At 47.8% G+C, this 57869-nt stretch overlaps 2 protein-coding genes across 2 annotated transcripts; one reads left to right on the top strand and one right to left on the bottom strand.

The window, feature by feature from the left end:
• Positions 1-8024: 8024 nt before the first annotated feature.
• Positions 8025-23980, bottom strand: LOC146341174 (ras-related protein Rab-18-B-like). The gene is made up of 8 exons (XM_084804885.1): positions 23722-23980; positions 22094-22251; positions 21894-21949; positions 18991-19052; positions 17011-17083; positions 15329-15444; positions 11226-11292; positions 8025-9107 (listed from the first exon to the last, which is right to left on the bottom strand). Exons 2-8 carry the CDS (start codon positions 22168-22170, stop codon positions 8938-8940), a joined length of 621 nt encoding a protein of 206 aa, XP_084661011.1. The 5' UTR covers positions 22171-22251; positions 23722-23980; the 3' UTR covers positions 8025-8937.
• A 104-nt stretch (positions 23981-24084) lies between these two features.
• DUSP3 (dual specificity phosphatase 3) lies at positions 24085-49912 on the top strand. Its single transcript, XM_084804886.1, has 3 exons — positions 24085-24228; positions 38749-38975; positions 48160-49912. Exons 1-3 carry the CDS (start codon positions 24107-24109, stop codon positions 48366-48368), a joined length of 558 nt encoding a protein of 185 aa, XP_084661012.1. The 5' UTR covers positions 24085-24106; the 3' UTR covers positions 48369-49912.
• Positions 49913-57869: the final 7957 nt, after the last annotated feature.

Below are 57869 nucleotides of genomic sequence, written 5' to 3'. Positions count from 1 at the left end.
CCTGGACTGCAAGGAGGTCAAATCAGTCCATCCTAAAGGAAATCAACCCTGAGTGCTCATTGGAAGGACAGATAATGAAGCTGATGCTCCAATATTTTGGCCACCTAATGCGAAGAGAAAACTCCCTGGAAAAGACCCTGATGCTGGGAAAGACTGAAGGCAAAAGGAGAAGGGGACGGCAGAGGATGAGATGGCTAGATAGCATCACGGATGCAATGAATATGAACTTGAGCACGCTCCGGGAGAGAGTGCAGGACAGGAAGGCCTGGCGTGCTATGGTCCATGGGGTCACGAAGAGTCGGACACAACTGAACGACTGAACAACAACAACATTGGTCATGGGGTTGGATCCAGCATCTGCAAAAGGCAAGGCTCTGCTTGTGGAAGTTTTCTCTGCCTGATTTTGGGGGACCCCCCCCCACGCACACCTCACCTCATTCAGGTCGCTTGCTGTCCCCATTCAGCAGGGTCCCATTCTCTCTGTAGCATTTTCAGGGAGCTGAAGGGGCTGCTCTGGGAAGGAAGGGGCAGGGAAGTGTATTTATTTATTTAGAACACTTATACCACCCCCTTCCTCCAAAAGGAACACGAGCTTAAATCTCGATCCAGCCCATGGTGGCTATTTATTACCCCCAGTATCCGAGGCAGTCTAGCGCTGGGTACCAGCTGCTGGGGAACACGTACAGCAGGGTGCTATTGTCCCCATGTCCGAACTTCTCAAAGGTATCTGGTTGGCCACTGTGAACAGAATGCTGGACTTTGTTCTGATCCAACAGGGCTCTTCTTCTGTTTGTAGTGCATGTGGACCTATATCCTGGGACAATGTCTGCTTCTGTTGATGCTGAGTGGGTGGGAGAACTCCAGAGATCCGAGTAAGGACTGAACTGGAACCCTCTGGGGAGCTGTCCAGCGGTGGCAGGAGCTAGGCCTTTGACAGGAAGCCTGGTGCAGCAGGAGAGCTGTCTAGCAAAATCCAGAGCCGGGTGTTAGCCGAGCTAGGTCAGGCACTTCCTCGTTGAGCTGTTGGACCAACAACTAACAGCCAGAGGCGGAGGAGTTTTATAGTGGATCTGACTGGCCCACCTCTTCCTGGAGTTCAGCAGGGCCCAGAAGACATGCTTCTTCTGTGCCCAGTTTCCTCTCCTCCTCCATGGCTTAGGAACATAGGAAGCTGCCCTGGTCCATCTAGCCCAGCACTGTCAACACTGAAAGGCAGCAACAGCTCTCCAGGGTTTCAAGCAGGATTCTTTCCTAGCCCAACCTGGTGATGCCGGGGATTGAACCCGGGACCTTCTGCATGCAAAGTGGGGGCTCTTCCACTGAGCTACAGCTGCTCCCTCTATATCTGGGATGGAGGGAGGCTGAGTCCCCCACTCCCCTCCAGCCCTGAGAAAAGCTCAGCAGAAGAGGAAGCAACTAGACCCAGAGCTTCTCCACACGGGCTTTTTATCCCCCAATTTTACCAGAGCATCTGCTTCCGGATTCTTTGTGGGATTAAGATTGGCTCCTTTACACACATTTCCTCTTTTTTTGGGGGGTTGCCTTTATCTGCAAGTTCCATATGGTTCATTATACAGCCACTAGATGGTGCTGCTGTTTTTGCGCAACTCCCTCTTTACACAGACAAATTCAATTCGCATTTTTTAATACATCATTACTGTATTTCCATTTCAAATAAAGCCACGGAAATGGTCAGAAAGCACAGAGAGGTGCTGGAGGTTGACGATGTCATGTAAAGGACCTGCAAAGTTCCGTCAGTGACCAACCTCAGTAGCAGGATAAAAGTCCCATGTGGAGAAGCCCTCAGAGAAAGCATGCCAGAGAGGGTGCTTTCTCCAAACCCAACTCTATGTCCCAGCAGTTCAAGGACTAGTACTCACATGCAACCCTCTGCCAGGGATACAGCAGGGTTTTGGAAGGAGGCTAGGGATCATTTTGGCTCCCGTCATTTTCCTGCAAGTGTAAAGACCCTCCCTTATACTTTCTAGGCCCTTCCCCTTTTGTGCCTTCAGCACCTGAACCTGAATGCCCACGTTTACAAATAGATTTCCTCTTTCACGGGCAGGCAGAAAGTAGATATCCAAAGCTGGAGATACAACTTTCTTACACTCTGCCAAATTTGGGGCTAAGAGGTCTTAAAAGTACCAGATATCAAGATCTACAATGCAATGAGATCAGGATGGGAAGCATCCTGCAAACAAAGGAACAGGCGATGCAAAATGTTTAAGACACGCATGAAACAAAAGTTCTGGTTTCTCAGATTTCGTTACTGGATAATTTGTTTACGGAGCCCATCTGCTGCCTTTTATACACCAAAATGCTCCTCATTTAGCTTGCTATCAGATTGCTCACCTCTCGACTGGGGTAACATTTCTGGGATAAAACATCACCCACCCACCCTCTTTTAGAAGAAGCCAGGGAAATGCACGTCCTGTCCAACTCAGGTTGAGAAGGGTCTGGAACTTTCAACAGTTGGCAAGAAGCAGAGAATTGTGTTCTCTCTTGGGGGTTCTTTGCTCTTTGGCAAGCCTTGTAATGTGAAAGAATGCTGAGATGAATCTCATGTTGTCTTTTTAAAGTTTCCAGCCCATAAAAATGTGCACAGTTCCAAGGCAGAAGTAGCCTTGGAAAATAGACCTTTTAAGCTATTGTGAATCTCTCTTTGACTGGAGTTTTATAATGTGCCATTGTTTTATTATTTTTTTGTCAAGGATAACGGCCTGCTTTCTGCCATAAAATTGGGTCAGGCTGTCACATCGGATGTAGCCACCTGGAATTGATTGTAATCTAGAGGCTCCTGGGCCCTTTGCCCAAGGCCAGAGGGTCCCTGCTAATGAGAAAGGGCCAACAGCTGGAGTTGGTGGGGAGTTCCAGCCTCTCAGAGGCCAGGGCCGTGTCAGGGTTGGATTGGAGCCCAGAGAGCCCCAAAGCAGTTCTGATTCTGAGGAAGAGATAGAAACCGCGGGAGAGGAACCCACGTGCTGTTCAGAGGTGCAGTCAGTGGGAGAGCCCCTCCTGTTACACATTCCTGAGAGTGATAGTGACCCTGGCAGGGAGAGGGAGGTGCAATAGCAGTTTCTGGATGCTAGGCGCTGGCGCAGTGTCAAGAGGGAGATGGCGGGTGCTGAGAGGAGGTGCTCAGCCCGCTTGGTGCGACGGTAACGGCGGCGCCCCGATGCCCCATGGGAAAAAGGTGGACTCTCTCCTCCTAGTCCATAAGTACAGAGGTTTCCCGCCTTCCCCTCCAAACAGAGATCAACTGATTCCTAAGGTTAGAACCCCCGAGTAGGCAGCTCTCTTAAGTCTCACTCCTGGAATCAAGCAATTAGCATCTGTAAGTGTCATTAGGTTGAATGGAAATAAAGACTTAGAAAAGAGCCCTATTGTCTGTGTGTTGATTCTGGCTACCGGAGGATTTCAGAAGGCAGCAGGGGCAACCTCCCAACAGGCGGCCCACCCAGGGACTGAGCCAGTGACTAGCTGAAGCAAAATCTGCCCTGGGATGCCAGGGCTGGGCTTTAAAAGTGGGCTGAGGCATGGGGTCTCCCTTTATCCTGGTGGTCCTAGATCTGCAGACGGCTGGTTGCTATCCAGGGAGATCCATACTTAGGTATGTAAGGATAGGCCAGGTAGATTTATTATTTTGCTTGGGTGTGCGTTCATGAAGCTCTCTGTTTATAGTGAAGTGATTTGGCTTTGTACCCTCTTGTGTAACTTGTTACTTCCGTTTTTCCTTTTCCCTCTACCCCTTTATGTTGATCTTAATAAACCTTTATCCAGCCTTTAGTTGGTGTGATCTCTCTGCATAACCTCAGTGCTAATTTCAGTCCCTCTTGGCTTAAGAGGGTGGCTACTGGGTATTTGGGGGGACTGAAAGGCCAGGTTGGCCAGTCCTGTTTTTGGGAAGGGGGTCCCAGGATTGGGTCCTGGGTGGTCCTCCCTCGCAGGGAGGATGGGGCTGGTCCCAGCGGGATCCTTTTCCTTCACAAATTTACTGTGTTGTATTACTATTGTATTCTTATGCTTTTGTTAGCCACCCTGGAAATGCCAGATGGCATTGGATATAAATCATAGAAATAAATAAATGTTTTATTTATGTTATAACACACATATGCCAGTTTTCTGTTCAAAATAGGATATCCACAGGGGCTAAAACCTGCAGGGGGCGGGGGGAAGAGAGAAATTAAAATATCTGTAAAAATCAATGCAATAAATAATCATAATCATAAAATAAACCAACAGCAGTAGAGAGGGAAAAAAATAACCATCAGAACTAACCATCCACCCCACCCCAAAAAGTCTTTGGAAGAAAAAGCTTTTTTTTTACAGAGTGCTGGGTGGCTGTTAGTGGGTGAATAGGTGAACATTCCAGGGGATTTGAGACAGGTGAACATTCCAGGGGATTAGTCCTCATGGTGTCTCTTTGCCCTCGCTTTGTAAACATGATGCATGGATACCATTGTTACTAACTTTCCTTTGTTAGGCAGATTGGGAAGAAGCAAGGCTCTGTGAGAAGAGCACATGCATTGCACAGAGAAGGTCCCAGGTTCAATCGCTAGTTATCTCCTGGCTCTTATCTGAAACCTTGGAAAACTGCTGCCAGCAAGTGTAGATCAGCCTTTCCCAAGCATTGGCAGGGGATGATGGGAGCTGTAGTCCAACACATCTGGAGGGCCCCAACTTGGGGAAGGTTGGTATAGATCAGGGTTAGGCAATATGATGCCCTCTGGATGTTATGGACTACAACACCCACAACTCCCTGTCCATTGGTCATGCTGCCTGGGGCTGATGGGAGTTACAGTCCAAAACACCTGGAGAGCCCCATGTTGCCTACCGTCTGGTATAGGTAATACTGAGCTAGATGGACCAAGGATCTGACTCTGTATTAAGGTAGCTTCCTCTGTTCCTATGTTGCTGGTTACAAGTAGGGGTGTACGAACCCCACTTACCGTTCCGCTCTGGGGTCCGCTGCGGCGGGAGGTGATCCGTCCTTCCCCCCGGAATCCTTCCTGGCTGGTTCCACTCCGCGGTGAGTCCACGGAGCCGCTGGCTGGGGCCGCCTGCAGCCGGACTTCCGTCTGCTGCCGGGCTGCGGCCGCAAATGGCGTCCGGCATAGGGGATATTTATGTAGCCTATCACGGCAAAGAGCAGGGATGCAAATGGCGTAGCGGATGCCATTTGTGTCCCTGCTCTTTTTGTAATTGGCTACATAAATAGTTACGTAGCCAATGACGGCAAAGGGCAGGGATGCAAATGGCGTCTGCTATGCCGGATGCCATTTGCGTCTGCAGCCCGGTAGCGGCCAGCTGCGGAACGAGGATGGACCCGGACCAGCCGGCGCCAGGTAGGGTCCATCCCGACCGGGCTTCGCGGGGTGGTGGGGAGCAGTCCATTCCGCCACTGACTCCGGGGGGCTGGATTCTAAAGAATCCGGCCTCATTGGAGTCGGTGGCGAATTTCTCTGCCATCCTTAGTTACAAGTCCAGAATGCCCGGTTGATGTTTCATCACTGGGAGCCAGAGGGTAGGAGATGGTCACCTGGAAGGTGGGGAATCTCCGTGGTTTTCAATGCGATTTGTATCATGGCTTGGAGAAGGTGACACCCATCGTGCTGGGAAGAGGGAGCAGCAGAGGCATATGTTGTGTGAACCAGTCATTGGCCGCTTTGAAGACAAGAGGCAGTGACTTGGCTGAAGGTGAATGCTCCTTTGGGGGCAGGATCTTTCGTGGTGCATCTGATGTCAGCAGTTGTCCTGCTTCCTTCAGGAGCCCTTTCCCAAACTCCTCTGCCTGCATATTTGCAAACAGATATCACAAGGACCCAGTAAAACACCAGTGCTCTCTCCTCCAAAGGGAGATAAAGGCACAATCCAATGCATATTTAGACAGAAAAAAGTCCTACAACTCCCAGCATTCATAAGAATAGCCCTGCTGGATCAGACCAAGGGTCCATCTTGTCCAGCATTCTGTGGTGCCCTTGGGAAACCCGCAAGCAGGACATGAGTGCAACTGCACCCTCCCACCCATGTTCCCCAGCAACTGGTGCACATAGGCTCACTGACTGGAGGTAGCATAGAGCATCAGCACAAGTAGCCATTGATAACCTCCAGGAATTTGTCCAACCCCCTTTTAGAGCCATCCAAATTGGTAGCCATCACTACGTTCTGTGGTAGCTAATTGCACTGTGTGAAGAAGTCCTTTTTTATCTGTCCTGAATCTCCCACCAATCAGCTTCATAGGATGACCCCAGGTTCTAGTATTTTGAGAGAGGGAGAAAAATGTCTCCCTATCCACATTCTCAACACCATGAATAGTTTTGTAGACTGCTATCATGTCTCCCCTTACCCTCCTTTTTCCACGCTAAACAATTCCAGCTGTTGTAACCTTCTCTCATAGGGGAGATGCTCCAGCCCCTTGATCATTTTAGTTGCCCTTTTCTACACTTTTTTTCCAGCTGTACAATAGCTTTTTTTTAGGTGTGGTGACCAGAACTTCACACAGTATTCCAAGTGTGGCTGCACCATAGATTTGTACAGGGGCAGTATGATATGGGTAGTTTTATTCTCAATTCCTTTTCTAATTATGCCTAACATGGCGTTTTCCTTTTTTATAGTGGCCGCACACTGGGTCGACGTTTTCATTGAGCTGTCCACCACAACCCCCAGATCTCTTTCTTGGTCTGTCACCGCCGTTAGCTCAGTCAGGTGGGATTTTTTGCCCCAATGGGTATCACCTTACATGGCTGTAGGGATGTATAAAATGACTTACCTGTTTTGTTTCGTACATCAGCGGTGGGGGGGAGGCACTCCGTCCCTCTCCCTGAAATCCTCGCCGGCTGGCTCCGCAGCGACTCCGCGGAGCCACCAGCTGGGGCAGCCCGCAGTGACATCCGGCCGCTGCTGGGCTGCGCAGGGACACAAATGGCAGCTACCATAGCTGCCGCCATTTGCGTCCCTTTTTTGCCATGATAGGCTACGTAAATATTTACGTAGCCTATCACGGCAAAAAAAAAAGGAACGCAAATGGCGGCGGCTACAGCGGCTGCCATTTGCATTCCCTTTTTTAGCCGTGATAGGCTACGTAAATATTTACGTAGCCTATCACGGCAAAAAAAAAAAAAGGGAACGCAAATGGCGGCCACCATAGCCACCGCCATTTGTGTCCCTTTTTTGCCATGATAGGCTATGTAAATATTTACGTAGCCTATCATGGCAAAAAAAAAAAAAGGGAACGCAAATGGCGGCGGCTACAGCGGCCGCCATTTGTGTTCCCTTTTTTAGCCGTGATAGGCTACGTAAATATTTACGTAGCCTATCACGGCAAAAAAAAAAAGGGAATGCAAATTGCGTTCCCTTTTCTTTTTGCCATGATAGGCTATGTAAATATTTACGTAGCCTATCACTGGCTCCGCAGGGACCCAAAAGGCGACCCTGCGTTAGCTGTGATGGGCTACGTATTTACGTAGCCTATCACAGCTAAAATGGTGAAGTGAATGGCAGCAGGTGAGTGCTCCGTTTCGCGCGCCTTTCGAAGGGTGGGGGGGCGGGGGGCCTCGTTCCACCACGGGATGGAAGCCCCCCTCGGATCTTCCGCCGAGATCCGTGGTGGAATTCTCCACCATCCCTACATGGCTGGCTGGGGAATGTTGGGAGTTGTAGGACTTTTTCTCTCTCTAAACACGCATCGGATTGCACCCTAAACCCAGTAGTGCTGCCCCTGGCACTGCTCTCCACTTGTGGGGGGGCAGGGATCACACAACAGTGTGCCAACATGGCGGCCACTTCCTTGACAGAACACAGGAATTGCAATTGTGGCAAATCAAGCAAATCTTTCATATTTGCATAATCTTACCCCTGCTGCTCCATTAGGAAATTCTGTAATCAAATGCCTCCAAGAGGATTCTGGAATTAAAAATGGGATTCCAATGCCTAATATCACCCAGTATGGGCTTCTGACCCAAGCATAATTAAAATGTCTCAGCTCTGAGGTTTTCCGGATGAGAGACAATTGTACGAGGCAATTAGAAATAGATCATTAGCTCTTTTTACTGTTGAGAAAGGAATCCAGATAAGGAGGTGTCAATATTAAATTTAGGTTTACAACTTTCCCTTAGTAGAGTCACCTAAGGTGATTAGGTCAGATGGGCCATCATATAAGTCACCAAGAGGCCTTGTAAATACGTAAGAAAAGTGATCTCACAAGACATGTAAATATGTTCGTGTCAAAAACATACCTGTAACACGTCAAAGAAAGCTAAAATGTTTAGATAAGTATGTTGGTATGCACATTAATCTCGATAAGAAACTTCAAAATTCAATACTCTTATTTAGACATATGAAGATTATAGAGTAGAAAGGTTATCGTTGGAATTCTTGGATAAGAAATATAAACTATGGTAAAATAGTTTGGACATACTTTATAGCATCCAAAAAGTATATAAAGGAGACGCAGTGGAAGAAGCTATCCTTTGGGATCAGCTTTCCCCAATGTGTTGCCTGAAGAATCAACCTGGTAAGCTTGACATTATCACTGAGAACTGGTAAATGTACTTGACTCTGCTTCGAAGCCTTGTTTAAGAATGATGTTAAATGTTTTGTGTGTTTGAATTTTTGCAAGCATAAGCTCTTGTATTTAGTACTGTTATGCTAATACTTTGTAGTAAAAGACAAATCTTGTCTGAGAGAGTGTTTAAGAACTAGTATTCTGTGTTACCCATATCAGAGTGAAGTACTGAACTGGCTCTAGATGGTATCTGGTTGTAAGAAAAATCTGACTGTATACACAGCAGACAGGTGATCAGTGGTTGCCAACATACTGATAATGTAGTTTGAGAGACTCTCTGAACCAGGGCACATGCCACACAATGGCGCATGAAGGAGGAGCCAGTCTCCTCAGGATCTTGGAGTGGAGCCATTTTTATTTGAAGATGGTGGGTTCTAAGCAACGGAACAATATGCGTTGCAGGCGTCAGGTTCTCGAAGGGCTCGGCTCTCCGCCAACTTCACTCCCTCCCTTCTGACATTCCAAACCTCTGGTGTCTGCAGGATCCTCAGGACGACTTCCTCGAAGGCATTTTGCACGCCGTCCTTCATTTTCGCACTGGCCTCTGGGCAGAAACAAAACAGCGAGGAGCTGTCTTCCTGTGGCATAAGATGTGGTGCTCTAAAAGCCAGCCTTCCCCAAACCAGTGCATTCCAAAGGGTTTGGACTACAACTCCCATCAGCCCCAGCCAGCAGGCCAATGGTTGGGTGATGGGAGTTATAGTTCAAAACATCTGGAGGGCACCAGGTTGATGAAGGCTGCCTTAAGGGAGTTGGCAACAGCTGGGGCAAAGAGTCACCTGGCTACTCCATGTTTGTGTAAAAAACTAAGTCGGAAGTGGATGCAGCAGGCAGAAATCGAGCAGCGGGAAGAGACACTGGGGATAGACTCCAGACCTGCAGGCTGTGGGAAGCAGTGAGCAGAGGACTGGGACTGCCTTGATTGGGAAGGAAAAGCTGTGGTTGTGGCTGGACCACCAGACTTCTGTTTTCTCAGGTCACTCAGGTCTTGTTCTACCCCTGGTCTGGGTTGTACCACTTTGGACTTCAGCTGGAGGCTCACATCATAGAATGCTCCTCCATCCAAAAAACAAACAACAAGAAAACACTCTGTGCACAGAAAGCTAGCATGTCAGGGAGAAGGCTAAAGAGGGATTTTGTGTGTCTATATTGAGCATTCTATCAAGTGAGTCCTCACCTGCAGCCAGACACAGGTTTACCACCTCCTCGAGAACTAGGCCTCAGCTTGCAGGCCTGAAGAGCCCACAGCAGATCTCTATCTCCTCCCTCTAAGCCAGCGCTATTGCAGCTTTTCAGCCTGAGGCCAAATTCAATTTTAGAGACGCTCCCAGGGGCCACATTGCAGCGGTGGGCAGGAACAAAGGCAAACTGGACTGCGGCCAAAAAACCCACATATTGTAGCTTGAAGCTCTTCCTGCCCAGTAACTGAGCCTTAGGAAAGGCATTTCGGCTTTTTAGAATTGGGGGGGGGGGGTGCACAAAAGCTGGGAAACCATCAAATGATTGATGGTCAGAGGAAATGGGGTGAGACCAGGGAAGGGGGCATGGCCATCTGGGGAGGGCTGGACAGGGACCCCAGGCAGGCCGGATTTAGCCTGTGGACCTGAGGCTCACAGCTCTGCCATATGGGAAGGATGAAGTAGTGAAGGAATGGGAAGTTATAGTCTGCAAAAAATGTGGAATGGTGGTTATCTCTTCTTGAGGCATAAGTGTCAGTTCTCTGATAATAAATACTTATGTAAATAACCTGAACATTTTACTGTAAATTAGAGCAGGTGTTGCATTCATTTGATCTTTTCTTCTTTTGTGAGTTCACCCTGAAATATATCATTGCCTACACCAGCCTTCCTCAGTGTGGTGCCTTGAAGTCTTGGACTGCAACTCCCATCACCCCAACCAGCATGGGCCATGCTGGCTGGGGAAGATGGGAGTTGTAATCTAACACATCTGGAGGGGACCAGGTTGGGGAAGGCTGGTATACACACCAATAGTGGAAACGAAGCTCTTGGAAAGATGAACCGGGAGTTTACAGATTCTTTTTCTAAGGAATTTTCTAATGATCTGCCGCTCTGACATGGTGGGGGTGGGCGCTGTGTGGCCCTCCAGATGTTGTTGGACTGAACTCCTGTCAGCCCTAACCAGCAGTGCCAATGGTGAGGGATGATGGGAGTTGCAGTCTAACTATGTCTGGAGGGCCGCCCTGCTCTAAGGGTTTTATGGGAGGCACTGGGAGTCTGGGCGGAAGCTCCTTTGTGGGAACTACGAATATTGGGAAATCAGTTGGAAAACTCCTGCCAATGTCCTTGCTCTTTTCTTAGGGTTGCCACTTAAAAAAAAAATCTCTCTGCTGCTTTGATCTTGAACTGTCTGACATGCTGCATGCGAACTCACAGAAACTGGCTGACACGCAGAAACTGGCAAGCTGCATGCCGACATGCAAAAACTGACTGCCACGCAGAAGCTGACAGGTGACGCTTTTCCTAGGTTGGAGATGAAAAAGCCTTCACCTGCTCAGTTTCTTCATCCTAAGTTGCTGTTCAAGGCACATCGGCAGGGCCAGTAAAAAGGAAAGAAAAGGTGACTGATTCCTCTGCAAACTGTTCTTTCCCACTATTTCACTCTGGCATACCAGCTGGCCCCTTTCTGGGTATTCCTCACATACCTACGAAGAGCATGGAGTGTTTCCGAGCAAACTGCAAGCCTTCCCTTCTGTCTACCTCGCGATCGGGCTATAGACAGGGAGAGAACACTATTAGGTACTGGGCATGAGTGGTTGACCATATATATATCAGGATACTTTATCCCACTGTCCCCAAGCTGGTGCCCTCCAGACACCTTGGACTACAGCTCCCATCAGCCCCAAGCAGAATGGCCAATGGTCAAGGATGATTGGGGTTCTAGTCTAAAGCATCTGGAGGCCACCAGCTTTGGGAAAGCTGCTTGATTCCTTCTGAATTGGCCAACATCCTGCAAAACCAAAGCCCTGTGTAAGTATAGCAGGGATGCTTTGTTGTTACTTGATTTAAGTGTTTTCTCAAAAGGCAGAAATAAAAAAAAGTTTTGGTTTTTTTTAAAGAACGTTTAGGATTTATCGCATTTGCTGAATCTCCCCAGGATAAGAGTTGGCCTCGGACCGTTAACTCTGTAAAGAGGCACTATGGACCAGGCTGGGACTCATATCTATAGGGGCACATGAGGTTAAACCTTTCTCTGCCATGACTCACCCTGTGGCCTTGGCCAAGCCACCCTCTTTCAACCTCTGCTCCCTGTGTGTAAAATGGGAAAATAGCAAGCTACTTTGCAGGGCTGCCATAAAGATGACTGCAGTACAGATTGCAGGGTATTAAGGTTGGGGGGTGGGGGGCACACCCCACACACTTCCCTTTCGCTGGAGCCCTGTGGCCGATCCTCCTCCTCGTCGCTCTTACTGCCTCTTGATCTGGTGTCTTCCAGCTGGTGAGCAGCGAGATGGAGGAGGAGGCACAGTGGCTGCTTCTCTGGCCAGGAGCGTGGCTTTGGCCCAGAGGGGCTGGGCAAGTGGACGGGCAGCTGAGATGACCACAAGGGGGTGGGCATCTTGGCCAAGGGGTGCCCCAAACCTGGAGCAGACACGGATTAGAGACACGTAAAGATGTCACATCGGCTTGATCCTGCTGAGGATCACTCGGATTCCTGGATGCACCTCACTTCTCGCTCTGTTCTGCTGGAGATGCAAAGGGACTGAGGGTTGACAAACCCGCAGCAAGGCCAAGGGCTCCTGACGCACCTCTCTTGTGTCCCTGCGTGAAACAACAGCAGGGCTGTTACCTCTCATGCTGCTGCCGCCACAAACACACAGAGACAAGAGCGCCAGCAACAGCCCGGAATGCCTTGTTTGTCTGCACCAGGGTCTGTTAGCCAGAGACACCTCTGGGTCTTCATTGTATCAAGCTTCCACGGGGCTCACAAAGGATGGACAAAAGGCTTCTTGTGTTCCCTCGCTGCGTCCTGCCAGCTGGAACCTATTCGGGGCATCTCTGATTCTCTGCACTGAAAAGTCCTGGAAACCGGCACACATGAATGTTTGGAATAAAGCTTGTTCTGAACTGCAGGTCTAACCAATTGCCTCGAGACAAAATGTTAGCTGGAGTAAATGTGTGCGGCTCCTCCCCCACTCTGCTTTTTTGCACTTTAAGAATTGCTTTGAGAATTGGGAGAGGGGCTTCCAGACTGATAAAAAGGCAAGCCAATCAGTGCCAGGTATAAGGGGAGAAGTGGCTTCCTGACTGGCCGGCCCTTGTGTCGATCAGTGCCGTGCAAATCCAGTGTCTGCTGAGAACTGGAAGAACAGTTTCCCCCCTGAGTTTGATCCCGGGGCAAAAGTGTGTGTGTGCCCAAAAGGCGGTGCCCAATACGAATTATGTCTCTTATGCACCCATACTGCAGGTTGGATGAATGCCACCAGGGGATTTAGGTGGTGTGTTTTGCTTTCCTCTGCCCTGGTAACAACTCCGAGAGGCAACTCTCTGCTTTTTCCACCTGTGCATCAAGAACCAATCTTGGCTCTGACTTTGCAGTAAGGAGGAGGTTTTCTAAAGACAGATGCGGAACAAGGAAAAGGCAGCAGAAAGGCAGCAGGGTGCCAGACGAGTGGCGATGCATTCGGCCTTCTATTTGCTCTGTGGGCTGCTTCTTTTCTTCTTGAGATGGGGAGCCCTGGAGCCACAGCAATTCACAAAAGCAGCAACAGCAGAAAACAAAAGCCTTGCTGGCTTCCGAGGCAGATTAAACAAGGGTGGGAGGAAGATGGAGAGATCTGACCCAGGAAGCTGAGCTAGGGAGGCGGCAGGGGGCCTCAGGCAAAGCGTGGGAGGCAGGCATCAACAGGAGCAAAGAACCAGCAGGCCCCTACAGGCTGGGACGAGACTCCCCAATGATACAGAGTGAGGGAGCGGAGGTAATTACAGTCAGGCTTTGGAGCCCTTTCTGCTTTTGCAATTTATGTGGCCTGCACTTCGGCTGCCCTAGAGGCTCCATGCGGTCTGCATTAACCATCAGCAGACATCAAATGTGGGCGACATCTTGATCAGGGGTGCACAGCCCAAAAGACTCGGAGGGCCACTTCTGGGCCACATCGCATTAACCACTGGAAAGCAGTGCTCTTCCAGTCTGAGCTCACTTCAGTGTAATCGACTGCATGTCATCCATTCTTTATTAACCCCATACAGGCATGCCATTAGCACGACAGCCAGTGTGGTGTAGCAGTTAGAGTGTTGGGCTGGGACTCGGGAGATGCGGGTTCTAGTCCCCACTCGGCCATGAAGCTTACTGGGTGACTCTGGGCCAGTCACTGTCTCTCAGCCTAACCTACTTCAGGGTTGTTGTTGTGAGGCTAAAATGGAGGGAAGGAGGACCATGTGGGCCGCCTTGGGCTCCTTGCAAGTGGAAAAAAAGCAGGAGATAAATGTAATACTAAATGAAATAAAATATATTCTCCCTGCACCCCATACCACTCTCTTTTCTTTTCTTTTTTCTTTTCTTTTCTTTTCTTTCTCTCTCTCTCTCTCTCAACTCCTCTCTGTTTATTTATTTTATTTTTATTTAAACTATTTATAGAGTGCTTGACTATATCTAAAAAGACATCTCGACGCAACTGACAACATAAACATTTAAAATGCAGAACACCCACCATTAAAGCATTTCACCCTCCTTCCCTTTCTCTCTCCACTCCACAGCATTCTCTCTCTCTTAACTCCCTGCACAACTGCTATCAGCTCTCCCACCCACCCGCCACAAGTCTTTTTGCAGTGAAAGACTCCCATGTTTTTCCTCCTTGTACTCCCACAGATCTCTCTGCACTCATTTCTCTACCACAGCGATCTCTGCATCTCCGTCTCTAAGCTCTCCCCCTCCATCTCCTCCGGGAGAGCTGCGAGAAGAAAAGTCCCAGGACCAGAGCTCAGCCTCCCCCAGCAGGACATGCCAAGACAGGCAAAGGGAGAGCAGGGAAAATGCCCAGGAGGATCTTGCATTCCACCCCTTGTTAGTTTGCTCCAAGCCCTGCCTTTATATGTGACAAATAAAACAGCAAGACACTTTTTAAGCAAGAGCCAGGGGGAAAACTCACTCTTATTCCTTATACCAGGGATGTTGAACCTCTTTCAGTCCTACAGCCAAATTCCATCCCAGAGAAGCTCTTGGGGGCTGCATTCGGGGGGGGGGGGGATGACAACAAGGCAGGGCCAAAATGAAAAGAAATGCTGGCCTCTTGTAGCTTGAAGCTCTTCCTGCCAGTCAGTAAGCCTTGGGGGAGGCATTTCAAACTTTTAGAATGGGGAAGAAACTGCACAAAAGCTGGGAAACTGTCAAACCATCAGCCACCCAGGGAAAATGGGTGGGGGCAAAAGAAGGGGCTGTGGCCATCTGGGGAACCCCGGAGGGCCAGACTGGGACTTAAGAGGGCCAGATATGGCCCCCGGGCCTGATGTTCTGCACCTGTTTTACACTCATTATCTGCTTAGCATTCACACCACCACGAGATCTGAACTAAATGTGAATGTTACAAGACCAAGTGTAACTCTCGGGGCTCATCAGGGTGTTCTGCGGCAGTGGGACTTTGCAGTGGGGGAAAAAGAACAGAAGGTCGGGTGAATGAGGCCCCTGCTGAGATGCCATGTGGCAGCCTTACGCAGTCTTACACATGACCACCACCACTGCCTAAGAAATGAAGGACACAAATCCCGCTTGGCCCATTGGCTTGCGTTGGGCTCCAGCCCCCTGACTCACCTCATCGATTTTGTTGCCCACCAGCATCTTCACCACATTTTTCTTTGTATACATCTCCAGCTCCTGCAGCCAGCTCTCCAGGGCCAGGAAAGTCTCTCTCCTGGTGACGTCGTAAACTGGACGGGAGGGACAAAACCAACAGACAAACCCTTCTTCCCCAAGATGAATTTGTGTTCACATAGAAGAGTATTGCAGGAGGACTGGGAGGTAGAAGAGGTTCCCCACACTTCAGGCCAGAAGACCTGATGTAGCTGGGCTGGGGGATCCCATCACTGGCCGTGTGTGACCTCTATGAGAGGGGGTGAGGTCTGGCTGGGAAAGATCTAGTGCAGCCTTCCCCCACCTGGGTCCCCCAGATCCTCACTTGATAGACTCCCAACCTTCCCGCATTCCCTTTCTCCATCAGTTTTTTTCACAAGCTGGAACCTTCTCAAGCTTCTACAAGCAACAGCAGGGCCGGCCCTACCAGTAGGCAGAGTGAGGCAGTTGTCTCAGGCAGCAGATTTTGGATGTCATAAAAGGGCAGCAAAGTGTTAGTTATTTACTTTACTACCCTACTGCCAAGGATGGGGAGAGGTGCTTATGGGACGTTCTGCCTTTCATACCAAAATACCTTGGCTGGTTTTGGATACTATGAACCTTGGGGGGCAGGGGGTAGATGCACCATTTGCTGCTCTGCCTCAGGCAGCAAAAATTCTTGGGCCACCCCTGACCAATAGGACTAGAAACTTGTTTGTGCATTGCTTTTTAAGAAAAGTATAACAAGATTGTAGATTGCTGCAGCACAGACCTGAAGAATAACAATGCTCCCAGGTGTCAAAACCTCACTCTGTGGTCACCAGATGCTGCACTCTGCCTAACTGGAACCAGTTTTTCGACCCCAGGTGGAACTGGAGAATACGGGACCTTTGTGAATCATTGCTCTTTAAATCAGGCAGATCCGTTTTCAAATTCTTCCAGAAGCAGGACACTACCTGGGGTGTCTCAGGACCTTTCCCCGGGGCCTGTTGCTTACTTCTCATGCAGAGTCTGTCTGTCTTCTAAGTTGCACTTCCGCTGTGAGCACGATGCAGTTTTCTGAGCACTCAAAGGCCAACGTTTTGTACCTGGGGCAACATGCTCCCACCCACAGGCGCATCCGGCGCAATTGTAACTGCTGTGTAGAATGTGGTTTTATGAATGTCATGGGCACACCTATTGCTTGTAATTAGCGTCCAGCCATAGAACTTTACCCTTGCATGAGTGAATTGCTTTTTGGAACTTATAAAAAACACTTTTCTTTTCTTAGAATGGAACTCGCAGAAGGGAATATTGCCGGAATGTCAAAATGCAGTTGGGGGCTCAGTTTGATTTGGAAAAAGGCCTTGAATCTTGAAAGGCTATTTACATTAGCCCTAACCCAACATCAGATGGAAACGTCTTAGAGCAGCCAAGCTAAGGGGCCTTCCGCTTTTACATTTGAAGCATTATTTTCAAGAAGTCCCTGACTCTCTGCCAAGGGAACAACACCCGCCAACCATCAACTGAGCGGCGTGGGAGCGCAACACCATTAATTGTTGTTCGAAGTCTGCCTGTGCCAGCTACCCTTAGAAGAGAACACCGTACACTTCCATTTGCCTCCGCCTTAATGCGTTTGACTTCAGAGTTGTGCTAATTACAGTCCTGTTCTGTCTGCCACCTACCTAAAATTACACCTTGAGCACCTCGGTAATAGCTAGGAGTCAGCGTTCGAAATCGCTCCTGCCCTGCTGTGTCCTGTGAAAAGGAAACAAAGCGATTTTGAACAAAAAGGTCATTTAAAACTCCCTGGCACAAGCATGTTTTTTAAAAATAAATTAATGTTTATGAGGACCTGATTGCCTTCCGCGTCCCGGCACAGTGTATGTTTTCAAGGGCCGGGGGTGGGCAGAGCAGGGCTGCTGCTAAATCTCCTTCAGCCAGAGGGCTGCATTTCATTGTGGAGAAGCTCTGTGAGGCTGCATTCCAGGGGTGGGTGGGGCCAAAAGCAAAAAGGGGTGGGACCAAAATGCCAGCATATCGTAGCTTAAAGCTGTCATCGCCAGTAACTGAGCCTTAGGAGAGGCATTTCTACCTTTCATAATGGGTGGGGAGGGCGGAGAGAAACTGCACACAAGCCAAGAAGCCACCAAATGGTGGCTGGGGGAAAGGGGAGCGGCAACCCCAGTGGGCTGGATTGGGACCCCAGGCCTGAGGCTCTGCACTTCTGCCCTAGACGTAAAATAATGTCACAACCCAGATGATCAGCAAATGTGTGCCCTAGAGGAATTCTATAATACAAAAACTACAGTTTTATTGAAAAGTTTTCCAGGCGCAACAACATAAACAAAATTATGTGGTAGCAGGTGGCATATGGGAAGAAGAGGGAATCAAGGTAAGTTTGGCTTGTGAGCTATTGTACAACAATTATACATGGTTTGTAACCTACTTAAAATATATTCCTCCCCTCAGCAGGCCCCACCTGTAGATTAACATAAGGTATTTTACAACAAATAGATGCCTTTATGTGCTTCTGGTCTGAGTATAATATTTGTATATTCCTGAGTGCTCATTGGAAGGACAGATAATGAAGCTGAAGCTCCAATATTTTGGCCACCTAATGCGAAGAGAAAACTCCCTGGAAAAGACCCTGATGCTGGGAAAGACTGAAGGCAAAAGGAGAAGGGGACGGCAGAGGATGAGATGGCTAGATAGCATCACGGATGCAATGAATATGAACTTGAGCACGCTCCGGGAGAGAGCGCAGGACAGGAAGGCCTGGCGTGCTATGGTCCATGGGGTCACGAAGAGTCGGACACGACTGAACGACTGAACAACAACAACAACAACTATGTAGGACAGGGGTGGGCAGAAAGTAGATATCCAGATGTTGCTGCACTTTGGTGCTGCACTTTGGCCACACATGTCCCAATGTCCCACTCTGGATCGAGTTGCCATTCTGGTTTCCAGAACCCAAATTTGCATAGCACCGATTGGCCAGCTTCTGTGTCACCCCACAGCTACCTCCCCCTTCTCAAAACGGTTCTCTTTAAACATTTCGAACCCTGTTTTTTTTTAAAGAAGCATCCCATTTTTGAGCACAAAGAGACCCCAAATGTGCCTGGGGTTTGTAGAAAACAAAACGGCGGCCACTGGCGAGCAAAACAAAGTGGACAGCACAAAAGAAGCATGTTGGGAGGGTCAGCGTGGAAGCTGGGGCCCGCATGTGCGTCCTTTCTCAAGCAGAAGCTGTGAAAATCAGAGGCAGGGAGAAGCAGGAAAAAATACCGCTTCTCTCGCTTGAAGATATGTCTGTAGTCAGCCCTAGTGGCAAAGACGACTTGAGAAAAATCTTTCAGCACACCAGGAATAAAGGACACTGTCCTTCAGTAGAGGCTGATGGCTGCTATTTGGGTGGGGCTGCAAACCTATTCTGGGTTTCAGTCAGAACCAGCCAGAGCACCTTGTATAGCTTCTTTAGAGTTCTGGCTGGTTCTCACTGAAACCCAGAATGGATTCAGAGCCCCACCAAAATGGGAGCCACCAGCCTCACTGCTGTCTTTTCCTACACTGGTCTGCTGCTGTTGCTTTTTTTGCTGCCTGGAAAGAGATTATTCTCCAGGATCAGACCCGTGTTTGTGACAGGTAGAATAGACACTGCTTACCCATATCGCTAGCTGCAGGGGAAGGTCCCCAATCACCATCTTCTTCACTTTAAAATCAACACCTGGCAGGCAGAGAAACACACCGCAGTCAGAGCAGGCCTACCCATGTTCCAGCAGGGCTTCCAGGGCCTGCGAGGGCTGCAAGACAGGCATAACAATTCAACAGGTGAAGACGCCCTTCCATCCCTCATCTCTGTGCTGGGAAATGCTGCTCTACTTGTATTTCGGCTGATCAATAAGCTGAATAAAGGAACACAAAAGCCATGGCAGGAGCGGGTGGGGAGAGGCGTCTGCCAGCCTAAACTGCCTGATGGAGAATTTACCTAAAATATTTATACCTGCCTTTTCACAGTACAGCGTACAAGGCAGACACACACATCCCATTCAGACTGAAAAATAAAAGGAACATGGTACTAGCACAATCCTATACATGCCTACATGGAAGGAAGTTCCATCGAGTTCAATGGGACATACTCCCAGGTTAGAATGGATAGGCTTGTAGGTTGCACACCTGCCTCTCCTCTGATAGCAGGTCTACCCAGAGAAGGGCCTCTGAAGATGCCCTTTGCAAGCAAGCAGGTTCATTCCGGAGGAGACCATCCTTTAGATACCCTCTCCAATATCTCTTTAAAAATAAATGAAAAAAAACCTTCATGTAACCTTAACATTATTACACTTTTATAAATACAATTTAACCTGGAGAGTTAATTTCTCCATAACTGACATTATTTAACACTAACATTAAATAAAAATGAATTAAACTTCTTCAATTTCATTATTTCTCAACAAGACACTGTTAAAACATCCATAATTAATCTACATCATGTTTTACAATACCTCAAAACATTAGCTACGGAAGACCTTAAAACTTTATCCAAACATCAAAAGCAACCTACAGAGAGAGCAATCCTATGGCCCCTGGACAGCATGGGCGGGGGAGGGTATAGGGTAGTTTGGATTCCTGGGTCCGAGGTTGGAGACACTGCTCCAACCTTGGGCCCAGGAGTCTGAGTTCTCTCCCTTTCCCTCTCCCCCTCGCAGCTGGTCCAGAGAGAACTGCACCGGTTGCCTTGCACCCTCAGAGAGGAGGGAAGGGGGGTGGTTTTCTGGGTGACGAGAGGAGGGGACTGGGGAGGCCAGCTTAGGAAGAATCCTGCGGCTTCCCTAGCCTCCTTCCCTTTCGTTCTGCAGGGCCCCAGCTAGACGGGCAAAAAAACCTGTCTAGCAAAAATGCAGAGCTGGAAGAGTGTGGAGGTGAAGATCGCCGCCGCTCCTCCTGGTCTGCATTGGATGGCCGTAAGCCTACAGGTTCGGAGGCTTACAGCCATCCCCATAGGACTGCGCCCTTAATTTCTCACCCTCCCAAATGTCTCTATGAAGGCCATTTATTTATTTATAGTATTTTTATCCCGCTCCTCAGCCAAAAAAGGCTCCCAGAGCAGCTTACAATCAATGAACAAAGAATTCCCTGTCCTCAGGCTTACAATGTAAGAAAGACATGACGCACAAGGAAAAGGTGATGGGGAGGGAAGAGGGAAAATAATTATGTAGAATGTCAGCAGGGCTGGTGGGATGACACTGCTCCCCCCTCGCATCTCCCAAGGGAGGGGCAGTCCAATTGGAGCAGGCCCTGATGTTCCCTTTGCCTGCTCCTGTCTCCCTCGCTCCTTCTTCCCCACAGGGCAATGTGATGCTACCACTCAGAAGGCCCTTCCCCTGGTAACTAACGAATGACCTACCAGACCGCTGAAGGATGCCCAGAATAGGGCATTGGCCAATGACCTCATTAAATGAGCAGGATCATACAGCAGAAGGTGATGTTTATAGCTATTTCACATAAATAGTTGGGCAACACAAGGCAACTTAAGGATGCAATGCTATGCATGTTTAGACAGAAAAAAGTCCTACAATTCCCAGCCAGCCATGCTAGTTACCATGCTGGCTGGGGAATGCTGAGAATTGTAGGACTTTTTCTGCCTAAATGTGCATAGCATTGCACCCTAAGTCTGCTATTGGAAGTGTGATTAGGACAATATACTATGGAAGAGTGGTCAACAAACAAACAATTTGCACAACAGACCAGGGCCTCATCTCTAGCTAAAGTCTGATCAGCAACCCACATTTCAACAGCTGCAGTGGATGCATTAACCATATGGAGAGGCCGGTTAATGCTTGCAGGCAAAGCTTCATTTGAGCCAGCCTGTCTAAACAAGGAACTCAAGCAGTTGCTTGGGGTGAGACACCAGAGCCTAACCCAGAGCAGAAAACACAGACACACACTCCTGTTTGAATGTTCATCGGCATGCAGTCTAAATGGCCTGTAACACCAGTGAAGTGGAGTGGATCGGACTGGATCCTGGATGGAAAACTACATGAACTGCCTTACGTTTGTAAAGGAACGGGATAGAAGTGTAAAAAGTAAAACAAGGGGCAGGCGTTGCTGGTGCTTTAATTAGGCACTTCCAAGTGATAAGCTTTTAAACAGGGGTGGGCAACTTGTGGCCCTCCAGATGTTTTGGCCTACAATCCCATCAGCTTTCACCACTGGCTTAGGGCTGATGGGAGCTGTAGGCCAAAATATCTGGAGGGCCACAAGTTGCCCACCCCTGTTCTAGAATGAGCAGCCTGCCTGGAAATCATGTCCCTTGGCAGTGAGAGCACTTCCACATCATCCCAGTTAGTGGAAAAGGCCAGGCATGCTGCAAATGATCAGAGACACTTGCATTATTTCACAATTTCCGGGGCAGAGGAGCACAGCTTCTGGGGTTAAATCAGCCCTCATGATCTCCCGAGGTAAGCTATGCCTGGGGAAAATCAATGTGAATCACGGAGAGCCAAGATGCCAAGGTGGGTGATGCAAGGGGAGTTTGAAGGACAGAGGCAGGCCAGCCAGCAGCGCTCACCAATGGTCGGGTTGAGGTATGGCTCAAACTGGTCTTCAGTGAATCTCAGCAAGAGGCTGCAGGAGGAGAGAAAAGAGGTGAGCTGTATGGAAACACACCTGGGATCTCTCTCTCTCTCTCTCTCTCACACACACACTCTCTGAAGAGACATTCCCAGCCCTCCTCTCACTCTGTGACCCCTCCCCACCTTTCCCATGCACCTGGATTTCCCCACTGCGCTGTCTCCAACCAACAGTAGCTTCAAGGTGGGCAGGGACACTGCATCCTCTTGTGCCATGGCGAGCCCTATTTTCAGTGCACTGAGGAATTTGGCAGAAGAGAAACCAGGATGCCACGCCTAGCGTCTCAGCCGGAAACACTGGAAGGAAGGAAGGAGAGGAGGAGTAAGAATATGGGTCACCACTACCACCTTCTCCAGCAGCAAGGAGCAAATTAAATTCTGGAGAGGTACAGAACTGCAGTGTGGGGAGATTATTTGTAGGAATGATGGGGACAGGGTGGGGAGAGAAATGGTTTCCTCTCTTCCCTGGCATATGCTTTGCAGATAGTGATTAGTGTCTTAAAAAATGAAGAGCTATTGGGAGTCTTGCCTCCTACACTGAAAAATGGGTTCTGGTTCATCAGTAGTGAGGGAAAGGCGCTCCGCACATGCTCAGAGTGATACAGGTCAAGTCCTGTAAAATCTGAACTGGCTTTGGGGTTGAGCCTCAGCTCACTTCTGCTTGCAAAATGTGTGTGGGGAGACAGACAGCAAACAACAATCTGGCACTACTCACCTTCTTATAACTGAAGGCAGATATTTGTATTTTATGCTCTGGACTCAGCCCCCAAGCCTATTTTCGTGACCAAAGATTGGTCTGGAACATGTGTGAAGTCAGCAGTAGTAAAAAAAAGAGGTGCTGGTAAGTAAAGTGCAGACTTCCCAAACTTCAGGGGTGGGCAACTTGTGGCCCTCCAGATGCTTTGGCCTATGAGTCCCATCATCCTTCACCATTTGGCTAGGCTGGCTGGGGCTCGTGAGAGTTGTAGGCCAAAATGTCTGGGGGGCCAGAAGTCACCCACTCGGATGCCCTCCAAGATGTGTTGGACTACAGCTTCCATCATTCCCTGCCAGCACAGCCATTGCAGGTTGGGGATGATGGGACCTCTCATCCAACACATCTGGAAAGTGCCAGGTTGGGAGAGGCTGGACTCCAGAAACTGGAGCAAAAGGATGCATACGACCTTCTTTTCTTTCTGTATAAAAAGGATAGCATATGTTTCCACAGAAATCCCACTGAGGTCAATAGGATTTACTCCCAAGTAAGCATGCCATAGGATTGAATCTTTAGGCATAGCCCTTCCCCAACCTGGTGGCCTCCAATGGTGTTGGAGTACTTCTCCCATGCTGTCTGGGGATGACGGGAGTTGTAGTCCAACGCATTTGGAGGGCAGCAGGCTGAGAAAAAGCTTACCCACGTTTACCACAGGAAGTAAGCGCCACCGAGATCCTTTGTTTTCCAGCGCGGGTGAACAAAAGCCTGTGGCTTGTGTTTGCCCGCTCACATTAGAGGAGCGAGCGCGCCTCCGCTTTCAGACGGCGCTCTGACAACTACCGCTCCCGTGTGTGGCAGAAGTCGGGAGGGGAGGGCTAAAAAAAAACAACACACGTGTTTGTAAAAACGGTTTGAGCCGAGGGAGCGGGTAGGATCCGAAGCCGGGCAAGGTCCTAGCCAGGTTTGGTTTGGAGCCAGGCCCCTTTCAGCCTCCCCTCGCCGGCGCTACATGCCCCCTCCCCGGGGCAGGTGAAGTATCGAGGCAACGCTCGGAGCCTTTCCGCCGCACGCACCTGGGACGAGGGTTGCCCGGCGAAGGCGACTCAGCTTTAAAGCCGTAACTATAAACACGAATGGCTCCGGAGCAGAAGGGAGCGAGCGCGGGAGCGCCTGCTCTCTCCTTCCCCGCGGCGCAGAGGAACGCGCTCCTCCCAGGCGACCACGGCGTCGGCCGGGACGAGCGAACCCCCGAGCAAATAATGCGGCGCGGCGCGGCTGGCCTAAGGCCGCGGCGGGGCTCCCTGCGGAGGCCGAGCTCTCCCGGCGGGCCCCGGCTCCTCCCGGCCTGCTGGGGAGTTGCCGGCCGCGCACCAGCTGATCGCGGCCCCTCCTATCGGGCAGGGCCCGGGGAAGGGAGCGCGGAGGCAGCCCTGCCCATAGCGGCGGGGCGAGCGAGCCATGTCAGAGTTCCAGATCTCGGTGCAAGCGCTCAACGACCTCCTGGCCAACGGCAGCGGCTGTTACAGCCTCCCCAGCGCGCACAGCAACGAGGTGGCGCCCCGCATCCACGTGGGCAACGCGTGAGTTTCTCCATCCCCCCCCAACGCCGCACCCGGCCTGGGGGGGGGGGTGGCAGCGGCAGCGGCAACCCCCCCCCGCGCGCGCTTTAGGCTGGCTGTAGGCCTGGGGGCGCGCAAGAGATGGACCAGAGAGGAGGCTCGGGGGGTCTGCTTACGCAGGCGCATGAGCAGAAAGGCGCTAGAAAGGGTGCAGGGCGTTGCTCGAGGTGGGGGCGAGAAGATACGTTGCAGGGAGGATGAGCCCCCCCCCCTCGCCGTAAGCTGGCCCAGGGGTCGAGCTAGAAGGACCCCCCCCCCATGGAGAACAGGGATCTTGCCCCTCCCCGAGGCGCCTATTCGAATTGATCTCCATTCTAACGAATCGGATTTCTAGCGCTTTTTGCGGCTGTCAGCGCATGTAACACATTCCTTGCCTTATTTGCCCACTGGGCTGGGTGGCTGTTCCCATTTTATGGCTTGGGGAACCGAGGCCAAGTGCTGAGTCTGATTGTCCGCGCGTCCCATGGTAGGACGGCTGCAGGTGGCTGGTGCCAGGGATTCTGGGCGTCGGAGATGAAGCTTGTTCGGAGGCCAGGGCTTCTGACCTGGAAGCTTGCTCCCCGTAAGACAGGAGTGAGAATATGTGGACCTGTCTTACACAGCAGGGAGCCTGTGGCCCTCCTGATGCTGTTGAACTACAACTCCCAGCGTCCTTAACCATTGGCTGTGATGGATGGAGCTGGTGGAGATTGGAGTCCAACAACAGCTGGAGGACCACAGGTTGCCCAGCCCTGTCATACCGAGTCAGATGGTTGCGCCATCTACCCCAGTGTTGTGTATTCTGATTGGTTGTGGTTCTCCGGGGGTGGAGAGAGAGAGAGAGAGAGGTCTTTTCCATCCCCTGCTTGCCTGATCATGTTTTTAACTGGAGAAGCTGGGGATTGAACCTGGGGCCTTCTGCATCCAAAGCGTGGGCTCAGCCCCCGAACTGTGGTCATGCTATGCTGGGGGAGATGCTTTCAGTATGTGCCTCCACATGTTCTGTTGCGGGTGTGTGTGTAGGCTGCCTAGGCAGAGAGGACCAAAGCCCTCTGTATCTACCCAACAAAAACAAACAGGTTTATTTGTGTTTCATGACGAGAGAGAAATCTGTAGATCAGGATAGGTGTCAGTCAGCTAAAATGCAGGGATGGTTTTGACTGGCCTTGGGCCTGGTGGCTAATTGTTTCACATCCTGATGCTAAACACGCTTTCTAGGAAGTTCAGTCCTGCCTGATGCTCTGAAGCTCATGTCCTTGTGAGTTTAGGACTGAGCATCGGTCTGTTTCTACAAGGGCCGCTTAAAAAAACTTGAGTTTTGTATGCCTCGCTTATGAGAAAGCTTTGTTGGCTGGAATGTAACATTGGCTTGAGTTAGGGCTTTCTGTCCTGCATTAACATTTTACAAGGCTATAGAAGAATGATAGGAATTCTGGGTGCCATTTATGAGAACGCTTTAAAATAGGCATTGAAAAAATAGGGTGGGAATAGGCCCTGGTCCTTCTCTTCACATTTTGGGATAGGAACCTTTGAAATTGGCTAAAGTAGCCTTCCCCAACCTGGTGGCCTCCAGATGGTTTGGACTTCAGCTCTGAGCATTCCTGGTCATTGGCCATGCTGGCTGAGGCTGATGGGAGTTGCAGTCCAAAACATCTGGAGACCATCATGTTGGGGAAGGCTGGCATAAAGGCTTGGATTGCAGAAGAGTCCACATTGCCTCGCCTTTTTTTTTTCAAGCCAAGCACTGTGGGATACCTTTGCCCTAAATCAGAGGTGAGCAGCTGGTGGCCCTCCAGATGTTTTGGCCTACACCTCCCATCATCCCTCACCATGCTGCCTAGGTCTGATGGGGATTGTAGGCGAACACATCTGGAGGACTGCAACTTGCTCACCTCTGCCCTAAAGGAACACCTCCCTAATCCACTCCTGCCTTCGTTTTCTTTCCCCGATGGGCTGTTTTTTCCCCCCCTGGTAGGCAAGAAAGGTTTAGGAGTATCTTATTACACTTTTGGAAAAGAGTTGTATGAATTTCTGTAAAGCTGCCTTATATGGAACCATACCATTAGGTCGTCTAGGCCGGTAGTGTCTTCTCTGACTGGTAGCGGCTCTCCCAGGCTTCAGGAAGAGAGGGGTGTCTTACCTGGGATTTTGAACTGGAGATGCTTGGAATTGAACCTGGGACCTGTTGCATAGAGAGTGTGTGCTCTACCACTGAGCTATGTGCCCACTTCTCCCCCCCCCCCACTTATAGTGACAGGACAGAAAGCATTGTGGCATTTATTGTTTTGGGTTGGATCCAGTTTTAGTCATACTCAGAGTAGACCCACTGAAAACATGACTAGTTCAAGCCCCATTGATTTCAGTGGGTCCACTCCACGTATGACTAAATCTGCACCTAACCTTTTAAATTTTTTTAGGCTACAGCACTGGGGAATCTTCAAAAAGCACCGGATGTCTTTCCACCCCAGCCATTAAGGCTGGATCTATGCGCGCAGCAGAATGAGAATTCTGAGGTGGTCGAACGGAATGCACCACCTCAGCCTAGAGGAGGGGAATATCGCTTTTGAACACTTTCCTGTGTATTTAACAACAACAACAACCTCAAATTCCTGCAAGTAGAAAACGTGTAGATAGAGATCTGGCTAAGATCTTTCCCCTGCCCCCATGGTGGTTACTCTGCCCCCCTCTCTCTGACAGAGAGCTTTTTACATTGAGGAGGGAGTATTTAATGGGGTGGGCCAAGCCACTACATGGAGAGGGGGATTAATGGGGTGGGCCATGCCACTACATGGGGGGTTGTTTAATGGAATGGGCTATGCCCCTCTAATCTGAAGTGGTATGGCCTGATGCCATCTCAGAATTTTCCCAACTTATTTTTCTGCAGGACTAGGCCAGGCCTGAATTGAGGCCTGTTTACTACTGACTGGGGTTTCCCATGAACGTTGCTCTGAGGGGCTTTGTGAAAGGGCAGTGTTTAATCCAGCCTTCCCTAAACTGGTGCCGTCCAGATGTGTTGGACTACAACTCCCAGCATCTCCCAGCCAGCCATGGGGTTCCCTTGAGCCTGCACATACCTCCCCCGTATATGTGGATGGTGCTGTTTTTACTATGCAAGGATCCACGGTTGGAGCATCAGATCACTAGTAGTATATAGGGGTATAAAATATGTGCAAATATTTTGGAGTCGGTCACTGAAACAGGTAGGCAACAGGTTTAACCAATCCCCATTGCGCTGTTCTAACCTAGCCCTAGATCTGATATGCAGAAATATTAGAGTATACAAACAAAGGTGTTTATTATGTACATATTTGCTTCAGTTCATTTTAAACCATATGATATCTGCACTTCTTATCTTTAACATTAAAGCAGGCTATCTAAAAAGATAGACAGACTGTTTGGTTCGTCAAGATAAGCATGGATGTTTGTCCCTGTTTACAGTGCGGGTTTCTGTATGCTTACTTGGATGTAACACCCCCCCCCCCCCCCCAGTTCAGTAGGGCTTACTTCCAGGCTAGTCTGTAAAAGACTGCAGCTTTAGCCTGTTTGAAATGGAAGGAATAGCTGTAGATATTTGTCAGGTTGTCACCATTTTTAATCAGCCCTGCCCTTTGTCTTTAACAGCAACCTGACATCACAGAAACGTATTTTCCTGGCATGGTAATAAGTGGTGGGATATCTATACCTGATATATTTCTATATGTCAGGTTGCTGTTTAAGGCATGGAGGCCAGGGTCAGTATAAAAGAAAAGAAAACATAAGTATTCTTTATTATATGGCTGAAGTATAAACATAGGTATTAAACTGTTGTTTTTATATAAACCATTAATTAATTAATTAATTTTCTGACTAATAGAGGAAGCAGGTTAACCCATGTAACTCATTGCTGCATGATATTGTGTTGGCCACTGCCACAAATGGTTAACTCCAGGAAGCATAGCCATGATTAGCCAGAAGAAAGACCTGCCACTATTTTTAGATTGTATACCTCCTGTGCCCCAATCCTATGCATAGTTAGGGATGCCTATGTCCATTGAAATTGATGGACTTTGGTCCACCTAACCCTGAGAACTCAATCTTATTTAGTGCCTAAGGGGGAATAGGTACAGTGACTATTGGTGCTTCCAGACGGAGAGATCCTTGTGCTATCAGAAAGCATTGTGCAGCTATCCCATCTTTTCTTTCTTAATGGATTTTCCATGGTAAGAAAAAAGATAGAAGTGGTGGGAAAACACAGGAGGGCTACAATGAGGCAGGATGATTGCACGATAAAAGCCTCGTCTGGAAGCACCCAGTGCCCTATTTGGCAAATTCCCTTCGGCACAGCTTGACATCTTCAGGGCTTATACTCCAGTAGGGATTGCTTATCCATCAAGATCCTACCCTGATATAATTGCAGTCTTGGTAGTCAAAGAAGGGATTCTTGTCTGTTGCACTGCATGCTTGTTCGCGATTTGAGGATTCTAATTCATGTTGGGAATTCTAAGAATATAGAACAATGGTTGAAACTTGCACAACACCAGACCTCATATAGCATGTAATTTTGGAAGCTATAGGTAGACCATTTGTCTAATGTAGGAAGGAAGCTCATATATTCGTAAACCTTGGTACACTTGGGAGAGAATCTCAACTTAGTATGCACCAGTTTATGTAGCACTCCTAATTTGCAAAGTATTTTACAATGGTTTGTCCTCACAACAGCATTGTGGCTCAATTCAGACATCATGCCAAACCATGATTTGTGCTAACCATGTTTAGAACTCAGTTCCTAGATTGAGCATCCAAAGGTACAGGCAAACAATGGTTTAGACTGAGCTTCTTGCCTGTTTTCATGTTTGGCTTGCTCTGCACTCAAGTTTCTAGATGCAGTGACCTCTTCAGGCAGAGCAACAGCCATTAAGTTTGTCAGTTCAGACAACATGCTTCAAACCATCGTTTCTAAGTCTGGCTGGCTGGCTCACTGCGAACCATGGTTTGTCAGTTCAGACATCACATCAAGCCATGGTTAAGCTTCTTCAGCCGTATTATGGCATGATGTCTGAATTTAGCTTGTGAGGTAGATCAGCTCTATTTGAGGCTGCCATGGTGATTACATTAAGATCACACAGTGAGTCCTTGTTGGAGGAGGGAGCTTGAACCCAGGTTTTCAGCTGAGTGATGGACTATACTAGCTCTCAGTTAGAGAAGTAGATATTGGATAAAACATTTGTGAATCTCAATAGTATAGCACCCAAAATCCTCTGTCTCTGACTTCACTTCTATTTTTTTTAATTCAGAAAGAACGTATATATTTTTAAAAAGTCATTGAAGATCATGTTTGACGAAGACAATGGTTGGTACAAATGCTGACAAGGTCATTGATACAGGATCGCTAACCAAGGGCATCAATGAATTCTATGCATTTTAATGCACTCAAAATGAAAGGACAAACTTATCTGAACTAGAAATACAGGATGGAGAATTGCAGCATCTGCAAAAAAAAAAAAAAAAAAAGCAAACAACCCAGGCAGGACAGGGTCAAGAGTTGTTAAAACAAAATTAAAATCCAAAGGTTAGATCAAAGTATAGTCTAGGAGATACTTTTGCTCCTGCAATTGTTCCCAAGAGACATCCTCTTTCCCTGTATACATCCCAACTCCAAAGGTTTTTTTCGGGCCATTTAGTGTGTGTGCAATAAGTGAACTGCTATTGTTCACTTGTTATGATGGGCCCAGATTCCTTTCTGTAGCAGGGATATTGCAGTTTCCCAGCACACTGGCAAAATATAATTCTGTCCTTTCCCCCACCCCCTGCTACTGCATCCATTGCTATTGTGAGCACCATGTAGAATCTGGATGCAAGTGTCTCATGGATCTGAGATATCACTCATGTCACCCCCCCCCCCCGCATGCCATTTTGTGAACTATTTAAAAGGTTTGGGCATTCTTGTGTGGGAGAACTCTTGCAAGCAAGGCTCCTGCAGGCTATACCCTTCTCTTTTGTAATTGTTTTTTTAAAAAAAACAACAAATGATTCTATAAAATCTGTGTCCATTCCCCAGGTTTTTTCTTGTTGCCAGACTGCTCTCTTCCGTTATGTGAGCACAGGACATCATGTTCTTGATGCTGGATGTGCACCATCACGTCTGTAGTATTAAGGAAAGTGTGCATGTGGGTATCTGGAAGGCCCTTACAGCTTTTTATGGTATGAGGATTACTTGAGTAGTCCGTGGTTGCACTAGTGTGGGCCAAACATGAACATGGGAGACTTGGGCTTTGAAATCCCATCTCTGCCATTGATTTTCCACAGGCAGGGGGAGACTGTCTCTGGGGAAAAAGAGAGTCAGTTGAAGCATACAGGATGTTTCTGGAAAGCCCACAAACTGGGTATGTAGGCAACAGGTCTCCCCTATTGTCTGCTCCCCAGGAACTAGTATTTGAAGACCTCATTCAGACATAGCGCTAAGCCATAGTTTACCGTTTCATGCATGAGCTTGCTCTCTCCCCTCTCCTCTGCTGTGGCGCCAAACAAGAGGTCAGAAGCATTTTCTTCCTGTTTTCTATTAATCTTGGTTTGAATCAGGACAAGATGTAGCTGGTTTTAACTGTAGTTTGTCTGAGCAAGCCAACTTCAGACTGTGGACTGTTTGAATAAGCCATAGTTAAAATTAGCTGTAGTTTGCCCTGGTTTGACGACAAACCGTGGTTACTTGAAGACAGAAGGAAATCTTCCAATTTCTTCCTTGCAGCTGTCCCTGAAGAGGAGTGGGGATAATGCATGAAGCCAGGGCTTGTTCATATAACACAAAACCATGGTTTAGTGTTGGGGCCGGGGTGGCTTAGTGGTTAAGACGCTGAACTGCAGACTGGAAGGTCGGCGACAGCAGTTCGAGACCCGAGTGCTGCGTGACAGAGTGAGCTCCCGTCTTCAGTCCCAGCTTCTGCCAACCTAGCAGTTCGAAAGCAAGAAATTGCAAGTAGATAAATAGGTACCGCTTCGGCGGGAAAGGTAACAGCGTTCCGTGCACCTCGGTGTTCAGTCATGCCGGCCACATGACCACGGAAGCGTCTTCGGACAGCGCTGGCTCTTCGGCTTAGAAATGGAGATGAGCACCACACCCTAGAGTCGGACACGACTGGCTGGGGACACCTTTACCTTTTTATTGTTTAGTGTTGCATCCAAACACATGTAGGGCGTACTGCTTCTGAATGCCAAGGTCCCATTTATTGATGGTCATTACCAATGAGAGTTTAATCTTTCCTCCATGAATCCCCTTCTAAAGCCCACAAACCCAGTGGTGCTCCATGCTTTGTCTCTTCCAAAGCTGGGTGAAATACCCTCCCACTCCCCCCCCCCCATTAACATGCAGGGGGATATTTGGTGACTTTTGAGTTGTGAGAGGGCAGCAAATTTCAAATTTTTTCATCTTGGGTGTTGTGGCTTTTTTTTATTAAAGAAAAAAAATATATTTTTCCCCCATAGATGGTGGAAGTGTAAGAAAGCAACATTTATTCTGGCAGATGGTGATTAAGATGAGATTTTCCTATTGCAGCTTGAATCTGAGCCACTGCTACATCGGTTGAATTATGTAAAAGCAGTAGCTCCATAAGATAAGCAGGAGCTGACTTTATATGTACTTAAAAACAGCAAGAATGTTGTTTGCAGAAGTGTAATACCCCCCCCCCCAGTAGAATAGAATTAAAATTTGGGATCAACTTGAGATGGTTAAATTAACGGCTCTGCAGAATACAGATTTTAAAAACATGAAGGGCTAGTAGGTGGGAACTGATGATTTAGTATATTACCATGTAATAGGTTTAAATGACGGGGATATTAGCTTTATGACTTAAGTGTATTTAATAGATTTGATTAAGACCATTGGTAGGTATAAGCTTATTGATTATATTATTAAAGAATACGTTATTTGTATGTTTTAATACAGATGTAGGCCCTTTGATGCCCTCCAGATGTTTTGGACTATGACTCTCATAATTGGCCATGCTGGCTGGGGTTGCTGGCTGGGGTCCAAAACACCAGGTTGCCTAGTCTTGTTTTAATGTCTGTATTTATGCCTTCTGTTATACCTGTTTATATTTTTATGTAATGTATATATACTTTGGTATTAAGGATATATACATTACTATTAATTTTTTTTTTAAATGAACAACAAAAGTCTCTTGGCTGCTCTTAGCAACCTGGCTGCATTTTTAGGACCAAATGCCCCAGGACCAGTGCTACCTCTTAACATATTGCCAGCAGTATTTGCTTGGTGGTGGAGGGGACAAGATGGCTGCCCCCACTGACCACGATGGTAGCAGCCTTTCTCTCCCCCTGAATGCCCCTGGGAGTGATGCTACCTAGCATTGTATTCTTTACAGGTACATGGCTGAGCTGCTGAAGGCAGCAATGCTTTTTCATAGTAAATGAGAGTGTGAGAGAGAAATGTTTGGCCACCTGGTATTTAAAGGTAAGATGAAAATTCTTAAAATCCCCCCCCCCCCCGATTAATACATCCCACCTCCTTAAATCAGAGGGAAAACTCCGGGCCAAATGCGTCAGCCCACAACTAGTCTCTTCAGGCATATTAGGATCACCTCTGACTGTTGGATAACAGTCTGCAGGTGGGGATGAGGATGAGGATGATAATAATGATAACAACAACAACAATAATAATAGGCCAGAGGAAACTTCCTGCTTGATGATGATGATAATAATAATAGGCCAGAGGAAATTTCCTGCTTGATGATGATAATAGGCCAGAGGAAATTTCCTTCCGCACAGCACAGAAGCTATAGGCCTGCGCGCACGTGTGTGTGTCTGTGTGTGCCCAGAACTATCACCATGACAACATGTTTCCATGTTAAGCTCCCAAGGGGCTGTTCCTTTCCTGCAGGCTGTGGGAATTTTTTAGTTGAATCTAGAAGATAGGACAAATATTGGGAAGCAGAAGTGGGAGGCCAAGGTGCAAAAATTGATCCAGGGCTTATTACGGAGATGTCCCCCATGGTGGTTTCTTGAGGGCCAAAGAAGACCTGGAGGTTAAATGCCTCTCTGCCTTTAAACTTGCAGGTTTTACCAAATGCAAATAGCTTCTTCTGATAAGTCAGGGAATTGGGAACGGGCATGGATGTGGAATTTAGCCCCTGTTGGGGTGCTAAGGAAAATCCCTTTGAAGTATTTGCTCTGAGGGAAAATCAATCCCTGCAGAATATATTCCAGGCTTGAGGCAGTTCCAATCTGTAGCATAGCCTTCCCTAACCTGGTGCCCTCCAAATGTTTTGGACTGCAACTCCCACCATCCATGGCCAGAATGGCCATACTAGCTGGGGTCATGGGAGTTGTAGTCCCCCCATGAGAGAACTCAAAGGCAGTTTATTTACTGTTTCTGTGTGGTCTCCCATCCAGGCATTGACCAGACCCAGGCTTGCTTAGCTGCAGTAAGGTTCCTGCATCATGGGCCTTCAGACTGTGCCCTGGGAAGTGTATAAGCACTGGGGTTGATGTCGCTTCCAAGCACGGAGCTTGGAAGCCTACAAGTGAGAGCCAGGTTCAAATCCTTTCTTGCCTGGGAATATCGCCTTGGGCCAAGTCACTATCTCTCGGCCTGTCCTACCTTGTCTAATCTTGCAGGGGTTATTGTGAAGATAAAATGGGTGTGTGGGGGGAGAGAACTGTGTACGCTGGTCTGAGATGCTTCGAGGAAGAGCAAGATAAAAATGCAAGAGATCAAGTGCCAGAATCCAAGGTCCTTTGAGGGATTTTGGCACCAACCTTTCAGCTTGCTGTGCTTGGGGAAAGAGAACAGATGGAGATGGATCTGAGCTGTTTATCTGCCAGTTTACTTTAGAGCAGGGATGGGGAACCTGTGGCCTTCCAGGTGCTGTTGAACTTGCCACTTCCATCAGCCCCTGCTGGACTGGCTGATGGTCAGTGATGATGGGAAGTGTAGTCCAACAACATCTGGAGATCACCTGTGCTTTAGAATGTTCTATTTCAGTCTTATTAACTTGTATGTACGTCTTCTCTTTTCTCTTGTGTGTCTCCCCCCCACACCTTCCCTTTTTTCTCCCCTTCTGGTTGATGCAATAATTAATGTATTTTGATCAGTCAATAAATCAGTTTGTATTATTGGTATTTGTTTTTATAGTATTTTATTGAATATATATTTATTGCTTTTCTATTTGTTTTTGGCATGTTTATGTGTTGTTTTTATCTTGTATGCTGCCTTGAGAGGGTACTCCCTATAAAAGGTGGCCGAAACATCACTTTAAATGAATAAAAATAAGGTCTGTTCCCCTGAAGGAATGAACTTGGTTAATTTATCCTCTGAGGCAAATCTTCTGCCTCCAGCCAGTCATACCAAAGAGGTTGCTGCAATTTCTCTTAACTGGTGACAGCCAGTCTCTCAGTGTAGTATTCCACAGAGGGTAACATTGATCCGGTAGCTGGAGTAACATTACAAGGCTTGCTGGGGCGAGTTCCATATTTAGAGCAGGTGAAAGTCCATGACTCTCTGGGTGTGATGGCAGCAAAGGTCCATCTCTCCTTTCCCTTCTCCCGGAGCTGTTAGTTTTCACAGAATCTCTACTTAAGGGTGTGCATTACTGTTATGGCAGCCTTCCCCAACCTGGTGCCCTCCAGATGTTTTGGACTTCAGCTTCTGTCAGCATGGCTAATGGTCAGGAATTCTGGGAGTTGTAGTCTAAAACAACTGGAGGGCACCAGGTTGGGGAATGCTGTTTTTACAGGTTTATCGGTCAAGACTTAGTCTAGGGCAGTGGCTCAGTTCAGACATCCTGCCAAACCATGCATGGTAAAGGAAGTTTGGCCGTGGTTTGGTGACACTTGTTAGAATTGACGAGCCATAGTTGATTGCCATTGCTCTGTTTCTAGAGGCTCCTGTGCCTATAGAGAAAGAAGTGCTGAGCAGATGTGAAATGCAGCTTGTAATTTGGATATTTAAAGGACAGTCTGCTCCCCCATGAACCTGCCCTTATGCTAAGGTTGGGTGCCCCTTCCTTCAGAGGTCAAGGCAGGTGGTGACTGAAGAAAGGGCCTTCTTAGTTGTAGCACCCCATCTCTGGAATCCTCTTTCTAGAGTGGCTTGCCAGGCACTGAATTGCTCATCTTTTTCAGCACTAGACAAAGAGCCTTTATTCACCCAGGTCTTGTATACAGTGCAATCCTAGGTGTGTGTACTTGGAAGGCCCACTGTATTCAATGTACATACTCTCAGGTAAGCATGCATAGGATAGCACTGTTGGTTGCATTTTTAGGCCATGATTCTCTGCATACTTTTACATGGTAGGTTTCATTGAATTCAGTGGGGAGTATTGAGTAGAAATGCAGAAAGAATTGTGGAGTTAGACTGGTTTTTATCCTGCTGATTTTGTTCTGGTGCTCTGCTGTTTTAATGCTATTTTTGTACTGTTTTTATTTTTGTCTTAAAACATTGGTTGTGAGCGTCAAGGAGGTTGTGAAACTGAAGAGTAGGTTATTAAATATTTTAAACAAGCAGTTGTAAGGCTGCAATCCTAAACTTGTGTTTTGCTAGGGAAGAAGGCCCATTGAACTTAGAGCTCTGTAAAGTATGGTTTGCCTATATTTCTGGAAACTCAAGCCATGGTTTGGGTTCTAAGCTGTGGTTCGAGTGAACCATGGTTTGATGTGATGTCTGAAAAACTGAGTTTGAGCCAATTAAAAAAGAGTTTTTTGGGGTCCCCATCTGAACTGGTCCATTACTTTGGATGCCTGTTTAGATGATAGGGTGTGTCTTTTTGCTCATGTTTTATTTTAGTTCTTGTGATTAGTGCTGTAGGTAGGGCTACAAGCCATAGGCATGCAAAGGGAATCTCTCCAAATCGAGTTCTGTCATATATACATAGGTGCTACTTTGACTGCTCCCCTGTTTCTGTGTGCAGACTGCATTTTCTGGAGAATGTGTGCGCAGGGTCAGGGTTAGAGGTTACCTTAAGGATTACCTCCTTCCATGTATACTTACCTGGACTTTGAGTTCATAATTGGGGGCTATTTTCCGGGTGCCCCTGCCTAGTGAGAGCCTGCTGGTGGCTAGAGGGAATGAGAGGGTCTTTTTAGTGGTAGCACCCTAGTTGGGCAATGCCCCCTGCACTCACCTTGTGCCTTCTATGTCTTCTTTTCGGCACCAAGCAAATGCCTTTTTTATTCTTCCAGTCTTTTTAAAGGGGCCTTGTAGAGGCTTTTAAAGGCTTTCTAAGGTTCTGGTGTTTTGAAGTTTTTAAAGATCTGCCTGTGCTGTGTGAGTTTTTAGTACTGCTTGGTGTTTTTTTTTTATTGCATTTATCATTGCTGTGGTGTCTGTTATACTGTAATTGTATTTTTTATTATTTTGTATTGTTTTTCCCCCAAAATGATATACACCACTCAGAGAACCCTAGTTATGGGGCAGCGTAGAAGTACCACAAATAAAAAATAAAATAAGATTAGATTTCTGTATGCCTGCCAGGCTGTTCTGATCGTCACCTTCTTCTATTTTCCTTCCGTTCCCCCCAGATATACAAGTTGCTCCTGACCTAAAAGGCTGTCTCATCACTTTGACGGCAAATAGCTCTTGTCAATACAGCAATTTCGAGTGCAAGAAGACATGACATTTGATGTGCTATGTAATCGTTATAGCTTTGTGGGTGGTTCTTTTTTCTTTTTTTAATGGTGACTGGTGCCATGTTTCAAGCTTTGCTCTCTGCCTTAGCACTGACACTTTGACCCCTGGCATTGCTGTGGAAAGTTACAGGCAAGGGATTTGATAGGTTTACGGCAGAGAGGTATGATCCCAGAGCAGAGGTGGGCATATTTCAGGCTTGTGAGATCTATTTTTTTTTTAACTAGAATTCTTCTGAGGTCTACCAAAACGAGCCACGTACAAAATGGTGGGACGGGAACAACATAGAATTAAAGAATAGAGTGTCTCTGAACAAATGCTCAGCCTAGGAATATGCTTTCAACACCAGAACTGAGCTCCCAGTCTGGTCACTGCAAAATCTGCTTCTGGTTCCCCCTTCCACGTATCCACAAGCTTTCTTCCATTTCAGCGGGTTAATTTAGAAGTGGGGCAGGGAAGCCTTTTTGTTGTTGCTATCAGGAATTGGAACCCCTTGCAGATCTACTGCTAACCACCCAGAGATCTATCAGTAGATCTCAATTAATCTTCTTCCCATCTCTGTCCTGTCCTAGTGTATGAAGGGGTCAAAAGGCCATCTAGTCTAACCCTGGGAATCCAGGCAGGGCATCTCTTTTTCTCCCCTCTCCCACCCCCAGTTGCTCCCAGTATGCCACAATTGGACAGAAATCGCCTTGCAGGAAGGTGTTTGTGAAGCAGATGGCTCAAAATGGAGAGTAAATGAAAGCAAACTACACACAACTGGTATGCGTGAGTGTGTGAGTGAGAGTGGTGGGGGGAGAGTACTAGTACTATTGTCTGTGGTGGGAAAATCTTGCCCCCAGATGGAGCAGTGGGTCAGACTCTGAACAACATCTCTCCACGGTGCCGTAAAACTATTCTCCCACACGTGGGTGGCTCAAGACGTTTTGCCGCCTGCAGCGAAGGACAAAATGACGCCCTCTTCCCTTTCTATATATGGAAACCAACTGGACTGGCAGCTGAGACATACTGCAACACTGGCAAAGGGATAGTGTCCTCCTCCACTGCTCAGACAGCAGGCTAGTTCAGGGAGCCCAGGACACGTTGTGTGGCCTACAAAGCTGTCTTCCAACACAGGGGAATAGCCAGGGAGCTCAGAAGGCCTCCACCACTGCCACCCCCCCGCCCAGCATCTGTCATTTGAGGCAACTGCCTCACTGTGCCTAGTGGTAGGGATGGCACCCCCACACTCACTCGAAGATTTGTTTCCAAAATACAATCTGGTAGGGGCAGGACTGCTGGCTGGCCTCCAGGAGGAGAGATGGAGCTCATAAACGCAGCATGGCTAGCAAAAATGCTTCTTTCCGCAACATCCTCTGATGTCCAGCCTTGATGACAGTATAAAAAGCTAATAGGAATTATTTTTTAAACCCGGCTACAGAGCCTGAAGGTAGGCTAAAAATACAACATATACATAATTATAGAGGAAAAACAAATTAAAGAGCAAGTGGGCGAACTGAAGTTGAAATTGCTCCAAGGGCAAAATTTTTGCATTGCATAATAAAGGATGCTCATTTGGGAACAGCCTTGCTTTTCGGAGTGCATTCCTAGGAAGGCTGCGGATTCTCAGTCGAAAGGTCACTGCTGGCCAGCACCAGCTGGAGGTTTTGGTGGACGCTTGGGCAAGATGCTCTTGATAGGTCCAGAATAAAAAAACGGGATGGAGCGGGGAATGGAATGGGGCATTCTGAACAGGAGAACTCTGCACTGTGACATTTTGTTGCAGGTCCCACATGCTCTCCTCCAGATTTCAGAACTCCTAGATGCAGAGGTTGAATCGACATTTCCCTGGATTTCCCTGACAATTGGGTGGGGTTCGTTCTTTCTTGATGGAATTTTCCTCTTTGTAGATTCATAGCCAAAAATGTCATGCGGTTGCAACGCCTGGGGATCACCCATGTTCTGAATGCAGCGGAGGGCAAGTCGTTCATGCATGTGAACACCAACGCGGAGTTCTACGAAGGGACTGGCATCACTTACCATGGCATTAAGGCCAATGACACCCAGGAGTTCAACCTCAGCCGCTACTTTGAGGAAGCTGCTGACTTCATCGAGAAGGCATTAGCCCACAAAGATGGTAAGGCACCTAGCCCAACTCAAAGGATCTGCTTCTCTACTATATGAATGCATTGGTTGTCTTGTTTAGTTGCTTAAAAGATCCACCTTTTTGTTGTCCAGTAGTGTTTGGAACAAAGTGGTATAGCCAGGGGCAAACCCTCCGGCTCCTGGCCTCAGTGGTGGGATCAGGGACACACTCTCCGGCTCCTGGCCCCATTGTCTGCTTCTTGCTGTGTGTATTGGATTTGGTTTCAGAAGAATGGCAGGAAGTCAGTTGTGAATTTACCCAGAGATATGCAGTATTTTATGGCATAAGTATACTGATTTGCTGGAGCTATTGGTAATATTTATGATTTTAGAGTTGGTTCTCATAGCTGTATTTACATACAGTGAAGGCTACACTTTTTGCTACTAACAGAAGCTAAAACAATGCACAGTAGTTGCTCTTCACACTGTGTACCTTCTAGCTGATAAGGGATGCTTCTTTCTGTACTGTGAGGAACTTATTTTGCTGCCAAGAGAGAAAGGCCACCATTTTCCTGAGTGGAGGGAGGGGTGGGTGGGTGTGTTTTCTGACAGAACTAGATGATGAGACCAGGCCCTATAAAATCCTGAGCAGATTGGCCTGCTACCTGTTCTCGTCTGAGAGGTGGAAGGTGCGCCACCTGCTCGGATAACCAGCCCCTGGGACAGTGTCTGTCACTCCCTTGGGAACCAGAGTGACTGAACCAAGAGTTAAGGGTGTGTGTAAGCTTTCTTTGCTTCTGCATCCATTTTCCATCAATAAATTATGTCATTTCACACAAGTGGACTTCAGTCATACTGGTATCCTCGAATCTGTTTAGTGTATGGGTCCTGGCTGGACCAGGCCCCAGTTTAAGATGTTGTGGTTCTGCCTTGAGGCACGCAGTTCGCAAAGCACATCTTCTACATTTAACTGAGGCAACTTTTTATATGTTGGAGGACGCAGCAGCTAGTTTTCAAATCTACAGCGGAGAAGTGGGGAAAGATTCCCAAATCTGTCATTGTTATCCATGAGCAGTTACTTGTGCGGTTATTTGTAGCATAGACCTATTACCGTTGAGTGCAAAGGAAGAGTTTTGCATTGGAAACAAACTGATGTAACCTGAGAATCTTGGCTTTCTTTCATAGAATCTTAGAATAATAGGGCAGGAAGGGGTCTACAAGACCATCGAGTCCAACCCCCTGCTCAATGCAGGAATCCAAGTCAAAGCATCCCTGACAGATGGCTGTCCAGCCTCCTCTTGAATGCCTCCAGTGTGGGAGAGCCCATCATCTCTCTAGGTAATTGGTTCCATTGTCATATTGCTCTAACTGTCAGGAAGTTTTTCCTGATGTTCATCCGGAATCTGGCTTCCTGTAACTTGAGCCCATTATTCCGTGTCCTGCACTCTGGGATGATCAAGAAGAGATCCTGGCCTTCCTCTCTGTGACAGCCTTTCAAGTACTTGAACAGCTCTATCCGATCTCCCCTCAGTCTTCTCTTCTCAAGGCTAAACATGCCCAGTTCTTTAAGTCTCTCCTCATAGGGCTTTGCTTCCAGTCCGCTGCTTTGCCCTCGTCTGAACCCTCTCCAGTTTGTCTACATTCTTCTTAAAGTGTGGCTCCCAGAACTGGACACAGTAGTCCAGATGAGGCCTAACCAGTGCTGAGTAGAGGGGACCTAGTACTTCATGTGATTTGGAAGTTATACTTCTATTAATGTAGCCCAAAATAGCATTTGCCTTTTTTGCAGCCACATCCCATTGTTGGATCATATTCAGCTTGTGATCGACAACACTTCCAAGATCCTTCTTGCTTGTAGTATTGTTGAGCCAAGTATCCCCCATTTTGTAACTGTGCATTTGGTTTCTTTTTCCTAGGTGCAGAACTTGGCATTTATCCCTGTTAAATTTCATTCTGTTTTCTGCCTAGCACTCCAGCCTATCAAGGTCACTTTGAATTTTGTTTCTGCCTTCCAGGGTATTAGCTATCCTGCCCAATTTTGTGTCATCTGTAAATCTGATACGCATTCCCTGCACCTTCTCATCCAAGTCATTAATCAAAATGTTGAAGAGCACTGGGCCCAGGACTGAGCCCTGCAGTACCCCGCTTGTTACCTCTCCCCAGTTTGAGAAGATGCCATTGATAAGCACTCTTTGAGTCCGATTCTGTAGCCAACTGTGGATCCACCGGATCGTTGTTTCATCTAGCCCACTTTGAGCTAGTTTGCTCATCAGGATATCATGGGGCACTTTGTCGAAAGCTTTGCTTCAGTCGAGGTATATTATGTCCACAGCATTCCCACCGCCATAGGGGAGGTTACCTGATCAAAAAATGAGATCAGATTAGTCTGGCAGGGTTTGTTCTTGACAAATCTGTGTTGGCTTCGAGTAATCACTGCATTGTTTTCAAGGTGCTTACAGATGGATTGCTTTACAATCTGCTCTAGAATTTTCCCAGGGATTGATGTCAGACTGACTGGTTCCCAGGTTCCTCCTTTTTACCCTTTTTGACGATAGGGACAACATTAGCCCTCCTCCAGTCATCTGGCACTTCCCTCGTCCTCCATGATTTCTCAAAGATAATAGTGGTTCTGGGAGTTCTTCTGCCAGTTCCTTTATTACTCTAGGATGTAGTTCATCTGGCCCTGGAGATCTGAACTTATTCAAAGTAATTAGGTGTTCCTTGACCATATGCCTATCAATCTCAAGCTGCAATCCTGCCTCTTCGGCCTGTACTTCCACTTTGCCCGGGGGGGGGGGGGGTCATAGACCCTCTTTCGGGAGAAGACTGAGCCAAAGTAGGAATTGAGCACTTCTGCCCTTCGTTTGTCATCTGTTATCATTTTGTATTCCTTATTTAATAGTTGAACCACCATTTCTTTCCTCTGCCTTTCACTATGTATGTACTTGAAGAAAGCCTTTTTGTTGTTTTAAGCATCCCTCGCTAACCTCAGCTTGTTCTCAGCTTTAGCCTTCCTGATGCCATCCCTGCAATTATGTGCTACCTGCCTGTACTCTTTCTTTGTAGCTTGGCCTTCCTTCCACTTCCTATATGTGTTGTTTTTGTTTTGTTTTCAGGTCTTCTCTAAGCTTTTTGTGAAGCCACATTGGCTTCTTCTGTTGTCTTCCACCTTTTCTTCTTGTTGTAACTGTTTGTAATTGTGCCTTTAGAATTTCCTTTTTTAAAAACTCCCACCCATCTTGGACTCCTTTTCTCATTAGAGTCGCTTGCCATGGGACCTTACTGATCATTGTTCTGAGTTTATTAAAATTGGCTTTCCTAAAATGCAGGGTACGCGTTCGGCTTCCCTTGGCTTTTGCTTCCCTTAGAACCAAGAACTCAAGTATAACATGGTCACTTTCCCCCAGAGTTCCTGTAACTGCTAGTTTATCCACTAAGTCATCTCTGTTGGTTAGGATCAAGTCAAGGATATCCTCTAGTTCCTTCCTCCACTTTCTGTAGGAGGAAGTTATCAGCAACACAAGTCAGGAATTTCTTGGAGGGACCGTGTTTTGCAGAATTTGTCTCTCAACAAATATCGGGGAAATTGAAGTCCCCCATTGCTACTACATCATGCTTCCTTGAAACACAGGCAATTTGCTTTTCAAAAGTTTCATCCTCGTCTTCTCCTTGATTGGGTGGCCGGTAGCAGACTCCGACCACCATGTTCCTTTTATTCTGTGCTCCATTTATTTTAACCGAGATGCTCTCGATGGGGCTACCAAGCTCATCCTCCTGTATTTCTGTGCAGAGATATGCATTTTTAACATATAGTGCAACTCCATCTGTGTTTCTGTTCCTTCTGTTCTTTTTGAACAAGTTATATCCTGCAATTGCTGTATTCCAGTCATGGGAGTCATCCCACTAAGTTTCAGTTACTCCTATCAAGCAATAATTTCCCTCCCGTATTTAGAGTTCAAGTTTGTTCTGTTTATTTCCCATACTCTGGGCATTAGTGTATAGACATCGAACCCCTTCCAACCCTATGATTCTATGATCTATGACCATGTGCTTTTTAGTCTGGCTTTCTTCCTACATGTTTGTGAAGACTATTATTGGGTGCTATTAGAGCTGTTCTCTCTCTTGTGGTTCATAAGCCTTCGTCCATTGTTACCCCCAACTTTACATCTCCCTCCCCCATAGGATTCAGTTTAAAGCCCTCCTGATGAAGTTCTTCATACTGTGACCAAACACATTCTTCCCAGCCCTTGTGAGGTGCAACGCATCCCTTGCTAACAGTCCATCTTCCAGGAAGTATAGCTCGTGGTCCAAGAATCCAAATCTCTTGTGTCAGCACCACCTTTGTAAGCCAATCATTCACCCGGAGTATTTTTTTTCCCTTTCTATTCCTCTTCTAACTACTGAAAGGATGGATGAGAAAATTATCTGGGCCCCAAAGTTCTTGAATTTCCTTCCCAAAGCTTCAAAGTCTGGTGTGACTTCTTCGTAGCTCCACTTGGCGGTATCATGTGTTCCCACATGGATGAGAAGAAAGGGATACCTGTCAGTGGGCTTTATGAGTACAGGCAATCCTTCAGTCACGTCTCTAATCCGTCCTCCCGGGAGACAGCATACCTGGCGAGTCCACGGGTCTTCGTGACATACTTGGGTTTCAGTCCCACACAGCAAGGAGTCTCCCACAACTACTACTCTTCTCTTGTTGTTGTTGTAGGCCTTGGTTTCATCGCCTCTGCTTGACTGACCTTCAGCCTCTTGCTTGCTCTCATGCAGGTTCCCCTGTAATTCTTCCTCTGCAGGCTGTCCTCCAGTCTCATCCTCAGGTACCTGGAAATGGTTCCATAGCTCCACTGCTTCCACTGGTGCAGAGTGGCTTCTGCGCCTGTCACCCTTTTCCAAGGAGTATCCTCTACTTCATTTTTCCTCGTCTCAGCATTTTCCTCTTCTGCCTCAGCTTGCAGTTACTCTTCTGGCTTCTGTACTTCACTTTGGTGCTGTAGATTCACCGTTCTGTCCAAGAACTCTTCGTGTTCTCTTATTCCCTTGAGGGTCACCACTCGCCGCTCCAGTCATCTTTTTCTTCCAACAGTGTGATCAACTTGCATGTGTTGCATGTGTAGGCCATGTTGATCTCAGGCAAGAAAACAAACATTGCACAGACATTGCAGGTCACCACCACTGGAGAGTCTTTTCCTTCCATAGTCTCTATTCGCTTTATGTTTCTAGCTTTCTGATTGTACTGGGATAGCCTGTGCTTTGTTCTCTATTCACTGGAGGTTAACAACAGAGTCCCGCTGGTATGGAAGTGTGTGTTGCTGTCAGGAGCGCCCTGGCGGCATCTTTCAGTAGACTCCAATAGCCAACTCAAGGCACAGAAGGTTTCTTTTCAAGGCTTTAATCCTTTTACAACTTAATGACTCTTTTAGATGCTAATCACCAGCGCCCAAGCAAGGAACAGCAGAGTGGCCTATGCGCCGAGGAAGGCAGTTGATCCCCGTTTGAAGGAGAGTCACTTGAAGACCCTGAACTTATGGAGAGTTCCTCCCTCTTTCCCTTGAGTCCACGGGAGGCGGCTGTTGCTTGCACGCCAAACGGGCGCTACGCCTCCTTTCTGCACCCTCCATCACTTGTCGCTCTTGGCGTCTGTGTCGAGCGTCCAGCAAGCCCCCCTCCTGCACTTGCTCACTGCCAGGGTCACTATCTATCTCAGGAATGCGGGCAGGAGGAATCATGCCTGTGAGGGATGAGCTGGCTCCTCTCCCACGGATTGCTGTTCCTCCTCAGAATCAGAACTGCTCTGGGGTTCTATTGGCTCAGTTTCCACCCTGACAGGTACAAGAAAAAGAAATTCTAAAAAAACGTTAAGGACCTCCCCTGCTGAACTCCCCTGGCCAACTCCTGTTTGTGCTCCCTGTTCTTGCTCTGATCGCTCACGCTCTGGGAGCTTGCTTGCTTGCTTAGTCCCTAGACCAGCTGGAGCAGCTGCTCTGCTCTGCTCTGCTCAGCTAGGAGACTGGAAAAAAACATAATTGCAATCTGTCACCATTTCTGCACCAGAGCAGGACAAGGTCAGAGTTTGATGGGGGATGCCTTTGTTTTTCTATGGGTAGGAACTCTGTTCTACATAAAACGCTCTCTGGGTGTTTTACAGAAGTTAAAACTTCAAAATACGAAGTTTAAAAACCATTTACATAAAACCATATGGCCAATATATACTAACAACATGTATCTAAAACCAACTTTGAACTAAAACATTTTTTTAAACATCCAACGATAAAACAACACAGCTTAAAAACAGTATACAGAAGTCAGCAAAAGGGACAATTTCAGCTGGCAGGTCATTCCACAACTGAGGGGTGGCAAAGGAAAAGGTCCTCTTGTGTGAGGCTGCTAATCTCACATTAGGCAGCCGCAGCAGAGAGCCCTCAGAGGACCTTAGGTGGTGGCCTGGGACACAGGGAAGAAGGCGCTCCCTGAGGTACCTTGGACCTAGACCATGTCAGGCTTTAAAGGTAAGAACCAGCACTTTATATTTTGCTCAGAAACAAATTGGCAGTCAGTGTAAAGATTTTAAAACTGGTGTAATGGCAGAGCCCATATGTGTGAATGCACACAGATGACCACTCGAAGAACTACAGTTACAGGTAGCAACCCATCTTCCCCTCCCATCCTGCATTCTGTTGTCCTTCACAGTGCATCTCTGTGCCTTTTCAGTGCAAAGGGTGGAGTTTAAGGGACACAAGAAATGTGGGTTGGAGTCAGAGGAGGATTAATAGGAGAAACATGTAAATTACACCCAGTTAATCTTGCCATGAAGTACTGCTTTGCTGTCTGCTTGCTGAAAGGTGGCTCTCAATTGGCTGGTGGTTTCTGTGCTTTTATATTGGGGGCAGGGTGGCGGAAGGGGGGTAACCCAGTGGAAATCAAGCTTAGAATTTCAGCCTCAGCTCCTTACAGCCTCTGGAGTCTTTTAGATTAGAATTGGGGTGAAATGGAGTTGCAGCACTGGACCATTGCCTTGCAGCTAATCCTCTACATGCTTACTCAGAAGAAAGTCCCATGATGACAGCTGGGATTACTCCTGAATTAAATGTGCACTGCAGGGATTTGGAAGTTGTGGTCCTCCAGCTGTTGTCAGGCTACAACTCTCGCCATCCCTGACCATTGCCCATGCTGGCTGGGGCTGATGGGAGTCGGTGTTCAACAAAATCTGGAGGCTCTTAGGTTCCCCACACCTGGTGTCAAGGTACATGATGCATCCACCTGGCTAAAGCTCAGCAGGTCCAGGGCTATTCAGTGCCTGAGTAGTAGGCTAGCCCAGTAAACCTTGCTTTCCCATCCTACCGTAAAGGATCCAGTTTGGTAAGGTGCAGGGTTGGGCAGAAGGTAGATATCCAGAAGTTTTGGACTTCCAACTCCCAGTGCCAAGTTGACCGGTACTAATAGTTCCCAACTATTAGATATGATGTTATTGCACCTATGATTTAAAATGAATATGGAAGTTTGGTTGTATAGTATACTCCAGCCTGCTCCAGCCTTGTGCCCTCCAAATGTTTTGGATTTCAGCTCCCAGAAGTCCCTACCAGCATGGCCTGGAGATCTGCCCACCCCTCTCATAGTGGTTAGAGCAGCCCCCCCTTCCTGCTTTCCAGATGTTTTGGACCCCCCCCCGTGCCCATCAGTCCCAGCCAAAATGGCTAGTGGTCAGGGATGATGGGGGCTGTAGTCCAATGACAACTGGAGCGCACCAGGTTGGGGAAGGCTGGGTTAAAGTGTCAGACTAGGGCTGGGAAAAGTCAGGCCATGAAGCTCACTGGGTGGCCTTGGGCTGATTGCTGTCTCTCAGCCTAATCTGCCTACCTCAGAGGGCTCTTGTGAGGACGTGGTGGTGGTGGTGGGAAGAGAACCATGTACAGTGTCCTGAGCTCTTCGTGGAAAGGTGGGATGTAAACTGTGGTGATGATGATGATGATGATAAAGGAAGAGGGCATGGCAGGGAAAGGGGCTACTGCCTAAGTCAGCCTTCCCCAAACCTCCCAGATGTGTTGGACTGTAACTCCTATCATTCTAAGCCAGCCTGGCTAGCTCAGTTTTTTTTACAGGGCCTTGCCCTGAGGGGGTCTGTTGCAAAGACGGAGTTTGGTTGCTAGAAGGATGGTGTGAAGTGGAAGCAAGTTCTCTCCCTGCTCCTTTGGGAGTTCACGGTGCTTTAACTTTTGAGTTCAAGTATACTCTGATGGGATCTGACCCAGTGTAAAGTGATGCACGTTGGGGCAAAAAATCCCAACTTCGAGTATAGCCTGATGGGATCTGAGCTAGCAGTGACCGACCAGGAAAGAGATCTTGGGGTTGTGGTGGACAGCTCAATGAAGATGTCAACCCAATGTGTGGCTGCTGTAAAAAAGGCATAATTAGAAAAGGAACTGAGAATAAAACTGCCAATATCATAGTGCCCCTATACAAATCTATGGTGTGACCACACTTGGAATACTGTGTACGGTCTTGGTCACCACACCTAAAAAAAGATATTGTAGAGCTGGAAGAAGAGCAGAAAAGGGCAACTAAAATGATCAAGAGGCTGGAGCATCTCTCCTATGAGAGAAGGTTGCAACAGCTGGGATTGTTCAGCTTGGAAAAAAAGGAGGGTAAGGGGAGACATGATAGAGGTGTACAGAATTATGCATGGTGGATAGGGAAATATTTTTCTTCATCTCTTCTAATGGGGTCACCCTATGAAGCTGATTGGTGGGAGATTCAGGAGAGATAAAAAGAAGTACTTCACACAGCACATAGTTAAACTATGGAACTCACTACTGCAGGATGTAGTGATGGTCACCAATTTGGATGGCTTTAAAAAGGGGTTGAACAAATTCTTGGAGGAAAAGGATATCAATGGCTACTAGTCCTGATGGCTATGTGCTACCTCCGGTACCAGAGGCAGTGAGCCTATGTACACCAGTTGCAGGGGAACATGGGTGGGTAGGTACTGTTGCCCTCGTGTCCTGCTTGTGGGTTTCTGGTTGACAGCTGGTTGGCCACTGTGTGAGCAGAATGCTGGACTAGATGGACCCTTGGTCTGATCCAGCAGGGCTCTAATTATGTTCTTAGTTATTAAGGCAGACCTTGAAAAAGGGCAACGGCATGGGATTTCTGAGATGGTGGCTTAGGGCGACTTTCCCCTGATGTGAATTGTTGCCTGTACTGAGTATCCTGTTTGTTTGTTCTCCTTTGCCAACCAGGCCGGGTGTTTGTCCACTGCCGCGAAGGCTACAGCCGCTCGCCGACATTGGTCATCGCTTACCTCATGCTCCGGCAGAACATGGATGTCAAGACTGCCGTAAGCACCGTCCGGCAGAAGCGGGAGATCGGCCCCAACGACGGCTTCTTGAAGCAGCTCTGTCAGCTCAACGAGAGATTGGTGAAGGAGGGCAAGCTGAAGAAACCGTAGCGGTGGCCTTGCACGGCCTCTCTGCACGGCCATTAGTTGCTTTCGGTTGCCAACTCCCAACTGCCAGGCCACGTGAGGGAGGCAGGAGAATGGTCCTATTTCTTCCACCGTGAGAGGATGGGCCTGTCTTCTTTTCTTCCTTAAATAGGTACCAAAGTTGCTGCAATATTGAAACACCCTCAGTGGTGGACTCCCACTCCACTTCAGCCAGGTGTCGGCTTGTCTCTTGTGTCTTTATTTTGGAGCCTGCCCAGTATAACGTGTGTGTCTGTGTGGGTTTTTTTCCTTGTTTGGAGGCCCTTTGCACCACACTTGTGAATGCCTTTTTCATTTATGCTTCATATTGCCTGATCCCCGCCAGCCCAGCTGGTTCTAGCTGTCCTCTTCTCTCCCGCATTTGCTGCATCCTGGGTGCCCTGCGGATCGCCTTTCCCCTCCTCCCTTCGAGGTTTGAATCGAGGGCTTTCTTGTTTACATGTTAAGGGCCAAGGGCTGTCTGCCATCCTGGCTACCAATACGTGCCAAAGGTAGTGGCTTGAGAGAGTGGTGTTCTAGTCCGTATGATCTATGAGCAGTGCCCCTGTGGGCTCTTAGCTGAGCTAGTTCTCAAGAAGCCCTGGGGAAGTGGTGCTCTAAAGCAACAGCCTTCAGGTGAGCAAGCTGATGGGGGTCTTGGCTTCTGTGCCTTCGGCAGACCAGCTGTGGAGTAAGCTCCTCAGCTGGGAGGGTTTCAGAGCAACCAGTGTTAGCCTGTTGAGCTAGGCTCATCTGGTGTGCTGCTCCTCCACTCAGCTTCAGTCTGTTCCGCTATTTATGGAATCATAGAATTTCACAGCTGGAAGGGATCTCAGAGGATATCTAGTCTCACCCTCTCTCTGCTCAGTACAAGCAGCGGCAGCTGCAGCATCTCTGACAGGTGGCTGCCCAGCCTCTGCATAAACACCTCCAGTGAAGGAGAGCCCACCACCTCCCCAGGCAGTCCCTGTTCTGCCGTCAAACAGCTCTTTACTGTTAGGATGTCTGTCCTAATGATTAGCCCAGATCTGCTTCCTTGCCATTTCCACTGATGAGTTCTAGGCCTGTCCTCTGGAGCAACAGAGAACAGGTCTGCTCCGTCTTCTGTGTGACAGCCCTTCAGATACTTGAAGACCATTATCATGTCTTCCGTGTAATTTTCTCCTCGTAGTGGTGATACGATGGACTCCCTGGTTGTGTTTCCTTCGTTGGAATGAGGTTGCCACCAGAAGTGTGTCATGAGCAGGAAGTTGGCCAGTGTGGGAGTCAGGCTGTGAGACTGGGGAGGACAGCTGCAGGGTGGGAAAGCCGGCCCACTCTCCACTTGCACTCTTTTAAGATCCACCACCACACATCTCTCCCTCTCATGTGCACACTTGATGTCTGGCCCCTAGGAGCATCATGAGATGGGGAAGTTATATTACCTGAAGACACAGAAACACTCTCTTGTAACCATGTAATCTTTTTGTATAGCTCTGTGTTTCATATGAATCTATGGATATAAAATATATAAGTAAACTAATATATATAATATATAATATATATATATATTCACACAAGCAATGAAAAAGCCATTTGAGAACATGCTGTAAATGGAAGTAACCTTTTGTATATATTGTTGATATTGCTGTGCTCACAGTTTGGTGTCAAAAGCACATTGATTATTTTCTTTTTAAGGCCAATATGGTAAAGACCCAGTGTCCTATGGTCATGGCCACCTAGGGTGGCACATGAGTCCCATGTAGCCATTGCTGCCTTGGGGGCTATTGAACAAAATCACTAGGATGTTGCCTCTGGCTATATGTGGCTGGTATGCTTTGGACAGTGCTTGGCTATATCCAGGACGGCGGCTGCCAGTTGCCTGTTGAAAGTCGTCAAGGGAAATTAAGCTGCTTCCTCTTGGCTGGTCTTTGCCAATAATAATTTTGGTATTCTCCAAATCACCTAAAAAGCAAAGGTAGCCGGGTTGGCCATAAGCAAAATTCCAAAATCCATATTCATGTAATACCTTTATTAGTCCAACTAAAAGATCATCAAAAACATGCATGTTTTTGAGATTTCCATAGGGTGGGGAGGGGGAATCAAATACAGAGGATCAAAAACTGAGGTGTAACATGAAACCATCATAGCACCTGCTACAGCCTTATTTGAACGTCTGTAGACGAGGGCTGTCAGAGAAATCCGCAATGGGACCAAATGAGTTCAGATTCTCATGAATCCGACTCGTGGATTCTCCGGTGGGCCAGCTTTTCCCTTGTTGGGCAGAGTCCGTGGACTTGTGGACCAGTTTTTCTAACTTTCCCAAATTTTGTGCAAATTTCATCATAGAAACATATGTAAAATAAAAAAAAACCTGGCCAAAAATGTGCATTTCCCCCATAGGCTAAAATGTGAAAAATGCACATTTTGGGGTAACTTGTACATTTTTGCATGTGTGCATTTGTTCAAATGCTTATTTGCACAAATTCAGAAGCAAACAAAAAAAACAATTCTGTCAGTGGGTAGATGGCTGGATGAATGGTGCCAGACAATCCACAAAACACAGATGGAATGATTTTACACGATCTGTACATCCCTACAGCAGACCCTTCTTCCTCTCCTCCATCTCAAGACTATGATCATGCAGACACCATGACTTCAACAAATCAGCCTTTCTTTTCTTCCTCCCCCACTTCCACCGGCCGCACTACTTTTTGTAACATCTTACCTGATGAAGAGATCTGGAGAGCTCAAAAGTTTGCATATATTTGGTAATATTTTGGTTGGCCAGTTAAAGGTATTATACTAATACGGATTTGTGAATAATAATTCTGAAATCCTGGGTTTTGGAAGTAAAGCAAAGTAGGCAAAATAAGCTGATAGGTACATATGTCCAATTGGCATAATTTATTCTGCTAACACACGATTGGGGGGTGGGGGGTGGTGAAGTATGCACAGCCTTCTGTGAGAGCTGGATTTGTATGGGAAGTTGAGCTTATTATAGAAATAAATGTTCACTACTCAGAACACCCCTGCCTTTTCCTCCTGTGTAGCTTCCTCCGCTGCTGCAGTGCAGTTGTGCAGATTTGTATTGGCACCCAAACTTCACTTACCGTACAGAGGTCCCCAACTTTTCTGGTCAGTGGGCACATTTGGAATTGTGAGAGTGTGTCATGCATGTTCTCACAAAAGGGCTGTCATGGGGCAGCTTGGCCATTCATAAAATTGCCTCCATGGTGGGCATGGCCAGTCACAGAACGGTAATGTCCCAGAAGCCAAATTGGTGAGCCTAAAAGAAAAGTAACTTGCCCAAGAACCTAAGTACAAGGCAGAGGAGGGGTGTGAGCTCTAAAATGCAAAGCCACGCCTTTGGAACCCACATAAAGATGGCACCGGAGGGCGGCACTTTGCTTTGCAGTTAGCCAGCCTCCCAGTTGGTTTATTATTTTTTAAAAAGAAATAAAAATTAGGAGGGGGCAGGGACTCCGGTAGGGATGTATGGACTGTATAAAATCCATTCTGTTTGCGGTTCATGGATTGTCAGGTGCCTTTCGTTCCATCAGCTGCTCATTGGTGGAATCAGATTTTTTCCCAATCTCCCAAATTTGCACAAATTTGCACTTGTAATAATATGCAGATCCCCCCCCCCTTTTGCCCAAATGCAAATTTCATGCTTTGGCTTATGGGAGAAAAGTGCATTTTTGGCCAGTGCTTTTTATTGTATATATTTTTCTACAACTAAATGTATGTAAAATTCCAGAAAGTTTTTAAACAAAAAAACGGTCTGCAAGTCTGGAATCCGTGTGACTCGGGAAAAGCCGGTCTGCTGCGGAATCCGTGGGTGGGATTCATAGAAATCCCAACTCATTTGATTCCATTGCAGATGTCTCTGACATCCCTATAGCCTCAGTGGACGCCAAGAGAAAGATCCATGGGCACATTGGTGACTACAGCCTTATAACCCTATTAGTGTAGTTGTAGTCTGAAATAGGGATTTAATGTTCCTGTCATGGATCCAGGGGGGAAAGTGTTCTAATAATAGCAAACTCCACATAATTATTTTTTAAAACCCTAGCCAAACCCTGCAAGGTTTAATTGGAGGCCTGGAATGTGTGAGGAGCCTCCGAGCATGTACTGAGTGTATTTCCACCTCTTGATACCTGCCTTTTGGGCCATGTGACTAGACATCAGAGCAAGCGCAGTTTCTGTTCAGTCTTGAGCACTGGCAAATGTTTAAAAATGAGAAAGGAATTAACCACTGCCAACCACTTGCCCACATCCACTGCCTTTCTTCTTGCCAGCCTCTTCCCCACGGAGTCAAGGCCCCCTCCCACCCAAGAGCAGTGGTGATAAGAGTGCATGTTTTGCGTGCAGAGGCACGGGCTTCGATTCCAGCCCCAGCGACAAAGCATCATGGACGGCAGAGACCACAGAGAGCCATTGCCAGAGTAAACAGCACTGGGTTAGATGGATCAATGGGCTGACTGGGTGCGTTCCCAAGGGGAGTATTGCTTCAGAACAGGGGTGGGCAACTCGTGGCCCTTGGCGTGATGTTGGACTCTAATTCCAATCATGCCTGACCATGGGCTATGCTGGCTAGGGCTGATGGGGGTTGCAGTCTAATGACATCTTCAGAACTCAGGAGCACTTGCAGTAGAGCACCCACTCTCCAGAATGCCTTGCCGATTGACATTAGACCCTCCCTCCCACAGTTCTGACCTTCAGACGTCTTCTTAAAACCCCTCTCTTCACACAGGCTTTCCCTGAAGTGTGACCCAGCCAGCTATGGATCGTAGCGCACGGTAGAATGTGCGGTTTCACTGTTGATCATTGCTTTACTGTTCTATCTCATTGTTCTGATGCCATTGCATTTTATGTTCACAACTTTGATGCCTCTGTAGCAAGCGGCATATAAATCTGAGTAATAAAAAATTAATAAAACTAAACATCTGGAGGGCTCCCCCATCCCTGCTATGAACCTCTCTCCTGAAGTGAGAAATGAAGGCTTGCCATCCTATACCCCCACGGTGGGGAATGTTTGGCTTTCCAGATGTTGTTGGCATCCAACTCCCATCAGCCTCAGCCAGCATGGCCAATTATCAGGCATGATGGGAGCTATAGTCCAACATCAGCGTTGGGGCCCCAGGTCCTGGTACACAGACCCCTGGTATTTCAGGAGTAAGCCCGATAGTGTGCGGCTTTCTTCTGAGTAATGTGCGGGATCAAACTACATCACAGCAGTCCTAACTGTTTTATGCGCAAGTCAGTTCCACTGAAATCAGTGGGGCTTACTTTGAAGAAGTATAGCTTGGAGTGTGGTGGGCGAGGTTTTGGCAATGAGGCAACATGTTGCCTTCCACCAGGGCCCCAAATATTTGCTACAGCCGGTTGGATGTTGGAAGTCTTTGCATTCTCTTAATTGGATGGATGAATGAGCAGCTCGGAGTCTGTGCATGTTGGGGGGCGGGGGAACCGCCAATAGTATCCACGTTTAATGATGAAAGGGGATGGGTGGGGATAACTCACCAGAAGGATCTGTGTTCTTCCCCTTTAAGTTTAATGTGATTTTTTAATCATTTGTGGAAGGGAAACGATCCACAAATGTTCAGTAAAGTCTTACTCTGTGTGGCGTTGCACTGACTGTGATGTGTGGTCTTTGCAGACTTCTAGGAGGAGCTGCGATGGGGGGGGGGAGAGATGGACACAGCTGGCCTTACCCTAGGCTCTCTGCAGCAGGAGTTCAGCTGGGTAATTTTAGACTCTGGACTTAAATGCTTTTATACCCCCTCCTCCCCCTTTAGATGGTAATGTTGTGATTCCACTTCAAAAAGTGAAGAGTGAGCCCACTGCCGTCAGGGACCCCTCCTGCGCATTCTGCTGAATGACCCTGGGCCTCTGCCCCAAAGGCCTGTCCTTATGGCACCACTGCTCTCCAGACAATGTAACGTGCTTTCTGGGAGGCTGTCCTTAAGACCGGCACTTCAGCGCAGGCCTGTCCTTATGGCACCACTGCTCTCCAGACAATGTAACGTGCTTTCTGGGAGGCTGTCCTTAAGACCGGCACTTCAGCGCGGAACCCAGCAGCCTCCTTTTACAGGCAGAAGACATGGTGTGTGTGTGTGTGTGTGTGTGTGTGTGTGTGAGAGAGAGAGAGAGAGAGAGAGAGAGAGAGAGAGAGAGAGAGAGAGAGATTGCAAAGGTGTACCATCATCTGAACTGACTCAGTTATTTTCCCAGCAGAAGCTGGGTCTTGATCCAAGTAAAGGACTTTTGTGCTCTCTTCCTAAGCAACTTTATTTGGAACTTCACAAGTTCCAGTCAGTTCATGAAAGCAGGTTTAGGAGTGGGGTGTTGGAGGCTTCCTTCGCCCGTGTGGGGATCTCCACACCTCAAATTTATTGCGCATTCATGCTTGCTCACTCACTGAATTGTGCAGGTAGATTACATGATGTCCTTATTGTCCAGCCATTATTCCACTGTTTCCTCCCACCTATCCCGTGTTTTCCTCAAAGGGAAAAAAGTGCCATGTCCTCCCCATGTATTTCTCCCCTAACGGGAATGAAACGCTAAATGTGGTTGTTGGGGGCGTGGTTATGATGTCGAAGGTGGTGGCGGTCTGAGGGGTGTTCAGCCTTCCTGCTCCTGCACCATTTTGGCTCCTTGCCGTTTTCAGCCTGCCTGTTCAAAACAGAGCGGCGGCGGTGGGGGGGGGGGTGGCAGAGCAGAGGAGCAGCAGAGGGGCTGAGCGGCAGGGAGTGGCCAAAAGCATGGAAGAGGGAGGTGGGGCCTGGGGAGATCGGGGGTGTGTGTCTGTCTGCATGTCAGTCCCCATCCACCAGTAATGTGCAAGGAGAGGGAAAGGGGCAGGACTGGAGCCCAAGAGCAAGTATCGCTGAACCTGGAGCGCGTGTAATGCCTCTTCACGGAAACAACACGATGGGAACGGCCATCTACAGAGAAGGAGGCGCGTGTAAAGGGAATCAGTTGTGATCCTGCATTTAAAATGGAAGCGGAAAGCCCCATTTTGAATGCAGGATTTTAGGCTGGTGTAGAAATCCCCTGTGTCTCCTCATTCTTCCAGCGAAGGATGCCAAGTCAGAACATCACCTGTGCGTGGAGAGGCACCCTCAGCTGTGGCTCCCTTCCTAGCCCCTAGGGAGCATTTGGCAAGCATTTTGCAAAAGCGAAAAAGCAAGTCCTTTGCAAGCATTTTGAAGCGTTCTGTTCTCTGTGGGGCTGTGCTGAGGGGGCCAGGCTTAAGCCAATGGGGGTGGGTGGGAATGTTCCACTTTTTAAAACAATGTGCTATTTCAGTTATGTGTTTTGCTTTTGGCTCAGTTAAGTCTTGTTCACTTTTAAAATTACTTTTCCTAGCACAGAGCCTAAACCAATGGTTCTTCGAGAACAGGGCTGGACAGAAAGTAGGTCTCCAGATGTTTTGGACGTCAGCACCCAGCATTCCCATCCATTGGCTGCACTGGCAGGGCTCCTTGGACTTGAAGTCCAATACATCCTGAGATCTACCTTCAGCCTACTCTTGCTCTAAAGCAATCTTCCCTAATGTAGTGCCCCAGATGTGCTGGATCTCAAACCGCATCAACCCTAGCCAGTGGCCAATGGTTGGGGGTGATGGGAACTGTAGTCTAACACATCTGGAGGGCCCCTAGTTGGGGATGGCTGCTCCAGAGCTGAACTGTCACTCCTGGTTTCCTGTGAAAGGCTGATGGGACAGAAGAAAGGGAGGGATCCATCCTGCTGGCTGATGCTGCTGTCAGCCGAACAGCACAAGTCCTGAACCCCAATGTACTTCTCTTCCAACTGAATCCTAAGAAGGATCTCATTCGTCTCATTGATGCCAGTTCCAAACAGTCCATGGGGTGGCAGCATTTCTCAAACGTGCACAAGGATTTTCAGTAGGGATGTCAGAGAATTCTGCCACAGATCTTGGTGAGGCTACGGCGGCCGCCATTGCGTTCCCATTTTTTTTGCCGTGATAGGCTACGTAAATACTTACGTAGCCTATCACGGCCTCTATTATGGCAAAAGACAGGGGCGCAAATGGCCACTACGCCATTTGCGCCCCTGTCTTTTGCCGTAATAGGCTACGTAAATATTTACTTAGCCTATCACGGCAAAAAGGAACGCAAATGGCGGCCGCCACAGCCGCCGCCATTTGCGTTCCTTTTTTTTTTTTTTGCCGTGATAGGCTGTGTAAATATATATGTAGCCTATCACAGCAAAATACAGGGATGCATATGGCGGTGGCTACGGCGGCTGCCATTTGCATCCCTGTGCAGGCTGCCCAGCAGCCGGATGTCCGGTGGCTCTGCGGAGTCACCGTGGAGCGGAGCCGGCCGGGGAGAATTTCAGGGGAGGGATGGAGTGCCTCCCCCCCACCGTGAATGTCACCCTTCGAAAAGGTAAGTGACTTTCGTACATCCCTAAATTTCAGCCCACATGCAAGGAAAGGCATGGGCAGCAGGCTGGCTTGGTATTATTGAAGACTCATCCCCAATTTCCAAGCCTCTGCAGGTCTGCTCGCAAGTGAGCAGGTAGCATACCTGCAAAACGCACATCCGTGCAACAGATCTATCTGCCTGCCAAATGCACGGCTCAAAACCTTTGAAACAGCTCCATTCTTTGCAGGGTATTCAAAGGTTAATTGCCTTTAAATACCCTCTTATCCCCCGTCAGTGTTCAGAGATAACAGCAGCAGAAGCTTGTGTGCCAGATGGGGAATCTCAGGGGTTCCCCATCCTGTTTTAAAGCCTGTTTGCCATTTCCCCCCAGGCACAGAGAACAAGAGATGCGCTCAACATGGTGACTGGCTCAAACGTGCTGGTGAATCCACCACAATGCCAGTTGTCAATGCTCTGTGTGGTAGAATGAATTCACTTGCCACATAATTTTAAGCAGCCTCCTCCAACCAGGCCCCCCTAGGTAGGCTGGATTATGACTCCTATCATCCCCCAAAATGCTGGCTGAGGATGATGGGCATTGCAGTTCAATCCATCTGTAGGGCATTAGATTGGGGAAGGCTGATTTAAAAACATTACCCCTGTGACAGGATTGAAATGTGTTAGTTTCCTGTTTTTCATTTGCTTTCTCTGGCTTCCACCATCCCCTTGCTACATGAAGTTGCCATTTTTTGACGACAGGTGGTGCCATAACTCTTTTTGTTGGCCAGCCAGAGCATGCATTTCCATCTTCAGCTGCTAGCTGATCTTCATCTCTTCATCGTGTGGTCTAGTTTTTCCATCTGACTGCAGACTCCGAAGCAGGCTACCATCTATTCAAAAGCTGCTGCTCCCATGCTGAAGAGGCTCTGGTATTCAGGGTTGTGCACAGCCCCATGTATATATCGATGTGGTAACATGCAGTTAACACTAGCAGTACCCCATTGCTAGGTTCACCCACTAAACACAATTCCCAGAGTGTAGTCACATTAGTCTATTGCAGCAAAAACAACAAAGAGTCTTCAGGCGCAATCCTATGCAAGTTTAGACA

Source organism: Heloderma suspectum, chromosome 6 (genome assembly GCF_057233095.1).
Source record: "Heloderma suspectum isolate Gila_16-S chromosome 6, 16-S_ref, whole genome shotgun sequence".
Lineage (NCBI taxonomy): Eukaryota > Metazoa > Chordata > Lepidosauria > Squamata > Helodermatidae > Heloderma > Heloderma suspectum.
This window is presented reverse-complemented; position numbering and strand designations above follow the sequence as displayed.

Coding starts and splice junctions, on each gene's coding strand:
- LOC146341174 (XM_084804885.1), bottom strand. CDS start 22,170: ATGGCACAAGAGGATGCAGTGTCCCTGCCCACCTTGAAGCTACTGTTG. Junction 19,053..21,893: donor ATACCTCAACCCGACCATTG/GTGAGCGCTGCT, acceptor TCTGCCTGCCAG/GTGTTGATTTTAAAGTGAAG. Junction 15,445..17,010: donor TGCTCAAGGTGTAATTTTAG/GTAGGTGGCAGA, acceptor CCTCCCGTCCAG/TTTACGACGTCACCAGGAGA.
- DUSP3 (XM_084804886.1), top strand. CDS start 24,107: ATGTCAGAGTTCCAGATCTCGGTGCAAGCGCTCAACGACCTCCTGGCC. Junction 24,229..38,748: donor CGCATCCACGTGGGCAACGC/GTGAGTTTCTCC, acceptor TCCTCTTTGTAG/ATTCATAGCCAAAAATGTCA. Junction 38,976..48,159: donor GGCATTAGCCCACAAAGATG/GTAAGGCACCTA, acceptor TTTGCCAACCAG/GCCGGGTGTTTGTCCACTGC.